This window comes from Silene latifolia, chromosome 8, assembly GCF_048544455.1.
Source record: "Silene latifolia isolate original U9 population chromosome 8, ASM4854445v1, whole genome shotgun sequence".
NCBI classification, from domain to species: Eukaryota; Viridiplantae; Streptophyta; class Magnoliopsida; order Caryophyllales; family Caryophyllaceae; genus Silene; species Silene latifolia.
Window position 1 is genome coordinate 31,625,188 of NC_133533.1, and position 72,089 is coordinate 31,697,276.

The following is a 72,089-nucleotide window of genomic DNA, read 5'->3' on the forward strand; positions in this document are numbered from 1 at the left end:
CGAATGGGCCGGCCGAAACTCTAGTGGCCGAAACCCTAGGAGGCCGAATTCCTCTGCCCTTGCCTCTTACTTGTTCGTCAAGTCATTTAGGGTTTTATACATTCCGGAACATTCCTAAACCCTAATTATCTACAACTATAAATACTCTTCTTCATTCAACAATTAAAAGTGACACACATCTACACTTTTAGAGAGAAAAATATTTTAAGCAAAATTCTTTGAGCTTTAATTCTTATTTTACAATTTGATTATACAAAAGTTGCGCATCAATTTTGTCAATCACTCGAAGAAAAATCGTTATAGGATACTAAGTACACAAAGATATTATACTCACTCGCATAACGTGAGATTAGTATTTATCGTTGTACTTTTCTTATTAACGTAAGAGCAACCTAGAGTATTTAGCGATACTCAATCTGAGCTATAATCATATAGTTGATTATACGAGTGGATTGATAATTTTTGTAATCCGTAGAAAGGTACTAAAAATTATTAATCGAGAATAGTGGACGTAGGTTTCGACTTGTGAAACTGAACCACTTCAAAAATCCTGTGTGTCTCTCTTTCTCTCTCTCTTTATTTTTGTTATTTCGATTTTGCGCTTATTAGTATAATTAATTAGTTGATTTTAATCAATAAAATCAAATAATTAATTTTACATCATATATTTCGAAAAAGCGGTCATCGTTTTTAATACTCAATTCACCCCCCCCCCCCCCTCTTTCGTATTCGATCAATAGACTCCTCAATTGGTATCAGAGCCTCGTGCTCTTGATAAGCCTAACGGCTAGAGTCTGATCTATCTTTTTTTTGAGTCTATTTATCTTTTTTCCGCTGCATTTATTTTTTATCAAATGGATTCCAAACACCTAAGTGTCCTATATTCAATGGGAAGAACTATGGTTTATGGAAAAATATGATGACCCATTTCATTAAAGGAAACGACTGGGAGTGTTGGTTGATTATCAAGAATGGTCCGAATAAGATCTTACTTGCAACCAATAATGGCACTACCGTCGAAAAGAAAGAAGAAGATTATATTGAGGCGTATTATAAAAAGGCTGGGAAGAATTCAAAAGCAATAAGCTTATTGCAAAACGGTATGATTGCTACTGAATTCGATCGTTTCTCAACCAGTTCATCTGGCAAGGAAATATGGGATTGATGTGGCTAAAGTCGTATTACCAAATCAAAGTAAAACTATCTCAGGACTAACAAGAATAGCTAGTGATAAGACAGGTATCGAATCCACAGGGAGGCGGTAAAAGCTAAGTCTAAGGGTATTTAAGCTGTCTAGAAGTAACCGATTTCGGGGGGTTTTGTTTTGAGTTGATTCTAACAAACTAATTGCAATGTAATTAAAGGATGAATAACAATATTATTAAAAGTCTAGGAATTAGGTTCACTAGGTCAATCAGTCGGGGATTATCAATCAATTACTAAATCTATCAAGTTGTTTAAGGTCATAAGATCGGTCGACTCAATTATGCCCTTTAGATCAATTCTAACATGCGGTCGCTATGATTAGATACTCTCTATTTGATTATCGCAGCCTATATCAATTCTAACCCGGTCGGCGATAGGATCGATTCGCTACACTAATTAATAACTCAGGCCTCAAGTTGATTAACTAGAAGAATTACAATAATCAAACAACAACTTTAATGATATCAATAGCAACTAATTGATTTTCCCTTTTAATTAACCTAGATCCCCTTCATCCTAGATGAGGGGATTAGCTACTCATAACTATAATAACAACAACAAATATGATTAAAGATGAAGACATAATTGCAAGTATAAAACAATAATTGAAGAACATAAAACAATGATTAAATTAGTGAGGAAAGATTAGTACCATACAAAAGGAAGATTAGGGTTCTAAGAGAGTTTTTCCAGCAATACCAAGCAAAATATAACGTAAGTTTACAATTAAACACGAGTCTTTAATTTATAACAAAAGATTAACGTTTTAGGAAATTCCGGAAATAAACCGCGAGAGAGGATCCTCGATCGAGTCGAGGTGACTCGATCGAGGACACTGCTCGATCGAGTTAGCAGTGACTCGATCGAGGAACTAGCTCACAGGTTCCTTCTTCTCTTCTTTCACTTCTAGTCTTCATGATTCCTCGTTTCCCGTGCCATGCTTCGTGTACTCTTCTATGCCGTCTCCGCCATGCTAACCTTAGCTTGATCATACTCATAACGAGTCATTTCTGCATCAAAACACAAAATAGCGGCAGTATCGACAATTCATTGAAATAAAGCATATAAATGATATAATAGGCACGAAACGGTATGTAAAACGGTATAAAGGGAGCTATAAAAGTATGTATGAAAGTGGTACATCAAACTCCCCCAAACCAAACCTTTGCTTGTCCTCAAGCAAAGCAATCAGACCAAACACAGAACAACAAACATATGGTGAATGAATAACTCAGAGCAAATGTCTAGGCACATACAAATCTCAGCTGTCCATATCTAGAACAAAGTAATGACCAAAATTGTGCTAATAAAACAAATTCAAAAGCACGGGTAATAGACTCACGCAGCTCTTACTCAAGATGTGACATGATACCGAGACTCAACCAAATACTTTTCAACCTTGCAAGACCATTTTGTCGGATTCTCGCGGTTTCACTCATGCACTCATAATGGGTGAAATATATGTAAGATAGAAAGAAGTAAGACTCTCACTCAACTTATGAGATATGCATGCAATCTAATGTGATAAGAGATTCTCCAACTTATACGCATTCACGAAACAGACCAAGTACATGTATCAAGGACAGAATGGTGGTAAAGTGGCATGGGTATAGAAGTTGCTTGTGCAAAAGCACGTATGGGTAATGTGAGGCTCAGACGGTAGTCGCAGCTCTAGACCAATAGCCAAAACTAATAAGTAACAAATCAAACATCCAACTGGAGAAATAATCTCAACTTTGACAATATATGAGAGAAATCTAAAGGCTCTCCAAATGTGCATTAGATTCCAGTAATTACCACACACGACCTCCTAACAAAACTGAATGAAGCATACATTTTTTCCTTCTTTTCTTTTTCTGAATCTTCTTTTTTTTTCGAAACTTCTTTCTTTTTTTCATCTCTTTTTCTTTTCTTTCTTCTTTTTTCTTTCTATTTCTTTTTCTTTTTCTTAACTTTCATTTTCTTTCTGCTTCATAGTATTCTCTTTTTCAACATAAGAGGTCACACAATTGCTACAAAAAGATAGCTACTACCCACATGACAATAAAAGTTCCAACCCAACCAAAGTAGCTACAACAATAAGGCTGAAACAACTGCGACTGTCCCGAAAAAGGTAGGCAAATTCTGGAATGTAGCTAAGAAATAGGATATAAAATGGCTACACGGTTCAAACGGGCTAACAAAACTGGGTAATGTAAGGCTTATTTGAACGATAAGAATCGCCTATCCACATGTACTCAATCAAATGAACGCGCAAAAGCTAAGAAACTAATGTCACACTTATGCAGTTTGATATTACATATACCACAAGGAGACCACACTCATTAGCCTAAATAACAATGAGACCGGTTTATTAATGTTCCCGGCCTAGGAAGCTCTAAAGACCTCAGAAATTTAAGTGGTTTACCAACAAAATAAAGTCAAGTCTACTTGGCATAAGGCATATTGTGACGGTCAAGACTTGAGTAAAGAGCTTTGTTCATCATAGCTAACAGGTCAAAACAACGTACATGGACAACTAAATGAGACTCAAATGCAAAGACAAAGCAAGTTATCATCATTGCTATACAATTCACCAAGACTCGACTCAAAATAAACAAAAATAAATAAAAGACATGTTTTTGGATTTTATAATTTTTTCAATTTTTTTGAATTTTCTGATTTTTTCACACAACAATAAATAAAAGCACACAACAATAAATAAAAGCACACAACAGAAATAAACACACTCCCCCAAACCTAAATGTCACAGTGTCCTCATTGTGACGCCTACAGCATAGCAATCACACAAAAAACCAGCAACCTATAGGACACTACTAATAAAGGAAAGAGGGTAAAAAGAAATGCAATAAAACAAAACAAGAAAGATAATACCAGCTGTAATGCAGTAGCTTCCCCCAAACCAGCTGGAAAGAGAGGGATGTAGTGACCAGCTATCACTACTGGGCTCCAGAAGTATCATCAAAATCATCAATATCAGCATATAAAGACATAAGCTCAGGATCAGGAACGGCACTGCGGCCACGGCCTCTACCACGAGTGGGTCTCCGAACACGGCCTCGACCACGAGTGCCTCCGGAGAAGAGCAGCGGTGGAAGTAGAAGCGACAAAGCGGCCAAACGGGCTCTCGGGAACAAGGGATGCCGGTGTCCTCATAAAAAAAAAGTAAGTAGGGTGAGAGGGGTGGACTGGAGTGTAGAAGGGACGGCCTAATGCACCAAACTCGGTGCTAAAGCGTCCAAACTCCGTAGGAGTCACTCCGTAAAGATGGAACACACGGCTATCGTCACCGGGAGTAGTAGTGTAGTAAGAAGGTGACACACCGCGATCACGCCCCGTGAAGCTAAAGACATAGCCTCCATCTGTTCCCACATCCTCCTCTCTGTCAAAGCAGTGTTGATGCCCGTATGCATCCGCACTTCCCGTTCAATGATGGGATCAAAATGGTAACCTGGAGCATAACCTGAAGTGGGGTAGGCTGAAGGAGGTGGAGGAGGAGCGGGCTGGTAGGAACCTGGAAGATGGGTAGTGGGTGCACGACGTCTCCGGCGCCCGCCGGTGGTGGTAGTAGTACTAGACCCAGGAAAAGTAACCAAAAGATCCTCAGGAATCAGATAAGTAACGGGTGGGGGTCGCTCCACAGCCGTACTCTCCTCGAGGGGGTCAACAGCAGGCAAACGGGCGCAAGGAAGAAGCATGTATGACTCACCGCGGACCCTCCAGTAATGGTCCTTCCCATTCTTAATATCAAGATAAGAAATGTCATAGCGAAGGTGGTCATCATCAACAAGTGGCTCAAAGTCAGCCATGGGCTCATACGGGTCACCACCCTCAAAGTCACAAACAGCCCTAGCAATCTTGGTGACAAGAGCACCACAGTCAAGGTTCCCGTACCTCCCGATCATCCTATCAAACGCCGAACAGACAAGATCAGGGGGAGAGAATTGGAATGTCTCCTCCCTATAAGGATTCAAGTAACTAGCAAGTATTAAGACCTCAATAGTGGAGGTCTTGCTGTTATCGGTCCGACCATACAACAAATAGCTCAAATACCTCAAAAACATACGAAGACAAACGTACTGGACATCTAACAAAGCCATAACACTGACGTCCGCATCCATATAACCAGTAAACAATGGAAAATAACGAACGACAAACAACCCACCAACACCACACAAGTCCCCTTCAGTATGCTTATCCAAACCCAGGATTTCAGAAATACGGCCAAAGGTTAACGACTGTTCAACATTAAGCAGACGAAATCTAATTAGGTGATCACTGGGGAAATAAGTAAAAGAACTCAGAAATTCAAGAGTCAGGGCAGGGTAAGATAACTCGTGGAGCGTGAAAAGACCCTGCAACCCGATTTCATTAAACATGCCAAACATAATGTCGTCTATCTTCAAAGTGCGCAAAATTTTCCTATCAACACATCGAGTGGCACTCATAGACTTAGTTAACAGATACTCAAACCTGTCCTTCTGTGCTTTGTCACGAAATTCGATAAATGGATAATCGTCTAAGGGAGACAAATCATCCTCCGAAGACACAATCTCCTCAGGAATTACTTCGGGTTGTTGAACCGGTGCTCTCCTTTCTCTAGTTCGCTTATTTCCTTGCCTGGAAGTCGACATTATCTACATAGGAGCAAGTAAAAAAATTAAACTTCAATAATGTCAGAAAAACAGTCCCGGTTTTGGCACTCATGGGTCCGAAAAATCAATTTTTAAGACTCCAAATGACAATGAAAGCATCCAAAAACTTAGGGGATCATGAGTATGTATCAAATATGGAAGATTCCAAGCAATAGAATACAATTCTAACCAATTTAATGCAAAATTTCTACCCGGATTTTGAAGAACCCTAATTCCCAAATTAGCAAATTAGGCATGAATTTCAACAAGTAAGGGGCTAGAAAGCAAGGAAATAGCAATTGTATACTAGCAAGGGAAGATTCAATACAATAAACTCAAGATTTAAGCAAGAAAAATCAGAATTTTCGAGACATATAAAGGCAAAATCGCGACTTACCTGAGCAAATTAAGCAAAGGAATTGAGAAAATAAGCACAAGAGAACGATTCAAGCAAGTAATAAGCAAGTAAGCACAAGTTTTAATTGAGTTTTGATGATGATTGATGATGAATATAGAGAGAATGAGTAATAGAGGAGGTAGAATGCAGGAAATATGTCGAAAAAGGAAGAAGGAAAGTGAAAGAAGTAGGAGCAATTAAACACAAAACCGGTATAAACAAAGCGCGGAACCGGGTTTATTTTGGATCCTCGATCGAGTCGCAGCTGGCTCGATCGAGGAACCAATTTCAGGACTACCCAACTTTCGTTTTAAACTTTTCTTAATTCTTCGCAGGTTCCTCGATCGAGTCGCAGCTGACTCGATCGAGCTGATAGGTTCCTCGATCGAGTCGCCTCTGACTCGATCGAGGAACCAGGCTGGGGCTCCTTTCTTCGTTTTGTGTTACTCGTAACTTCAAATCCCGTCAAAATTCCTGCAAAAGACACTTGAAAGCATATCAAGTACCCTCTCCTCGTCTCTCCAAGTTCAAGGAAACATAAAAACAAAAGCAATACATGAATTTAAATCCTAATTACAAACTAAAAATTTACAAAATCCGAGCTGCCTCTCGGTAGCGCTGATTTTTGCGGTCCCGCACGACCGTAATTCTTCATCAGTGAGAAGAATCAATGGGGAAGAGGTCCAAAGCCTTTATTACCCCCACAAAAGCACCTTCATAGTATGTCTTCAAGCGTTGCCCATTCACTTTGAAGGTCTTTCCTGTGTCAAAATGCAGTGTAACTGACCCAAATTTGTTCACATCAGTAACAGTGAACGGTCCAGACCATCTACTCTTCAATTTACCTGGAAACAAGCGCAAACGATAGTTAAACAAGAGAACTTTCTCACCAACATGAAATTCTCTTTGCAAGATATGCTTGTTATGCCACTTCTTCGTTCGCTCCTTGTATACTTGAGCACTATCATAGGCATGCAGTCGAAATTCATCTAGCTCATTCACCGCATCGTCGTTTCTCACCCGCCAGTGAGGGATCCATATTCAGCTCTTTAATGGCCCACATAGCCCTATACTCAAGCTCCACAGGTAAATGACAGGACTTGCCATAAGCAAGTCGGTAAGGTGAGGTGTCAATCGGTGTTTTGAAGGCAGTACGGTAAGCCCACAAGGTATCATCGAGCTTCCGACTCCAATCCTTTCTGTTCTTGCTTACCACCCTTTCCAAGATTTGTTTCAGCTCTCTGTTGGAAACCTCTACTTGTCCACTGGTTTGAGGATGATAAGCCAGTCCTCTTCGGTGTGTAACGCCATACTTCTTCATGAGAGAATTGAGATGACGCTCATTGAAATGCTTGCCTCCATCATCGATCCTTTGCGCGAGGCACTCCAAACCGTGGGAAGATAGTCTTTCAAACTTGACTTAACAATAGATTTAGCATCACAAGTGGGGGTGGCAATTGCCTCCACCCATTTAGAAACATAATCTACTGCTACTAATATGTATTGGTTCCCAAAAGATGTAGGGAACGGCCCTTGGTAATCAATGCCCCAAACATCAAAAATCTCTACTTCGGAGATTCCAGTTTGAGGCATCTCATGCCTTTGCGAGATATTGCTAGTTCTTTGACAAGCATCACAAGAACGGACAAAGTTAGTAGCATCCTTAAGGATAGTAGGCCAATAAAAACCCGATTGCATTACCTTAGCAAATGTCCTAGAAGGACCATGATGACCACCATATGAAGAAGAGTGACAATGAGAAAGGATGGCACGTACCTCACCCTCTGGGATACATCGTCTGTATATACCATCGACACACTCTCGGAACAGATAGGGATCGTCCCAGAAGTACCTCTTCACATCATGCATGAACCTCTTCTTCTGCTGATAAGATAAGTCAAGAGGAAGTGTACCTCCTACCAAATAATTAGCATAATCTGCAAACCATGGGGTATTTGCAGCTACAGCTAGAAGATGGTCGTCTGGAAAAGAATCATCGATGGGCAAAATCTCTCTTCCTGAGAATCTCAATCTGGACAAATGATCTGCAACAACATTTTCAGCACCAGACTTATCACGGATTTCCAAATCAAATTCTTGCAATAATAAAATCCATCTAATAAGTCTAGGTTTAGCCTCTTGTTTGGTTAAAAGATACTTTAAAGCTGCATGGTCAGTGTGTACAATAACTTTAGAACCAACAAGATAAGCTCTAAATTTGTCTAATGAATAGACAACTGCAAGAAGCTCCTTCTCTGTAGTAGCATAGTTGATTTGTGCATCGTTGAGGGTCTTGCTTGCATAGTAAATGGCATGTAACACCTTGTCCTTTCGCTGCCCCAAAACAGCTCCAACTGCATAGTCACTGGCGTCGCACATAATCTCAAAAGGAAGGCTCCAATCCGGAGATCGGATAATAGGAGCTGAGATAAGTGCTTGTTTGATCCTGTCAAAGGCTTGAACACACTTGTCAGTAAACACAAAAGGAGCATCTTTATGAAGAAGCTGAGTTAGAGGTTGAGCAATTTTAGAAAAATCCTTTATAAAGCGGCGATAGAAACCTGCATGACCAAGAAAACTACGCACACTTTTGACATTAACCGGGCACGGAGTTGCTCAATTCACCTCAACCTTAGCTCTATCCACTTGAATGCCCTTACCAGACACCAAATGACCGAGTACCACCCCTTCAGTAACCATGAAGTGGCACTTCTCCCGATTGAGAACAAGGTTGCTCTCCTCACAGTGACTGCAAAACTTTAGTCAAGTTTCTCAAGCAAATATCAAAATCGTACCACATACACGAAATCATCCATAAAGACCTCCATGATAGACTCTATGTAATCGGAAAATATGGCCATCATACAACGCTGAAAGGTAGCAGGAGCATTACATAAACCAAAGGGCATCCTCCTATAAGCAAATACACCATATGGACAAGTGAAAGTGGTCTTTTCTGATCCTCGGGATGAATGGGTATCGAAAGAAACCGGAGTAGCCATCTAGGTAACAGAAATAACTATGACACGCTAATCTCTCTAACATTTGGTCAATGTAAGGAAGTGGGAAATGGTCCTTTTTAGTGGCCGTGTTCAACTTCCTATAATCAATGCACATCCTCCATCCTGTGACAAGCCTAGTAGCAATCAATTCATTCTTATCATTTTTTACTACTGTAGTACCTCCCTTCTTAGGTACAACTTGGACAGATCGACCCATTTAGAATCGAAATAGAGAAAATAATACCAAAGCATCAAGTAATTTCTGTACCTCTTTTCTTACCACCTCCTACATTGGAGGATTTAGTAAATCTCGACCTTGTGCACTAGGCTTGTGGCCTTCTTCCAAGTGAATTCTATGCATACAAAAATCAGGACTAATACCTTTGAGATCGTCAATGCTATACCCAATGGCCTTTTTATGAGTTCTCAAAACAGTCAACAAAGCAGATAGTTGACCTTCAGTTAGGTTAGCATTGACAATCACTGGGTTCATCTCACAGTCATCAAGAAATTCATATTTGAGATGAGAGGGAAGGGGTTTTAATTCAGGTTTCTTTACCTCAGTTACATTAGGTGTGACACCCAAACTGTATACCTTCGATGTGGGCATTCTTCTCCAGTTAGAAGCCTCTCAATCGATGAACTTAGGACTCCATGAACTCGTCGATCAATCTGGATCCATGACAAGGGCAATCTCCGGAGGATCCTGTCCAAACACATAGGAAGACACTCATCAATAGTAAAATCAACAACATCTATACTATGACAAGTCTCTTCTATCATAGGGTTTTTCAATGCTTTTTCTAAGTTGAAAATAATCATATCATCCCCCACAGCTAAGGTCAATCTCCCTTGCCTAACATCTATGACCGCCCCCGCAGTATGTAAGAACGGTCTGCCCAAGATGACAGGGATTTGGTTGTCTTCAGCCATGTCCATGACAACAAAATCAACGGGGATGAAAAACTTCCCTATTCAAACGGAAACATCCTCTAACACCCCCAGAGGGTGTTTAACGATTCTATCGGCCATCGAAGTGTCATATTAGTAATCGTCAACGGACCCATATTTAACTTTTTACAGATAGAATACGGCATAACACTGACACTAGCTCCCAAATCACAAAGAGCTTTACTAATAGAAAGATGACCAATTTGACAAGGGATAGAAAAACTTCCTGGATCCTTTAATTTCGGTGGTGAGTTAATTGGCGACATGGCACTGCACTTCAAAGTGTAAGCAATAGTTTCTACCGCGTCAAAGGATCTCTTCCTTGTCAAAATCTTCTTCATGAACTTTGCATAAGCCGGCACTTGAGTAATTAGTTCAGTAAAAGGGACACTTACCTGTAGATTCTTCACGACCTCCATAAACTTACCGAACTGCTTATCCAACTTGGATTTTTGTTGTCGGTGAGGAAAAGGTAGAGAAATAGTTATGGGCTCGGCTTGCTTATCCTTAGAAACGACTTTTGAAACACCGTCGGCTGGCAATATTGGATCCTCGATCGAGTCAGGGGTGACTCGATCGAGCTGGGTGGATCCTCGATCGAGTCGCCTGTGACTCGGTCGAGGAACCTTTACGAGGTTGACTTTTTCGTCTTTCTTACTTTTATCGTCAGCTCGTGTTTCAACTTCGTCAGGCTCTTTCTCATCATCACTAAGCTCCAAATTACCCAATCCTTTGGGATGCATGTAAGGGACTTCATCAACAATAATGGGCACATCTCTCTCAAGGCTTTGTAGGTCGGGATTCACATAAGAAGTACCGCTCCTCAGCTGAATAACATTAGCTTGCTCATGAGCTTGCTTACCTTGAGGAGGAAGACCTACGGCCTGTTTTGATGGGTTTTGAAGTGCCATCTGAGCCACTTGATTATCTAGCATCTTGTTATGGGCAATCAACTCAGAAATTTGAGCCGTCTGCTTCTGCTACATTGACAAAGTTTGTTGCAAAAGATTGTGCAACGCTGCCATATCGTTATTCGGAGCTTGTTGAGGAATTTGTTGAGGAGTTTGCTAAGGAGGCTGCTGATATTGATTGTTGAACTGCTGGCCTCCTTGATTTTGCCTTTGATATCCCCCTTGTTGTTGATTACCGCGATTGTTAGGAGGGATATAAGGATTCTTTTGCGGTTGTGACTGCTGCGGGTTTTGCACATTCTGGCTAGACCATTGAAGGAACGGATGCTCCTTCGTTCTTTCATTGTAGAAATTAGAGAAAGGTGTACCTTGTGCACCTTGTCGTAAGCTTTGAAAGGCGTTAACCCGCTCAAATGTGCTCATACAATCACTGCACCATGACCATCTAAACCGCATCTAGCACAAGTCTCCTCTACTTGCTGACTCATAGCATGAACTCTCTCTTTACTACCCAATGATTGGGTAGTCTTCATCTCAGCAATCTGGGCAGAAATAGCCTCCAGCTGTGCCGCCAAAGCACTATCAACTCCAGTACCTCGCGTGCTTCCCCTAGGATTTCCATACCTCGCGGTATGGGTAGCAATCTGATCAATCAACTTCCACGCGTCACCATCTAGTGTGTTATTTTGAAACCTCCCATTAGAAGATGAATCCAAAAGGGCACGATGATCGTCAAACAACCCGTTATAAAACTGGTTGTAAAGGAACCACTTTGGGAAACCGTGATGGGGAACTGATCAAACTAAACGCTTGAAGCGAGTCCAAGCTTCATTCAAATCTTCAGTGGCTGCTTGCTTGAAACTAGTAATTTGATTCCTCAAAGCATTAGTCTTCTGAGGTGGGAAGTACCTCTTGTAGAAAGCAAGAGCCAAGGAATTCAGTCTGTAACTCTTACGTATCCATATCCATATCTCTTAACCATTCGTGACTCCATCTTTCGAGAGAAAGGAAAGAGCACCTGCTTAACTTGATCTTGTGTCACTCCAGCTGTTAATGGAATAGAACAGCAGTAAGTGACAAACTTTTCCATATGCGTCGCAGGGTCCTCAGCAGCTGTCCCTCCAAACATGTTTCGTTCCACCAAATTAATGTAAGATGGCCGAATCTCGAATGTTCCATTGGTAGAAGTGGGCAGCTTAAATCCTTGTGGAATAGAATCCAAGGTCGGCTCAGAGTGACTGGCTAGGGTAGACATGATGATAGTTTCAGGAACAGGAGTTTCAGGAATAGGAATATCAGGAATAGAATTTCTTCCTCTTCCTCTTCGTAGGACCGATCGGCTGTCTCTGTAGAGCTCGCCGTTTCGACGTCAAGTATACTCAAGTCTTCTACTTGACTCACTTCTTGATTAAATTTCCGTCTGTAGCGAAAAGTCTTCTCAGGTTCAGGATCAAAAGGAATAATCTCGGACCTATTAGACCTGGGCATAAACAGAACTAACAAGAAAGTGTGAGAACGGTCTCAAGGAACTGAGTTCCCAAAGACAAAAAGACAAAATAAACACAAAAAGACTAAACAATTGTTGCCTCCCCGGCAACGGCGCCAAATTTGATGTGGCTAAAGTCGTATTACCAAATCAAAGTAAAACTATCTCAGGACTAACAAGAATAGCTAGTGATAAGACAGGTATCGAATCCACAAGGAGGCGGTAAAAGCTAAGTCTAAGGGTATTTAAGCTGTCTAGAAGTAACCGATTTCGGGGGGTTTTATTTTGAGTTGATTTTAACAAACTAATTGCAATGTAATTAAAGGATGAATAATAATATTATTAAAAGTCTAGGAATTAGGTTCACTAGGTCAATCAGTCGGGGATTATCAATCAATTACTAAATCTATCAAGTTGTTTAAGGTCATAAGATCGGTCGACTCAATTATGCCCTTTAGATCAATTCTAACATGCGGTCACTATGATTAGATACTCTCTATTTGATTATCGCAGCCTATATCAATTCTAACCCGGTCGGCGATAGGATCGATTCGCTACACTAATTAATAACTCAAGCCTCAAGTTGATTAACTAGAAGAATTACAATAATCAAACAACAACTTTAATGATTTTCCCTTTTAATTAACCTAGATCCCCTTCATCCTAGATGAGGGGATTAGCTACTCATAACTATAATAACATCAACAAATATGATTAAAGATGAAGACATAATTGCAAGTATAAAACAATAATTGAAGAACATAAAACAATGATTAAATTAGTGAGGAAAGATTAGTACCATACAAAAGGAAGATTAGGGTTCTAAGAGAGTTTTTCCAGCAATACCAAGCAAAATATAACGTAAGTTTACAATTAAACACGAGTCTTTAATTTATAACAAAAGATTAACGTTTTAGGAAATTCCGGAAATAAACCCGCCAGAGAGGATCCTCGATCGAGTCAGAGGTGACTCGATCGAGGACGGCTGCTCGATCGAGTCAGCAGCGACTCGATCGAGGAACTAGCTCACAGGTTCCTTCTTCTCTTCTTTCACTTCTAGTCTTCATGATTCCTCGTTTCCCGTGCCATTCTTCGTGTACTCTTCTATGCGGTCTCCGCCATGCTAACCTTAGCTTGATCATACTCATAACGAGTCATTTCTGCATCAAAACACAAAATAGCGGCAGTATCGACAATTCATTGAAATAAAGCATATAAATGATATAATAGGCACGAAACGGTATGTAAAACTGTATAAAAGGAGCTATAAAAGTATGTATGAAAGTGGTACATCAGGGATGGTCTAGAATTAGCCTATGAGGGAACCGTTGTTGTCAAAAAGCAACGTATGGCATTACTAATGCGAAAATACGAGCTGTTTGCCATGGAGCAAAACGAGTCAGTTGACAGCATGTCCTCTCGCTTTTCTAGTATCATTAATGAGCTAAAGAATTTAGGAAGAACTTTTGACTCCGAGGAAATTGCTAGAAAAATTCTCAGAAGTATGTCTCGCAGATGGGGGCATAAAATGTCTGTCATAGAGGAATGTAAGGACCTAACTTCATTATCCTATCAAGAGCTACTCGGAACCTTAATGGCTCACGAGATTACTCTGAATCAGGATGAGGAGGAAGTTGGTACAAGCAAAAAGATGCCCTTACAAGCTGAGTCTAGCAAGATTAATGATTCTTCAGATATTGAAGATGAAACTGCGTTGCTTGTTAAAAGTCTTAGGAAAAGGTCTTTCTTTCAAAATCAAAATAAGACAAACAACAAATCAAAGCAAACTGTGACACCCTTAAAATTAACGTTATCTAATTACTTAAATGCGTAAATTCTACGGAAAAACTGGTAGGATATGTTTGTAAATGGTTCAACTAGATAAAACCTGCAATTTCAAAAAATTTTCTAACTAAACCATTCACAACCAATCCAACTCAAGAAGTCCAACATTCCCAGAAGCGGGTGCCAAAACCCTGCAAAAGCTGATGAACTACCTTACATGCCATAGCTAAATAGAAAGTAGAATGATACAAACCAAAAATAGAAAAGGGAGACATATGTCCCTTCAAATTATATACAAAACCAAAAGGTAAAAGGTTTACTAATAGAATAGCCAAAACTAGGTCCAAGGTTCCTTGCTCACTAGCTCGTCTGTGACCCCAACAAAGCATCCACAACCTGTCAATCGCATTTTATACAAACACGAAAGCCACAATTCAGTGGGGAGTAACTTCGAGTCCTCCCAGCCACAAATCGTCAAAATTAATGTAACATGTAAACAATTTGATAAACCATTTACTTATCATGTATTCTAACATATGACTCCTAAACTGACCAAACTAAACTATCATGTGAATCATATAACAAATAGTAATCCAAACTTTATCAACTGTAACCGGCTTACATCTCACCTATTACAATTCATAAAATCACCATACAAGAAAGGGCAATATATCAAAGACAGGCATAAGTTCTTAGTACGGTCAATAGTCACTTTGTAACTCGAGTTTATACCACGAGGTAGGGAAGGTAATCAAACCGGTATCTTGGCTCAGCGGTTAATATTAATAAAACATGGCCAAGAGACAACACAACCCTAGCCTAAAATCTGCGCAGACCTAGACGTGCGGATACACACCACCGCACCCAAGACCCACAACTTTTTTTTAAAACAAAGTGAAGTGAGTACCCTAAGGAGTCCACCAAAGGGTTGGCTAGTACTTAAGTGACCACATACTATCAAAATAAATCGAGGTCATGCCCCAACTTGGATAAACATCCACTAGTCAGGAACACAAAGGCTATCAAGCAGTGAACATATACTCGTCAAAGACTATAAAGACCTATCTATGATGAAGGCCGAAGTACTCACCTAGGACCTAGTCCCAGCTAGTCCCAGCTTGAATACCTTAGCCCACACCACACAAGACTCACCACACAAGTCAAGTAAGACACCCACTTAACCATAAGAGGTCAAAAAGTCTTACTTACCAACCTAAATGCTAACATTCTATCATGCGAAAGGCTATGTAAATGTCTATTCAGCAAACAACCCAACAATATCCTCAATAAGTATTCAATACTAATTTCCAATTCTAGCAATTTTAACAATATTAAAGGCTTTAGGGGAAACTAGGGCCATTTCTACAATACAAGTCACTATTAAATTCAATAAGCTATACATGTGAACTAAAGCTTGATAAATGGCCTAAAACAAGAAAAAGGCCGATTATCTAAATCATTCAACCGAATTTTTACCCGCAACCCCTGACCTGCGACAGTGCGGGTCAAATTGCGGCTGACCAATCACTCAATTAACTGACATCGCATCAGTCAAAGGGACTAAGGCTCAGTTTTCGGCACAATCAACAAAACATTACAATTATCGCTATAAAATTCATTTTGAGCCTATTAATTACAATTTCATGTTGTAAACTATCCTAACATGTGATAACTATTAATATAAGCACAATTTTACCATTAACATAATTTTTATTACTAGTATGATTCAATTCAAAATACTACCCATTTGTTACTTATATTAATTATAGCATTAATCAACCTAAAATGACCAATATTGTACGAAAAACCGCGAAACAAGCACGGACCAACCCGGGCCAACCCCAAGGCCGGCCGTGGCTGCCGTGGGCCTGCCGGCTGCTGGCCGTCCCCCTACGCCACCATTATTTTCCATTTTTGTTTAGTAAAAGACCGTCTGAACATTAATTAATCGTTCCCAATTCAACTTTATTAATTTAAACTAACAAAAGGCGTAAATTAAACATGCATGCAACAAATTTTAACATGTGAAAACTACTACTCAAACAAAAATCACCAAACATACAAAAACAACTCAGCATGTGACGATCTTTCGTCGAGTAACTCGAAATATGTTACCTTAAGCTAGAAAAAAGAGCAATTAGCACCTCAAACCCAAACCCTAACTAGCAACTATCCGCTTTCTTCGATAATATACGAGTCCCCAAACTCGTCTTCCAATTCTTCACCTAAATAAACAATTAAAACACAATAATAAGCCCATAAAACCGAAAATACCGAAATTTCATCTTAAAACAACTTCAAGAAAACTGAAATTAAATTATACCAAGTTGTAGATCGCGACGAGGGGATTCCGGAAAGGTAAATTATGCGAAAAACCGATAAGAAACGCGAAAGATATGGTGAATTTGAGCTTAAATGTATAAGAATGGTGTTTTATTTGGTTTGATGTTGATGATGATGATCCTAAGAACAAAAAATCAGAAAAAGAAAGGTAAAGGGGGAGGGGATGCCGCGTGAGGGAAGAAGGAAAGGAGGAAAGGAAGGAGCGGGATTTTTAGTCGGGATTTTTTGAGTCGGTTTGATTTCGTTTCAATAATAATTAAATCCGTAAGTCAAATGCAAATTCCGTCAAGACCAAAGTTTTTAAACACGAGATTACAATAAAATTGAGTATTCATACGACCCATTTCCAAATTCGTTTACCCAACGTTCAAAAGAATTGTCATTTTCCCCCCGATACGCCCTTATTTCGAAATAAAAAGTTTTACACGGTTTAAACTATTTTTAAACATCTCGAAACTATCAAAATAAATACTTTTCTTCAAAATATAATAAAATTATATTTCTTTGAATTATTTTTATTTTAAATACATTAATGTCAAATTTTACTTGATTAACTAATTATTTTCGAAATATATTAACGGTCCGAAATTTACGGGGCGTTACAATCACCCCTCCTTTTAAAAAGTTTCGTCCTCGAAACTTAGAAGGAGAAATTATAGTTATAAGAGAATATAGGTATCTTTTCAATGAAACGGTGATACTCTTGTTGATCAGACAAGAACATCCATATTCATATCAAGATATAAAAATATTTCTACACCAATAAATGAGAAAATCCATTATTGGGACGTCTCCAACAACGAGATTTAACATTCACTAATGTTAAAACCATTAAAAATCATAAAAGCATTTTCAAAATTTTAGTTTAAAGTTCTATAATAAGAATAATAATCAAAGGAGCTGTATGAATTTCATGAGGTAAGAATTGAAGTCGAACCTAAATGGGTGTCAAAGATGGAGTTTCATAGGTTACCAACACCAAACTTATGAGAGGAGTATGATGAAGTAAGGAAAAGAGGTATGAGCAGTAACGCTCATGATCAAGGAAGAAGGAAAATCAGACAACAAGGAAATGCCAAACACTTTTATCACAAACTACAACAACACCCAAAACGGTTCCAAAAACCTCCTAACAACAAAACTCATAATCACATCACTCCCAAAGGTTTCCTCAATTGCTTATGTTACCTCATCCTAATCTATTCCCTGAAACCAGGTATTCCACTATAAGCGTGATCTCATCGTTCCAAATCCTCAAACATTCAGAAACAACTTCCACAAGCCTAAGGTCATAGCTTCCAACAAAGCTATATTCATATCCAACTAGTGTCAACTATGGTTTCCTCAAAAAGTAAACCTTCATTCAAGAATCCCAATACCAAGCTATAAACTCCAAGAGAACGTTCCTCAAATATTCCACAAGATTCTCATTTCAAAACAAGGTAGTAACATACCAACCCCAAACTCTGAAAAATCAATAGGATCTCAAGTTTTCTATCCTTTTGCTTACTAAGGATTGCCGCAAGCGGATCTACACTCAGCTACAACATCATCCCATCATCTCAAGTATTCAATGTGACCTCAAGGTCTATAAATCTATAGGGTTAACAAATTCTTCTCAACACTAAGTCTCTCTCAACTCAAGAACTCACAAGAGCCAACTAATACCAAATTACATCTCCAATCCATTCTGGTCATCAACATCCCAAGGAATATTCTTTCAAATTTGACATCCTAAAACTTACTTACCATCAAATTCCCAAGGAACAAGGTCTTAATTGTAACAACACTTTATCTCCTCAAAGTTCCTAAAACCATAAGTGAAACTATGTTCTTTAACCTAACAATTGGTGTCAACCAAACCATTACCCTTTCTAGTTACCAAAACAAGTGCTAAGACTTCCCAACAATGTAGCTTACTCTCATAACATACTTCAAGTAGTAATCAATATCACCCACTAAAACCAACAAATAATCCCACATTTAACATTTCCCATACGATAACATATACATTATCAAACCCTCATATCCAAAGTGATTATGGAAGCCAATCACAAACCCGACTACTTAGTCAATCCTATATCCTCAAGTCACATCTCACTAACTCCGTAAACATGGTCAATAAGGTACCAACTATACTAAGGAGATAAGGAGTGATAAAAGAATTGAGAAACGGTAAAACATTTCCGAAGGGTGCATGAATCTGACAAGTTAGGAAACTAAGGAGTCGGTCCGTAAAGATAACGGTTGACAAAAATAAAAGGTATTCGAGTTAAGAAGATATCTAGGGCAAGAAGATGATACATAAACTTTGGCATAAAAACAGGGTTCAACAAATGCTAAAGAGAAGGAAAGGAGAATAGAAGTGGCACAATGAAAGGGTTACCGCTTACCAAACACTCATCAAAGCTTATGATCGATATGATAAGGTTACACCACTAAGGTGCTCAACAAAGCCCCAAAAGTCTACCAAATTATAAGACTAACAAGGACTCCAATGGTAGATATTCCTCAACTCAATTGGTTCTAAGAGCCAAAATCAATTCACCACACAAATTCATTTATTGCCACCCATGTCCCAAAATATCTCCTTTACAATTCTCGTCATTGAACTTCACTTACTATGTCATCCCCAAGTACCATAGCTTGTATACTCTATCATCTCACCACTTAATACTTCTAGTCTCTGATACCATAAATTGGAATCACGTCCTTGAACTCACGAACTACATCGAACAACATTCCACCAAAATTCCCAAATCCAGATATGACAAATAAAGTCAACCACGTGTTTTCAAATTTCGAAAGGTCAACAAGGGCTACTCTATACTAGATTTGGTCAACTCAAAAGGTTTAACAAACTAACTAATTCCAAAATACAATACCAATCCATTAAACAACATCAATGTCCTATTGTATTCCTTTCAAGGCCTACAAGAATTAGGGCTAACTATCATTCCTTTAATTCTCCACAAGAAATATCGAGACTCTCAAATGAAGTAGCTTAGGTTCATTCCATCTTATGTGCTAAGGTAGTAACCATGCTCAAACATCTATAACAAACAAGCTCTCAATAGAACTAAATCCCAAGGTGTTTCTCAACTCACTAGGTTCTCATATTAAGTACAACTAACAAGACTAACCAAAGGATCCCAAGTTATATTCTCCTATACAACTCAAACCTTAACCAATCAATTGCTCAACTCGTTCACGCCCTCCAATGATACATTCTCTCAAAACTGGGTTCTCTTGAACAAGGGAACTATCCTGCGGAATAAAAGGAAGGTGTCCACATGGACTTTATTATAAGAAGAAAACGAACCTAAGATGAATCGGGAGAAAGAATTGAAAGGTAGTTACCAAGGCGAGAGAAGAGGAATTTGAAAGACAAGTAAACAACGAGATTGGAAAACTAAGGTAAGATTGCATTATCTACATTTATTGGAGAGCCATCTTACAAAAGAGAAAATCAATTAGTACCTAACAATTAGCAATCACAAACAGACTACCACATAAAATCCTAATTCTACCCATCCTACCCTTCTCTCAAGTTTATTATTTAAAGGTCAAGTGATTCTAAGTGGGGTGCACAAACGTGCGTCGGGATCAATAGGCTCTGATACCAACTGTGACACCCTTAAAATTAACGTTATCTAATTACTTAAATGCGTAAATTCTACGGAAAAACTGGTAAGATATGTTTGTAATTGGTTCAACTAGATAAAACCTGCAATTTCAAAAAAATTTCTAACTAAACCATTCACAACCAATCCAACTCAAGAAGTCCAACATTCCCAGAAGCGGGTGCCAAAACCCTGTAAAAGCTGATGAACTACCTTACATGCCATAGCTAAATAGAAAGTAGAATGATACAAACCAAAAATAGAAAAGGGAGACATATGTCCCTTCAAATTATATACAAAACCAAAAGATAAAAGGTTTACTAATAGAATAGCCAAAACTAGGTCCAAGGTTCCTTGCTCACTAGCTCGTCTGTGACCCCAACAAAGCATCCACAACCTGTCAATCGCATTTTATACAAACACGAAAGCCACAATTCAGTGGGGAGTAACTTCGAGTCCTCCCAGCCACGAATCGTCAAAATTAATGTAACATGTAATGTAACATGTAAACAATTTGATAAACCATTTACTTATCATGTATTCTAACATATGACCCCTAAACTGACCAAACTAAACTATCATGTGAATCATATAACAAATAGTAATCCAAACTTTATCAATCAGTAACGGCTTACATCTCACCTATTACGATTCATAAAATCACCATACAAGAAAGGGCAATATATCAAAGACAGGCATAAGTTCTTAGTACGGTCAATAGTCACTTTGTAACTCGAGTCTATACCACGAGGTAGGGAAGGTAATCGAACCGGTATCTTGGCTCAGCGGTTAATATTAATAAAACATGGCCAAGAGACAACACAACCCTAGCCTAAAATCTGCGCAGACCTAGACGTGCGGATACACACCACCGCACCCAAGACTTTTTTTTAAAACAAAGTGAAGTGAGTACCCTAAGGAGTCCACCAAAGGGTTGGCTAGTACTTAAGCTGACCACTTACTATCAAAATAAGTAACTGAGGTCATGCCCCAACTTGGATAAACATCACTAGTCAGGAACACAAAGGCTATCAAGCAGTGAACATATACTCGTCAAAGACTATAAAGACCTATCTATAATGAAGGCCGAAGTACTCACCTAGGACCTAGTCCCAGCTAGTCCCAGCTTGAATACCTTAGCCCACACCACACAAGACTCACCACACAAGTCAAGTAAGACACCCACTTAACCATAAGAGGTCAAAAAGTCCTACTTACCAACCTAAATGCTAACCTTCTATCATGCGAAAGGCTATGTAAATGTCTATTCAGCAAACAACCCAACAATATCCTCAATAAGTATTCAATACTAATTTCCAATTCTAGCAATTTTAACAATATTAAAGGCTTTAGGGGAAACTAGGGCCATTTCTACAATACAAGTCACTATTAAATTCAATAAGCTATACATGTGAACTAAAGCTTGATAAATGGCCTAAAACAAGAAAAAGGTCGATTATCTAAATCATTCAACCGAATTTTTACCCGCAACCCCTACTGCGCGACAGTGCGGGTCAAATTGCGGTGACCAATCACTCAATTAATCGACATCGCATCGATCAAAGGGACTAAGGCTCGTTTTTAAGACAATCAACAAAACATTACAATTATCGCTATAAAATTCATTTTGAGCCTATTAATTACAATTTCATGTTGTAAACTATCCTAACATGTGATAACTATTAATATAAGCACAATTTTACCATTAACATAATTTTTATTACTAGTATGATTCAATTCAAAATACTACCCATTTGTTACTTATATTAATTATAGCATTAATCAACCTAAAATGACCAATATTGTACGAAAAACCGCGAAACAAGCACGGACCAACCCGGGCCAACCCCAAGGCCGGCCGTGGCTGCCGTGGCCTGCCGCTTGGCCCCCCTACGCCACCATTATTTTCCATTTTTGTTTAGTAAAAGACCGTCTGAACATTAATTAATCGTTCCCAATTCAACTTTATTAATTTAAACTAACAAAAGGCGTAAATTAAACATGCATGCAACAAATTTTAACATGTGAAAACTACTACTCAAACAAAAATCACCAAACATACAAAAACAACTCAGCATGTGACGATCTTTCGTCGAGTAACTCGAAATATGTTACCTTAAGCTAGAAAAAAGAGCAATTAGCACCTCAAACCCAAACCCTAACTAGCAACTATCCGCTTTCTTCGATAATATACGAGTCCCCAAACTCGTCTTCCAATTCTTCACCTAAATAAACAATTAAAACACAATAATAAGCCCATAAAACCGAAAATACCGAAATTTCATCTTAAAACAACTTCAAGAAAACTGAAATTAAATTATACCAAGTTGTAGATCGCGACGAGGGGATTCCGGAAAGGTAAATTATGCGAAAAACCGATAAGAAACGCGAAAGATATGGTGAATTTGAGCTTAAATGTATAAGAATGGTGTTTTATTTGGTTTGATGTTGATGATGATGATCCTAAGAACAAAAAATCAGAAAAAGAAAGGTAAAGGGGGAGGGGATACCGCGTGAGGGAGGAAGGAAAGGAGGAAAGGAAGGAGCGGGATTTTTAGTCGGGATTTTTCGAGTCGGTTTTGACTCGTTTCAATAATAATTAAATCCGTAAGTCAAATGCAAATTCCGTCAAGACCAAAGTTTTTAAACACGAGATTACAATAAAATTGAGTATTCATACGACCCATTTCCAAATTCGTTTACCCAACGTTCAAAAGAATTGTCATTTTCCCCCCGATACGCCCTTATTTCGAAATAAAAAGTTTTACACGGTTTAAACTATTTTTAAACATCTCGAAACTATCAAAATAAATAATTTTCTTCAAAATATAATAAAATTATATTTCTTTGAATTATTTTTACTTTAAATACATTAATGTCAAATTTTACTTGATTAACTAATTATTTTCGAAATATATTAACGGTCCGAAATTTACGGGGCGTTACACAAACTCCCAAGAAAACTGTTGAGTCAAAAGGGTCTTTCTCTAACCCTGGATGCTTCAAGTGTGGTGATAATGATCACATGATCAAAGATTGCCCAACATGGAAGAAAATTAAAGACAAAAATCAACGTGACAAAACAAAGAAGGAGTTCAAGCAAGTCCCGATGGCTTATTGTTGGGGAGACTTGGACGCTGAAAATGACGAGTCCGAAGAAGAAGAAGAAGAAGTCAATCTTTGCCTAAGCAGCGTCAGTCTTGACCTATTCTCTGACAGCGACAATGAAAGTAATGCTTCAAATGTTGAGATATGTCTTGTTGGAAATTGATTTGATTCGGAGGATGAAAAGGTAAGTTTTCTTGAACTCAAAAAGCAAGTTAAGAAACTTTCTAAGAATAATTTAATTAAGTATTTTGAACAATCCCTTGATCATTGTCATGAACAAAGTTTAGAGTTAAAAGACCTTAAGGAACAAATTCTAGATATTCTTTGAGGAAAACCAACTTCTAAAAGCCAAAGCCAAAAAGCTCAAATCTAAAGTTACGGCTACCCCAGCTATAACTTCAGACATGACAAATGCTGAGAAAAACGCTCTTGAATCAAAAGTTAAGGCTAGTGATGTCATAACTTCAGAGCTCAAACTCAACATTAAGCATCTTCAAGCTAAAGTTACAGCTAGTGATGCTATAACTTCTGAGCTGAAGAAAGTCAATGAGATTTTAAAAGATGAACTTAATGGCAAAGATAGTGTGGTTTCCGAACACAAGAGAGAAATTATATTTCTTTCTCTCTAAGCAATTGAAAGAAGCTAGTGATAGTATGTCTGGACTTAAGGAACAACATGAAAATGAGAAACGTGTCTTGAATGAATGTTTTGATAAATTTCGTGAAGACTTTGAGAAAGGTAACTCTTCCAAGGATTCAAGTGTAGATCATTCGAAATGTGAAAAAGAAATTGAGTCCTAATTACTCTTACATGCACGAAAAGTTCATGATAAATGGGAAGGAAACACAAAAGTTTTAAACTTCCTCACTAAACAATCTGATAATAACATGAAGATGGGACTTGGTCATTAATGCTATAGCCGTAGAGACCATGATAAATGCAAATCTAATCATTCTGATCATGATTTCAGAAAAAGAAAATATGTTAATCTTCCAGAATACTTGATTTGCAATTACTGTGGCTCTACTGGACATATTCAAGTCAATTGTGTCAAACTTGCTTCGGATAAGCAAAAGAATGTCGAAATTGTTAAGACTTGTGATTTCATAGTTGAAGATGATGTCTCAACTATAGATGAATCTAACGACAACGAAGAACGCAATAATGAGTTTAGATGGACTTATGATATGGCTTTTGATTACTCATCTGTTCCTTCAAAATCAAACAAAATAAATGAGAATCGAAAGCATATATTCAAGCCTAAAGTTCATAACTCTAAACCTAGAGCGTCTCATGAAGGTACTAGGCCTATAGCTACTTTTGTTAGAACAAAACCTAGAGTACCTTATGTTCCGATTGTTAGACAAAGACCAAGACAACCCAATGTTAAAGCCAAAAGAATAATAAGACAAGTATGGGTTAGAAAGGATCAAATATATAGAGTCACTAACCATAAAGGACCCAACTTAGCTGGGGTACCTAAAAGTTGTATTTGATTCATTTTCAGGTAGAAGTGAAAGAAAATAATCTATGGTATCTCGACAGTGGATGCTCGAGACACATGACAGGAGACAGAAATCTTTTTCTTTCACTAGAGCCCTTCTTCGGTGGCAAAGTTACCTTTGGAGATAACAAGAAGGGTAGGATTATTGGAGTAGAAAAAATTGGAATTTTAATCTCCCATTCAATCGATAAAGTATATCTGGTAAGTGGTCTTAAACATAACTTACTTAGTATTTCTCAATTATGTGACAAAGGAAATAGAGTTGTTTTTCATGCCGATGTTTGTCGTATCATAATTGAAGGTACTAGTAATGTTTTAGTTGAGGGTCACCGTATGAGGAATGTGTATATGATTGACTTAAATGTTGTCAATACAAATTCCTTCTCGTGTATGAAAGCAACCTCAGATGAGTCTTGCTTGTGGCACAAGAGGTTTGCACACATTTGTCCAACTATTTTAAAGAAACTTAAGTCCATGGATTTAGTTGAAGGCTTGCCCTCAATTAAATTAGAGCAAGAGACAATGTGTGAATCATGTGCCCGTTGCAAACATGTTAGATCCTCATTTAAACCTAAAAGAATAGTTAGCACTAAACGACCACTTGAGATGGTACACATGGATTTATGTGGACCTATGAAAGTTAGAAGCCGTGGTGGATCAAAGTATATATTTGTTCTAGTCGACGATTACTCAAGGTATGTTTGGCCAATCTTTCTTTCTTCTAAAGATGAAACTTTCGATGAATTTGTGGTATTAATGAAGCTTGCCTAAAATAAATATGACAAAAAGCTTATTTCGATTCGGACGGATCACGACACGGAATTTGATAATCAATTGTCTATAGAATTTTGTAGGGAAAATGGTGTGGGGCATAACTTCTCCGCACCACGTACCCCACAACAAAATGGTGTCGTGGAACGTATGAATCGAACCCTAGAGGATATGGCTCGTACTATGCTCTTGTGTAGTGGCCTCCCTAGAAGTTTTTGGGCAGAAGCTGTTAGTACCGCATGCTATGTGCATAATAGAGCTATGATCCTACCTATTTTGAAAAAGACTCCCTATGAACTTTTAAGAGGGAGAAAACCCAATATATCACATCTCCGTTGCTTCGGGAGAAAATGCTTTGTTCACAATAATGGAAAAGACAATTTAGGAAAATTTGACCCCCGAAGTGATGAAGCTGTTTTTCTGGGATATTCGGATCATAGTAAAGCTTACAAAGTGTTCAATAAAAGAACCTTGCACATAGAAGAAAGTGTTCATGTTCCCTTTGACGAAGATAATATGCTTGATAAAGTTGAATAGGAAGAAGAGGATCCAGATGAGCCCGATTTATTTTTAGCAAGAAATGAGCCCTTAAATGAAGAAGAAGATATTCAAGGTATCAATGATGAACTAGATAATTCTGCAAATGATCCTAAGAGAAGTGATGAGTCCGTAGTTAATGATACTATTGACCCTTCCTTAGATAAGGAAAAAGATCTTGAAGTTATACCTAATGATGTTGTAACTTCCGATCCAAATCATGAAATTTCTAATGAAGTTAGTGATACTTCTGAAGAAAATCCCGAGTCCAACTCAGGGGGAACAAATCATGATTCCACGTCTGCAGATGGTGCGAGTTCATAAAATGATAATGAGCTTAGAGTTCTCAAAAAGTGGAAACATCAAAGCTCCCACCCTTTGGACAAAACCCTAGGGGATCTAGAACAAGACATTAAAACTAGAAGGTCCTTGAATAATTTCTACTCGTTCTTTTCTTTTCTATCAACCATTGAACCTACCAATATTAAAGAAGCTCTTGCTGAACCTGATTGGATAACCGCTATGCAAGATGAGCTTCAATAATTCGAACGTAATAAGGTATGGCACTTAGTGCCACGACCTAGTGATCGAACTGTTATTGGTACAAGATGGGTGTTCAGAAATAAACTAGATGATGCAAGACTTATTACAAGAAACAAGGCATGACTAGTTGTCCAAGGCTACAATCAACAAGAAGGGATCGATTATGACGAGACCTTTGCACCCGTAGCAAGACTTGAGGCTATTCGTCTCATTATTGCCTTTGCTGCTCATAAAGGAATGAAATTATTCCAAATGGACGTTAAGACTGCATTTCTTAATGGTTATTTGGAAGAAGAAGTTTATGTAGAACAACCTCCCGGATTTTTAGATAGCAAGTTTCAAAACCACGTTTATAAATTAGACAAAGCTTTATATGGTTTGAAACAAGCTCCAAGGGCATGGTATGACAGATTATCCAAGTTTCTATTACAAAATAATTTTATAAGAGGATCTGTCGATAAAACCTTGTTCCTAAAATCCGAGGGTTCTAATTTAGTTGTTGTGCAAATTTATGTAGACGATATTATATTCGGTTCTACTAATGAAAAATTATGCAAGTATTTTTCAGATCTAATGACTTCTGAGTTTGAAATGAGCATGATGGGAGAATTGAAGTACTTTCTAGGTTTACAAATTCAACAAACAAAGGATGGTATAAAGATTCACCAACAGAAATATATCAAGGAACTGATTCGAAAATTCGGTATGGAAAATGCAAAATCTTACGACACACCTATGGTACCTGAAAAGAAGATAACTATAGACGAACATGGTAAGTGTGTCGATGAGACTACATATCGAGGTATGATCGGTTCACTTTTATATTTAACTGCAAGTCGTCCTGATATAATGTATAGTGTATGTGTCTGTGCGTGTAGGGTAATATCCGTATAAGACCCTCTAAAATTAGGACTATAACGTAAATTTAGCATGTGAATTATTGTCATAAAATGTAAATACAGCAATGAAACGATAAGTATAAAGAATCAACCTCGGGTCCTTTGATGCACGGCGTAAAGAACAGAAATCAAACGAGATTCCCTCCTAATTGTTGCACCCAAGACTTGTCCGAGATATGCCCTTGTGCTAGATGGTGTTCTCCGATTGCCTTGCAATATTGGGAGAACTGATGTGAGTTTTTCGAGATGAGAGATCTCGGTTTTTCAGAGGAGAATGCTCTTCAAAACCCTAATAATTTTTGGCAAAAATGAATTAGGTTAGACAAGAGGAGAAACTCTCCTTTTGTCTATGTGAGGCTCGGCCAAACCGAGTGAGAGGAGAGCTCGCGGGCTTTTTAATTTCCTCTTCACTTAAGCTCGCGGTCCGGTCCAAAACTCGCTAAGTGTATATGACGCGGTTTTTACTTATCGTCATCGGTTATCGGCTATTAGAACATCAACTAATAACACGGGTTAGTTGAAGTATTAATACATGTCCGACAAAGACGATATTGTATAATTTATTCAATATACATTAATTAAATATAAATCGCTTATATTTAATTTTACGAATTAACTGGTTAATTCGCCTTAGCCCATGATATTTAATCCGTATTAAATATAATATCTCAACATCACATTTTCGACTAATTAATGGTCAAATAACTCGGACTAATCGGTTAGTCAAAATTGGCATCTACATGACTGTATTTTCATACCGTCACATCTCTCAAACGTATCCTATAGGTGTGACTTTTAGGGACCAGTTGATCACCGCCATCTGTATGACAATAACGTCAAACTTATCTAGCAAGCCAATCGTTATTGATAAACGTGGATCAACTGATAATAATACCAAAAGTATGCCCTTTGATCCTTTTAGAGGTTTATAAGTCCTTGACCGACCGTTAAGGACACCAACCCCAACAAGCTCCCACTTGTCCGTACAAGTGCATGTGCAATGACGTTATCCGCACTAACCGGAGGACACAAGCTCCAACAAACTCCCACTTGTCCGTACAAGTGTATGTGCGATAACCGATTCTCATATTCATTTAAAATTTCTCCCACTCAATGTAAAACAATTTGAGATCCGAATCCGCAAAGGTCGTATTTTACAATCGATCCGTATCTAGAGTGGTTTCCCCGACTAGAGAGTAACTTAACCGATAAAACGAATCCGTATCCGAGCATGGCCATGCATTTCGATTCTGACTCCTCGAGTGGCCCCGAGAAATATCGAGTACTGATAAAGGTGAATATTTCCTTCAACTCGAACTCCTTCCGAACTAAGCACAGCATGAAATGACCCAGAAAAAATCTACTTGGCCCCCTGTTACGGATGACCGTGAGAAAGAAACCAAAGTCACCAAAAATCTGCCTTAGTCTCAAGAGACAGTTGATAGTCAAAAGAATCGACTCTTAGGATCACCATGGAGGTCCTATCCACGACCGGGCACCGAATGTTATAAAACATTTAGGACTCCACGTCGATGTCACAATTGTGTCCTACGAAATATCCGTATAAATCGCCCGTGATTGGTCGGTCAACCGGTTGACTTATGGCTCGTTGAACCCACCATCAACCAACGTCACAAAATAATTGCCGAGTTATCAGCTCATGTGGGCAATTAAGGACCGAAACATATAATGTTCGTTCGTTCACTTTGTGGTGTTCAAAATTTGTCGTACAAATCCACATGAAAAACAAAATATATATATAAAATATCAAAACGATGATGTCGTATAGAGTACAAGAGAGAATGAATCTGATCCATAAAAGAGTACTACAACTTAGGAACACGTTTAATTCCCATGGAATTAACATGCCCTTCATGCTTATCTTGTCGTAATGCTTTAGTGAGAGGATCTCCTATGTTATCATCTGTAGCAATCTTTTCTATCACTACTTCCTTTTGCTCCACGTAATCCCGGATTAGATGAGCTTTCCGTTGTACATGTCTAGACTTGTTGCTAGACTTTGGCTCCTTAGCTTGAAGATGGCACCACTATTGTCGCAATAGATGGTGATCGGGTCATTCGAACTAGGCACTACGGATAGTCCATGTAAGAATTGACGCATCCATATCGCTTCCTTTGTAGCTTCAGACGCGGCATAGTACTCGGACTCGGTCGTAGAATCTGCTGTAATGAGTTTGTTTCGAACTCTTCCGGTGATGCAGCGCCATTAAGAGTAAAAACGAATCCAGACCGAGATTTCGAGTCATCTCGATCCGTTTGGAAGCTAGCATCTCACAGAATGGGTTGCGCATAGCCTTTGTTCGCCTCCATAAGTCAATGCCCAATCTTTAGTCCTCCGTAGGTACTTAAGAATGTTCTTGAGAGCCAGCCAATGTGGTTCACCCGGATGCTTTGTTGGAATCGACTTGTCATACTCAATGCATATGCCACGTCCCGACGTGTGCATATCATGGCATACATGATTGATCCTATAGCCGAAGCATAAGGAATCCGTGTCATGCGCTCTTTCTCTTCCGGTGTCTCGGTGACCGAGACTTGCTCAAATGCACCCCGGAGCCATAGGAAGAAACCCTTTCTTGGAGTTAGTCATGCTGAATCTCTCTAGGACTTTGTCTATGTAAGACTCTGATCGAGAGATAACATCCGTCGTGATCTATCTCGATAGATACGGATGCCTAGAATTCTTTGTGCCTCTCCCAGATCTTTCATCTGGAAATGGTTTTTCAACCATACTTTCACCGAAGTTAAGAGAGGTATGTCATTCCCAATCAGGAGTATGTCGTCAACATACAATATTAGGAAGACAATCTTGCTCCCACTCGACTTGATATATAGACATGGTTCCTCGACCGATCGAGTGAATCCATTTTCTTTTATCACTTGGTCGAAGCGATGATTCCAACTCCTTGATGCTTGCTTAAGTCCATAAATGGAACGCTTAAGCTTGCACACTTTCTTAGGATGTTTTGGATCGATGAAACCTTCGGGTTGTACCATGTACAACTCTTCCTCCAAAAAGCCGTTTAAGAAGGCGGTTTTAACGTCCATTTGCCAAATTTCATAGTCATGAAAAGCGGCAATCGCTAAGATAATCCGAATGGAACGCAGCATGACTACGGGTGCAAAAATCTCATCGTAGTGCAAACCTGGCACTTGGGTGAAACCTTTAGCAACTAGTCGTGCTTTGTAGATATCTTGTTGACCTTCCACAGAATGCTTTATCTTGTAAAGCCATTTGCATTGAAGGGGACGAACCTTAGCAGTAAGTCAACACGATCCCACACGTTGTTCTCATACATAGAGTCCATCTCGGATTGCATGGCCTCAAGCCATAGCTTTGAGTCGAATCTGGTCATGGCACCTTTATAGGTTGCGGGTTCACTACTCGTTAAGAGTAGAATGTCATCTATGTCATGTTCCTCGACCATACCAATGTATCTGTCCGGAGGAATAGAGACTCTTCCCGACCTCCTAGGCTCCTCAGAATGTTAACGCAGCCGGGATTGAAGGAATAGGTTCCTCCAATAGTTGCTCGGTACTTGGTTCCGGAATCTCCGACAGTTCGAAGGTTCTATCACTCTTTGCATTCTCGAGAAATTCCTTCTCTAAGAATGTCGCACTAGCCGCAACAAAAACACGTTGTTCGGTTGGCGAATAAAAGTAATGACCAAGCGTTCCTTTAGGATAACCTATAAAGTATGTCTTGACCGATCGCGGGCCGAGCTTATCCTCGTGTCTCCACTTGACATAAGCCTCGCAGCCCCAAACCCGTATAAAGGACAAGTTAGGGACCGTTCCCTTCCATAGTTCATATGGAGTCTTGTCAACAGCTTTAGACGGACTTCGGTTAAGTATTAGAGCGGCTGACAAAAGAGCATAACCCCATAATGAATCAGGTAAAACCGTGTGACTCATCATGGATCGAACCATATCAAGTAGTGTTCGATTTCTCCGTTCGGACACACCGTTCAACTGAGGTGTTCCAGGTGGAGTTAATCGTAGGGCAATCCCACAAATCCTTTAGGTGTTGATCAAACTCGTGAGAAAGATACTCGCCACCACGATCCGAACGCAGTGTTTTAATATTCCTACCTAATAGGTTCATGACCCTATTTCGGTATTCCTTGAATTTCTCAAAGGATTCACTTTTATGCTTCATTAAGTAGACATAGCCATATCTACTTAAATCGTCCGTGAAAGTGATGAAATACCTATAGCCTTCTCGTGCGGTGATTGACATAGGACCACATACATCCGTGTGTATGAGCCCTAATAGGTCAGCAGCGCGCATTCCAACACCTTTGAAGGAAATCCGAGTCATCTTACCGATGAGACATGATTCACACGTGCCAAATGATTGAAAATCAAAAGCCGAGATAGCTCCATTTTTAATGAGCTGTTTTACGCATTTCTCATTGATGTGTCCCATACGGCAGTGCCATAGATACGTTTGATCTTTGTCACCAACCTTTACCTTTTTATTCATTACGTGTAATATTTCGGTGGTCTGATCTAAAACATAAATTCCGTTCATGGAGACTCGCCTTGTCAGAATCATATCGTGTAATGAGAAAATGCAAGTGTTATTTTCTATTACAAATGAAAAACCAAGTTTATCAAGTGCGTAAACCGAAATAATGTTTTTCGAAAGACTAGGAACATAATAGCAGTCATATAAAGACAACTCAAATCCGCTAGGAAGTTGGATCACATATGTCCCCTTTGAGATGGCAGCCACTCTTGCTCCATTCCCAACACGCAGGTCCACCTCACCCTTTACGAGGGGTTCGATGTTTCGGAGCCCCTGCACATGATTACACAGATGAGAACCACAACCAGTATCAAGTACCCAAGTTCCGTAACTTGCGTGGTTAATCTCAATCATATGAATAAAAGTAGAAGAAGAGGAAGACATACCAACGGGTTTAACACGACCTGCCTTTAAGTCCTCATGATAAACAGGACATGTGCGTCTCCAATGCCCAGTCTTGTGGCAGTGATGGCATTCCATGTTTTCATTCTTGCTCTTTGTCGTGCCTCGATGAGTTGCTCGACTCACCAGACCACTCTTTCCCGAACCCGACTTCTTGAACTTCGCCTTACCTCGCTAGGTTTGCCCGAGCTTTGCCCTTACCCTTCCCTTTATTTGACACAACGAGAACATCCTGTTTCATGCTCCCACCGAACTTCATGTCCTTCTCGGTCTGTACGAGGAGGGAGTGCAGTTCATGGGGAGTTTTCTTCAAATCATTCATATAGTAATTCGCTCTAAATTGCGAATAACCATCGTGGAGTGAGTGAAGTATGCGGTCGATCACAATGTTCTCGCTGATCTTACAATCAAAGGTCTCCAACTTCTCGACATTCTCAATCATGCTGAGAATGTGTGGGCTAACAGTTGGCCCTTCTCGGAGTCTCGCATCAAAGAAGCGAGTGGTATGCTCATAGGTCACGATTCTCGGTGCTTTCGAGAATTCCTTAGTGAGCGTGGTGAAAATCTTGTTTGCACCATGGGCTATGAAGCGTTTCTGCAAATTGGGTTCCATTGCAAAAATGAGTACGTTTTTAATCGCACCCGCTTCCATACAGAAATCATTAAACTTGGTGATTTCATCAGCTCTAGCCGTGGGACCTGGGTTTGCCGGGAGGGGCTCCAAGAGATATTTGAGCTTCCGTCGCCAGCGGCAGCATTCCGTAATGCCGCCTCCCGATCCGCGAAGTTTGATCCATCATTCTTGATCGAGTAGACCGATTCATCCGATTCATGAAGATCCGCCAGGACTCACGGTCCAATGTGGCACTTGGCATTGGGTTATCGTAGAACCAGCCATTTGTTGTTTTAGCAGTTTAAAAAACGTGATCTACACTGAAAAAGAAAGGAAAAACAAAACGAAATAAGCAACTCATCGAGGTGATTTAAGTCTATTTAAAAAATATTTTTAACATGTAGACTCTCGCACTTGCATAATTGATCTCCCTCAAGAATGATACAAGTGATCCCAAGACTCAATTTCCGTAAATTGATAAGCTAACTGTTTAGCTAATTCTTCCGTAAGAACTCTTGGTCGATAGATTTCCGTAAATCCTATCTATAGTCCACCATGATCACAGGATCGTACGAGTGACCATAGTGTTGAGATAAAATAGGTCAATCGGTTCCAACTTACCCGACGTAGAAGGGGTCATATTATGCCTACCGACGAAGAAGGGACTCATTGGAGTTTGACCTATAAAGACCGTTCTCAATTTTTGTTTATACGAGGAAGATCCCATCAAGTAAATTATAATTCATATTAAGTGAACGAATAACTAGCGTCTGCGTGAATGAATTAATTTGGGTGATGGCTTATAAAGAATCGTGTGACATACGAATGTCAAAGAAAACTAACTCGTGACCTCTATATGTGTCAGTTTTCATGCAATAATTAGGTGGTTTGGTTTTTAGGCGGAATATGATGCATATTATCGTTACGAAAAATAAATAAAAGAATGCAATACGTAAATAAAAAGGTCCTAGTGTGGCCTATCCTAATAAAAAGAACAAAATACAACTTTGGAATCCACCGTTGGACCCAAGAAGCTTGTCTTGTTGTTCCATCTTGATCCAGGTAGCGGGAGTGAGCATCTGGTCTCCGTCTTTGGTCTTCTCAAAAATTACAATTAAAATTACAAAATATAAACCTAATTACATTCTAATAAAAACTGTAATTACAAGTGAAAAATCCAAAACGGAGATACGAGATCTCAAAATACAACCAAGACCGTGTTCCATCATTACGGTAACACGTTCTACTAAGGCCACACTAAGTTACAACTGATTGTAAAATTAAATACGTAATAAAAGGCATTCACAAGGATTCAAAATTAACGATAAATAAAAATGCATCAACTAAAAACAAATTCATTCGTGACATAATTCCATAATTATGTTAAATTTATCCAAACCACCTTTTAATGATTAAAATTCATGTGATAAAACCGCTTCTATCATTTAATTTTAATCCATTACAATCCGTTACTTTAAATACGCTTTAAAATAACTTAATGGTACGTGTGTGAACCGTTTCACAATCATAGCGAGTGTACAATATCCGTATAATGTACATTTTGTAGCCAAAAGAAAATTTAAAGCAAAAGGAATAAATTTTCAAAGTCATCAAAAACAGAAATTCCTCGATCCAGGGACACAGGTGCTCGATCGAGGAACAAAAGGGCTCGATCGATCGAATCGCAAGTCGATCGAGAGGTGTGCTAATCGGGAAGTACTCGATCGACAAACCGGTAGTCGATCGAGGACTTATATCGACATCGCTCGATCGAGTACGAGGACTTCTCGATCGAGCAAGGTGGGGTTTTAAAAGGTGTCGATCGAGTACAAAGCAAGGACTCGATCGAGTAAAAACATGTCAGAAAAATCATTCGATCGACTAAAAACATGCTCGATCGAGGGAAAAAGTTTCTGGAAAACATAAAACCCTCGTGAAAACAGTTTGACAAAACAAAATCAATTTCAATTTTGATCAAAACCGCATCAAAACAAATTTACAATTTGACAAAACATGACATATTGTTATAATTTCCGTATAAAACAACAATATGCACAAAAACAAAACGTAAAAAGTGAATCAACCGTGTAAAACATGTCACGGTTTCAACAAAAACGCAACATCCGTGTATACAAGGCACGGATTTCGAGACAAACACAACCGTTTCAAAATCGTTTTATGAAAAACACATAGAAAAATTTACGTGGCCTCGCTCTGATACCACTTGTGGGTAAATATCCGTATAAGACCCTCTAAAATTAGGACTATAACGTAAATTTAGCATGTGAATTATTGTCATAAAATGTAAATACAGCAATGAAACGATAAGTATAAAGAATCAACCTCGGGTCCTTTGATGCACGGCGTAAAAAGAAGTAAATCAAACGAGATTCCCTCCTAATTGTTGCACCCAAGACTTGTCCGAGATATGCCCTTGTGCTAGATGGTGTTCTCCGATTGCCTTGCAATATTGGGAGAACTGATGTGAGTTTTTCGAGATGAGAGATCTCGGTTTTTCAGAGGAGAATGCTCTTCAAAACCCTAATAATTTTTGGCAAAAATGAATTAGGTTAGACAAGAGGAGAAACTCTCCTTTTGTCTATGTGAGGCTCGGCCAAACCGAGTGAGAGGAGAGCTCGCGGGCTTTTTAATTTCCTCTTCACTTAAGCTCGCGGTCCGGTCCAAAACTCGCTAAGTGTATATGACGCGGTTTTTACTTATCGTCATCGGTTATCGGCTATTAGAACATCAACTAATAACACGGGTTAGTTGAAGTATTAATACATGTCCGACAAAGACGATATTGTATAATTTATTCAATATACATTAATTAAATATAAATCGCTTATATTTAATTTTACGAATTAACTGGTTAATTCGCCTTAGCCCATGATATTTAATCCGTATTAAATATAATATCTCAACATCACATTTTCGACTAATTAATGGTCAAATAACTCGGACTAACTGGTTAGTCAAAATTGGCATCTACATGACTGTATTTTCATACCGTCACATCTCTCAAACGTATCCTATAGGTGTGACTTTTAGGGACCAGTTGATCACCGCCATCTGTATGACAATAACGTCAAACTTATCTAGCAAGCCAATCGTTATTGATAAACGTGGATCAACTGATAATAATACCAAAAGTATGCCCTTTGATCCTTTTAGAGGTTTATAAGTCCTTGCACTGACTGTTAAGGACACCAACCCCAACAGTGCGCGATATCAATCGTGTCCTAAAGAGTCACATATGATTGCAGTTAAACGTATCTTGAGATATTTAATTGGTACATCAAATTTGTACTTATGGTATCCACTTGAGTGTAATTTCGATCTAGTAGGGTATTCAGATGCAGATTATGCAGGATGCTCTTTAGATAGGAAAAGCACTTCTGGGTATGCAACGTTTGTTGGACCTTGTATCATCACATTGGGATCAAAGAAACAAAATTCATTTGCAATGTCTCATCTTTGAAGCCGAGTATGTATCTCATTTTGGACTGGTATGTTCTCAATTACTTTGGTTAAAGCAACAACTATGTGATTATGGTATAAATGTAGGTCGTATGCCTATTATGTGTGACAATACGAGTGCTATAGTAATTTCTAAGAACCCCCTCAAAGACTCGAGGACCAAACATATAGATATTCGACACCATTTTCTACGGGATCATGTAGAGAAAGGCAACATTTCACTTGAATTTTGTAGTACCGAAAGGCAATGGGCTGATATCTTGACTAAGCCATTTGATAGAAAACGCTTTGAGTTATTGAGACTAGAGATTGGTTTAATTAGCGATAATTAAATCCGTCATAATTATGTCTGGGAACCTTAATGACTGGCTAGGAAGATGAGATTGTACGATTGTGTCCGTATATTTTTGTTGCAAGTTTAATTATGTTAAATAATGTTTATTTTACGTGTTATATCTTGCTTATTTGTATGGTAATATTTTATATTCTGTATGATCACATATTCTTACAAAAATTCGACAAAATCTACAATAAAATGCCTAAATATAATAAAGATATTTCTATCTTATTATATTCCTACACAAATCTCTATCCTTGCCATATCTTGTAACCACCTCTTACAATCCTGCCTAAACACAAACTAGAGGATTCTTATCTTATTCTTATCATATAAGAAATAGGAGATAATACCAAAAAAAGGGAAAGCACGAAAAAAAAAAAAAGTGCCGAAAAAAAAATAAGAAAGCACGAGAAAAAAAAAAGGGAAAGTGCGAGAAAAAAAAAGGCACGAAAAACAAAATTGCGAAAAAAAAAAGGAAGGCAAAAAAAAAAAAAAAAATAAGGAAATTGGTATTTATTTTCTATCTTTAAGAATTCTATTGTTACCAAAACACAAATTCCTTATGCTAATTAAACCCTTTTAATCTCTCCATAATTCTCGTCAATTCAATTATCTTCTTCCCAATACTTTTTCAAAACCTTCAAGATTAATAATGGCAAATCAACCTACAACCCGTTTTCAATCCAAGAAACATGTTGTTGTTAGAAAGAAGGTAACCCAATCACCCCCGAGAACCACGTGCTCTGTCACACCGCCCAAAACCCCTCGCTCCCCACGGTCCGCCATCGACCTACCCGACAACCCCACAAAAAGACGAAAATTGATTAAGGGTAAGGGAAAATTGGTTTCGGAAACTGAGGTAAGCTCGAAAACTGAGAGCTATATACTTCAAGATGGTTCTTCACGTGTTCTTTACGCACAACATATGGATGATTACACCAACAATGGACTGAATAATCTTCGATTAACTCAAGTAGAACGAAGGAATATCAATCAAGTTGCTCAATATCGCATTCACGCAGGACGAATATATTCGATTGATTGGTTAAAGAAATATAAAGCACTTGGGTTCTTCGGGAATTTTCTCAAAGATCAAGGATGGGAAAATATTGTTGCTGTAAGTGGTCCTGTCTTTCCTATTGAGGTATATCAATTTTATGCTACTGTTCAATTTAAGGAAGGAAATTTGCTTGATGTGGTTAATGAGACATCTATACGTGTCTCACCTGGTGATTTCTGCGACTTGGCTCGAGTTCTTCGAGGAGGAATCGAAATTAATCCAAGCGTAGAATGGGGAAGTATGTCACCTGATGACAGGTTAATAGTGAAACGGTATTTCAAACAAGATGCGACTTCGTCTGAAACTATTTTAACAACTAAGCTGTCGCCATCTTTGAGGTTCTTTTTGAACTTTCTTTGGACTACCATTGTTCCTCGAAAAGAAGGTAGAGATAAATTCGGGGTTCATGAGATGATTATTATGAAGGCTTGGCTTGAAGGAGAAAATTTTAGTCTACCTATGCTTGTGTTTCATAAAATTATACAAGCTAGTGTAACGGCTAAGATGAATGATTTAGCTTCTACTTTAAGTTTGCCTTATGGAAATTGGATCTCTCGAATTTTAGAGAAGAAAGGAGTTATTGGGAAGCATAGTTATGGATTTATAACAAATGACGAGATGAACGATATTTATTTATCTTATATGAAGCTCGTTATTAATGGCCCGAAATTATGTTTTGAAACAAAAGGAGAAAAAGGAGGAAAAAGCAATGTGAGTTTTGAGATGTTGGATTCTAAGATGGAATCAAATTTCACTTCTATTCTTGGAAGGATTAATGAGCAAGACAAGAAATTAAGTGAGTTGTTTGATCTTATTAAAAAGGAAAGGAGAGTTGATTCTAGTGGACCAAGTAGTATTAGCCCGGCGCGTCTAAATACCGTGTTGTCACGGTTTGACACAAAAATCGATAATGCTCTTAAGGCCGCCGTGCGAACACACTCCGAGTCTACTCTTATGAGGGAAGGTTTGGATAGTTTGGTTAAGTTTGGTGATGAGCTATTACAATCTAGAAAGGAGATGAGGTCTGAGATGCATACGATATATGAAGCAGTTAAAGCTATGACTTTGAGGATTGGTAACTTCGATACTCGATTGACTGCTCAAGATGCACTCCTAGACCATTGTCACGCGCGACTCGATGACTTGGAATTTCGGACCCGTCCTAGGTCACACCCGCCGAGCCCACACTACCCGTGACCATCTCGCCCTAACCAATCCAACCTAGCCTTATCTTTTTAATTCCTTTGCTCACAATAAAAGTCCATTCTTATGGATATTAGCTTTTTCAATTCCGCATTTTATTCCTTGTGTGATTACAGGTTTATAATATTATTATGCTAATTAAGAACTAGATTGCGTTTAATATAATATGTTTTTCATGATTAATTCTTGTCTCATAATATATTATTCTAGTTGTTTTATATTTGTTCTCATCTTTTCAATGATGCCAAGAGGGGGAATTGTTTTTATGATTTGAGACCGTCTCAAGTTAATTCTCTCAAGGCGTTCTATAGTTATAACACTACTACAGATACAGGCTATAACAACGGTTAAAAACCGTTGTTATATAAAAAAGCGGACGTTGTTAAAGCGGACGTTGTAAAAGGTTTTAAAAACGGTTGGTTTTCTTAAGGAACCCGTTGTTAAAACTATTAACAACGGTTTTAAGTATAAAAACCCGTTGTGGAAAATGTGACTCAATTTTGGGGGGAAAGTTATAACAACAGGTTGTAATATACAAAACCGTTGTTATAACTAAAGACAACAGGTTTTTTATAAATAACCGTTGTTGTTTGTTCTTAAAAAATAAAAAAAAAATTAAATTAAATATTACTAGATGCATGCATAATTACGGCCCGTTATAATTCCGATGCATGCATTATTACTGCCATCCCTGTGCATATGAACGGACAATATGGAATGAGAAGGGTTAGTAATAAGATTTGAAGCAGCAGAGAGAGATATGATGATGATTATGGCACAACTTCCTAACATATATATTAATTAAAAAACAACTCAAACCACACATTGCTTAGTATAAATACATGCATTATCTCAACTAACATTCCATTATCTCACTATACATCTCCAAACCCTAACTGCTAAAACAAACTCCAAATAAACCCTACTTAATCTTTCAAAACAAACTCCAAACTCCAACAAAATGAATGATATCATCCTTAAGACTCTTACTATGATCGAGAACAACAACAGTTTCATCCGACGGTTGCTCCACACTGAGGAAATTTTCAGGAGCTACCTTGCGGATGCTCGATCCATACTGAAGGACGGCAAAGAAGATAGCTTGACAGAGCAGCAGCAGTTGAAGCTATATGACGATATAGCAACTGCTGAACGGAACCTCCAAATAGCCAAGGAGGAGAGGACGGATATCATAGAGGAGAATAAGACCCTCTATGAAAATATAAGAATTGCATTTTTATTAATGTAATTTTTTTAAAATTTACGTATTTATTATATATATATATATATATATATATATTAATTATGTTTATCATGCATTCCTCTCTATCATCTTGCTTCTTCTTTGTTTTAGTTTATTTAATTTGTTTTACTAGCTAATTAAGCGAATAATACTTAAAGAAATAACATAATGGTCGATAAAAACACATACACATGCAAATGAAATAATTAGAAAAAGAAAATAATGACGATGAAAGACGATGAAACCAACAGTGACGGCGAGATTTACCTGATAATTAGACGATGAAATCAACAGTGACGGCGAGAAGATAAAGCGACGATGAGAAAGAGAGAAAGAGACGATGAGAAAGAGAGAAAGTGTGTGTTTTGTGTTTGTGTTTGTGCTTGTGCTTGTGTTTGTCTGCTGTGTTTGTGTTTGTGTATTAAGGTTTGTGTTTTGTGGCTGTAGCAGACTTGTGTTTGTGTGGTTTATAGTATGGAAGGTATTGACAACGGTTATTAAACAACAACCGTTGTCAAATAAGTTTTAACAACGGTTGTTGTTGTCAAATAAGTTTTAACAACGGTTGTAAAACAACACCCGTTGTCAAATAAGTTTTAACAACGGGTTTCAAAAGTAACCGTTGTGATTACTTTTCACTAACTTTGCGTCAATTTTGCGCCAAATTATTAACAACGGTTGTGCATGTGTTACACGTTGTTAAAACTTATAACAACGGTTTTTATAACCATACCCGTTGTAATTCATTTTAGTAAAATTCGCGCCATACATTCTACAACGTCTATTGTGATTTTCGTAAATAATCGTTGTTAAAGGGGCGTTGTAGTTGCCTGGATTTGTAGTAGTGTAACTTTGAAAAGATTATTAGTTTCTGCGCTCAGCTGTTCTATAATTTGGGAAGTATTATGTTGAGGGGAAACTAGACTTAGACACAAATCATAGGAGACTTGTCATCATCAAAAAGGGGGAATTTGTTGGACCGTTAGTCCTAATTAGTTGTTTTGATAATGACAGTAATTATTTGTATGTGGACTTAATATTATAAACATATGCGTGTAATTGTGTGCTTAAGTCTTACTTTAGAAAGGAGCAATTACAATGACGCAAGCTTGAAGTATTGGACCAAGGAGGTTTTACTTCAAAGACATTTGATCGTAATGTTCAAGATCAAGACCAAATAACAACCACGAGACTCAAGATGAGAGACTTGTGAAAAGACGATTCGTTTACTGAAGATCTACTGAAGATTAGATAGTATAGGTCGTCATCCGGTAATGGTTTTACTTTGTTTGATTTAAAGGTTAGTGAAGTTATGACCTCATAGCCATAACTTCATTGCTAGACAAAAATGATGCGTTAATTTTTGGAAAATATATTTTTAGTGATTTATAAAAATAAGAGAGTATTTATTTTAATTGGAATTAATTAATAAGAATTTAAGTTGAATAAACTATTGGTTTGTAACACGATATTTATGTCGTCATGCAATCTAGGGTTTTAACTAAATTCTATCTCGATTTGTTGTGGACTATGGAAGCAAGAGGGACCGAATGGGCCGGCCGAACCCTAGTGGCCGAAACCCTAGGAGGCCGAATTCCTCTACCCTTGCCTCTTACTTGTTCGTCAAGTCATTTAGGTTTTATACATTCGAACATTCCTAAACCCTAATTCTCTACAACTATAAATACTCTTCTTCATTCAACAATTAAAAGTGACACACATCTACACTTTTAGAGAGAAAAATATTTTAAGCAAAATTCTTTGAGCTTTAATTCTTATTTTACAATTTGCTTATACAAAAGTTGCGCATCAATTTTGTCAATCACTCGAAGAAAAATCGTTATAGGATACTAAGTACACAAAGATATTATACTCACTCGCATAACGTGAGATTAGTATTTATCGTTGTACTTTTCTTATTAACGTAAGAGCAACCTAGAGTATTTAACGATACTCAATCTGAGCAATAATCATATAGTTGATTATACGAGTGGATTGATAATTTTAGTAATCCGTAGAAAAGTACTAAAAATTATTAATCGAGAATAGTGAACGTAGGTTTCGACTTGTGAAGCTGAACCACTTCAAAAATCTTGTGTGTCTCTCTTTCTCTCTCTCTTCATTTTTGTTATTTCGATTTTGCGCTTATTAGTATAATTAATTATTTGATTTTAATCAATAAAATCAAATAATTAATTTTACATCATATATTTCGAAAAAGCGGTCATCGTTTTTAATACTCAATTCACCCCCCCCCCCCCCCTCTTTCGTATTCGATCAATAGACTCCTCAATAATAATAATAATAATAATAATAATAATAATAATAATAATAATAATAATAATAATAATAATAATAATAATAATAATAATAATAATAATAATAATAATAATAATAATAATAATAATAATAATAATAATAATAATAATAATAATAATAATAATAATAATAATAATAATAATAATAATAATAATAATACTTATTATTATTATTATTATTATTATTATTATTATTATACTTATTATAATAATAATAATAATTATACTTATTATTATTATTATTATTATTATTATTATTATTATTATTATTATACTTATTATTATTATTATTATTATTATTATTATTATTATTATTATTATTATTATTATTATTATTATTATTATTATTATTATTATTATTATTATTATTATTATTATTAAAATTCACTTGGTACCCTTGAACTTTGTCATTTTGCACGTGGTACCCAACTTTTTAAGTTTGTGCACATGATATCCTTGAGATTTGATTTTCAAGTACAACGTGCTTTTTTTATCGTTCTTAAAATTTTCAAATGAGCATAAATCATAGACCATAAATCAAAATTTACAAAAAAAAAATTCCAAATTGATTACCTTATCGAGATCTATAAATTGATAAAACGAAAATGGTCATTTGGAAATTTAAGATTGAAGATATGATTGCTTTGAGATTTTCGTTAGATCACAACCCTATAAAATTAAAGTGACAATTTTTTCTCAAATCATAGATTATGACGAGATAATCATTTTAGGAAAAAAAATTGGCCTATTCTGAATTTCAGTCTAGGAGTTATGTGCAATTGAGTTTTTTGTAACGACAAAAAGAGTATGTTGTGCATGAAAATTATTGATGGAGAGTATCATGTACACAAACTTAAAAAGTTGGGTACCACGTGTAAAATGGCAAAGTTCGGAGATACCACGTGAATTTTCCGTTATTCTTCTTCTTCTTCTTCTTCTTCTTCTTCTTCTTCTTATTATTATTATTATTATTATTATTATTATTATTATTATTATTATTATTATTATTATTATTATTATTATTATTATTAAAGTTATTTAAGTTAATATTCATTTAGTTCGGAAAAGTTAAGCTCATATGAATCCCCTATCTATAAAAGCTGAAGCAATTAAAGAGATGTGATTGGTCCCTTATTTTCAGGCTGTTAAATAATGAAAAAAAAATTGACCCACCCCACGTTCTTCACCCCATTTAATTACTACCATCTCTCTAAGTATGATTTAAAAGATTGCAAATTTCATACAAACTATACAAAATCAAACGTTATACAATTACTTTTGCATTTTTATATACAAAATTTTCAATTGTATAATGTTTGATTTACAAAATAATAAATTACAAATTTTTAATTGTATAATGTATGAAATTCCAAATTTTTATATACAAAATTTTGTATAATTTAAATTTTCAATTTACAAATAATTACAAAATAATAAATTACATAAAGTGAAAAAAAATTTCAAATAAACATCACTCTCCTCAGTCCTCACAGTCATAGAAGAGTATACAACAGAATAAAATCAAATCTATAAATAAAAAATAAAAAATAAAAAAATACTTCCTATATAATACGGAAAAATCAAAAACCTTAAAACGTAAATATATTTTCGAAAAAATACTCATTAAAAAATTCATGAGTCAAAAAATCGAAAAAATACATATATAATACAGAAAAATAATAAAATTAAAAAACTTTAAGCAATAAAAGGTAGATCTACCACCCTCTCTATATTCCAAGGAGACAAATTAATCTTTGAAGCAAACATTAACCTTTTTTGTTTAATTCTTTTCTTTTGAGAAAGACCATTAATTAGCCATCAAAAGATACATGCAATTATTTATTTAAGAAATATTGGTGAACTTAGAAAAATATTAAATCAAGTTTGAATCAATTAGCAAAACTTAAAAATTTAAATATTAAAATTAACCTAAAAAAGAATAGATCTTGACATACAAAAAACGATAATAACGGACAAAATTATTCTACTAGAGACGAATTGAAATCCACAAATTTTAGCTGAGGTTTAATAGGATCGAGGAGGTGGAGAAGGAGTCTGTTTGTGAATTATACTAATAATAATTGGAAAATTTTTAAAGGAACATTTAAGCTAAATTTTACAGTAGTGAGAGAGGAGAAGAGTGGCGACATGTGGATGACAGGATGAGAGTGAATGAGTAAAGATTAAATAAATTCAATGAGGTATTTTTATAGCTAGGTTAAGCTGATTTTATTTTCATGGGCTGATTATTTTGGAGTATGAATTAGCCCAATTAGTTGGGTGAATAGTTATGGTCATAAGTTACGGTTAATATGTTTTGAACGGATATCTGTCTTAACATTAGGACGGGACATGTCAAACGGGTCGGGTCAGAATACGGATCGGGTTAGGATCAGAATATGGGTCAAGAAATAATTTTTAGCGCCTTTTTTAAACGATTTTTTTAATTTAAAATTTTTTTTTTAAAAGGTAAAATATATTTAAAATTATTATTTTAATCATATTCATCATATACAATAGTTATATTTATATAATTATTAAAATAAAGTTTTTTTAATAATTATTTTATTATTAAATATTATAAAAGTTATATAAAATTGACTTTTTGGTTGAATTATTATTTTTAAGTAATAAAAAAAAATTAACTATATTTTCAAATATAATATATAAATATTAATATTTTTAATAAAATTCATGATTTTTCCTTGACCCAACGGGTCAACCGTTAAGTCGGCTCTCGACCCTAAAAGAACGGGTCATTTCGGGTTCGGGTCAAACGGGTCACGGGTCGAAAAATCAGGTTTGTAACCCTAAAAACGGGTCGGGCGGGTCGGGTTTTGGGTCGGTCGAATTTTGCATGTGTCTATTCCATATATATATAAGACAAATTTATCGTTTTTCCTAATTATTTGACATGTCTTAAACTTAGGACGGATTTTAAATAAAAATTTGTGAAATAGCTAATTTATCTTTATCGAATAATTGTTTAATTACTAATTTTGTTTCACATGGATTGATAAATATAAAACAATGATTATGATAACTAAATCTCCCAGTAGCATAGGTATAATGTAAACATTTAAAAATGAGCATGCCTGAATAATACGATCCTTACCCTCAAACGTGACAAATGAATGAAGTTGTCGTATATGAACTCAGGAGAAGATTTGAGTCGTAATCTGAATTGAGCCAACCAATATGACTTGACTCGAATATTTTTTGTTTGACAATGATCACTATTCCTAAATAAATTGATTGAAATTGACCAAAAAATGGTCATTTTGTCAAGTTTAGATAAGCTCACCGCCACAACCGTTCACTGTTTTATCCAAACGATTTTTTCCCCATGAGTTTCTCCTATTTATAATTGAATTTTATATAATGTATTCCGTTTTCAAAAAAATTAATTGGTTTCCAAGTAATAGATGGAGCCATTTTATACCATAGAGCGAAAAAAGGGAGGCATTTCCTAAGAATTAGAGTGGTTTTTTTTTTGTCTTTTTTTTGCATTTTTTTTTTTTTTTTTTTTGCATTTTTATTCATTTACTTACGTTTTGCAAATAAAATGCTAAATGAGTAAACCCGTGCAATATTTTGCACGGGTATAAAACTAGTTAAGTTTAGAAAAGTTAAGCTTCTATAAGTTAAGTTCAACAAATATAAGTTCAGTTAAGTTCGGCAAAAATATGTTCAGAAAAGTTAAGGAAAAATAAGTTAAGTTCTGCAAATATAAGTTAAGTTAAGTTCAACAAAAATAAGTTCAGAAAAGTTAAACAAAAATAAGTTAAGTTCAGCAAAAATAAGTTATGTTAAGTTCAGCAAAAATAAGTTCAGAAAAGTTAAGCAAAAATAAGTTAAGTTCAGCAAATATAAGTTACGTTCAGAAAGGTTCAGCAAAAATAAGTTAAGTTAAGCAAAAATAAGTTCAAAAGAACATGGCCTAAAATGTCCACTCCCACACAATAAACACAACTTTACCAATGTTTAAAAATAGGCCCGCTAATTAAATGCACTAAGTTTGCAATGTTAATTGATTTTGCAAATTGTGTACGTAATAATCATAATTTACAAAGATAAGATTGAAGAATCATAATTGACGAGGATTTTAATTTTTATTAGAATGCAACTTAATACACTCCAATATTTCTTGGTAGGGACTTGCTTGCAAATTTTATAAAATTTTAAGCATGTAGCTTTGCCGTTGAAGAGGGAATAAATGGAAGTAGCTTGTGAGTATTGTTGCTAGTCACTGTAGATGATGATAATAATGAAAACTGAAAAGTTTAGAAGCTCAAAGTTTTACACGGATCTATGAATTAGCCTTTTTACATACATATCACCATATTGAGTTTCTGTGGGTTAATTTATTTGTATATTTAGTCTATAATTGATAAGTCCTCGAAAATTTAAAGTTTCTTATAGTATATATAGTTCATAATAAATACTTATAACTATTTAAAAGGACATTATACTTGAATACGGAGTAATATATAATTATTAATTAATGTATTGTTTTAGTAATATTTAAATATACATTTAACATAAACTCATGTTCAACCTATATGATTGAGCACATCCGAAATTACCCTCAAATAACAGGTCGATTTGTTTGAATTGTATGTCAAGATTGACGGGGTTTGACCTTGAAATGAAACGAGAATTCAGGTTTATGGGTCAGGTTAAATGTTGTTAAGTCTAATTGTAATGCATGATTACTGGTTTTAAACGAGTTATACAACTATACAAGAGATCATCCCACTGATTTTGTTTATCTCAATAGCATTATTGGTGTAATTAGCAGACAAAATACTTGGTAAAACTAGGACAAATTATGTTTCAAAATGTTATGAACGAAAGTTCAAAAAGTTGCTAGGAAATTTAAAAGTGGGCGAAGAAAATGTTTATTTTTTAACAAATCTAAGTCAAATTACAACAATTTGCCAGAGTTATATATTTCAATAATATGACCAAAAAAATTTAAAATATTGGTAATATTTTATAATTATGAAATTTTGTAAATGTTTTTATTATGCCCGTGCAACTTTGTACGGGTTTTAAGCTAGTTATATACTTATATTACATACTACTACCAATTATACTACTACCACCACCACCACTACCACTACCACTACCACTACTACTACCACCACCACCACCACCACCAATACTACTCCTATTACCACTACCACTACCATTACCACCACCACCACCACTGCCACTACCACTACCACTACCACTACCACTACTACTACTACCACTATCACCACCACCACCACCACCACCACCACCATTACCACTACTACTACTACCACCACCACCACCAACACCACCACCACTACTACTACCACCACTACTACTACTACTACTACCACCACCACTACTACTATTATTATTACATGAGTACACGACCCAATGTACACGGCCCAACATCCAATCCTGACTCATCCATTATTTTATTATTAATTATCGTCTTATTTGCAATTATTTATATAAATGTCTTTTAATTAATTATATAAATTATTCTTATAAATACTTATCAAATTACGGGGTATTACAGTCTTCCCCCCTTAAAATCAACTTCGTCCCGAAGTTCACCCAGAAATGTTACGAAAGCCTCAATAAACATCCATTCAACCGAGTAAAATGCATCCCAAAATAAAGTCAAAACACGGAAATGTATCTCAAAATAAGCTCAAAACATGTGGTGTCACACACACGCCCAAAATGACCAAGGAATGAGGGAGATATGACCATTTTACGAAAACTGGACGTTGCTAAGAACTCCGTAGGGCACTCGACCGAGTGCACCTTGGTACTCGACCGAGTGTCCCTAACTCGATCGAGTGGGCCACCAAACTCGGCCGAGTAACCTCCACTCGATCGAGTGAACCTTTTTCATTCGACCGAGCACATGAATGCCTGTTGTGTGTACTTCTGATCTCCCCTACTCGGTCGAGTAGAGTGAGCACTCAACCTAGTGACCCATGTTTTAGTCTTATGCTTATCCTTTGACCTCCTTGCATGTCATATTGTTTGTAAAGATGTTCTTTTGCTTCTTAATGTATTGTTTTACATATGTATGGGTCTTAATACATGAGTTAGACGGATCTTATAATGTGGAGAGTACCAACTTATGAATGGTATGGTTTTGTGAGAAAGACATATGGTTATACGCGATTGTGATGAAAGTGTGAAGAGGAAGTGAAATTGATGAGTTTATTGGGTCAAGGAGAAAGTTTTGTGATGTATGGTGAATGGTATTGACGTAAGCTTGAGTAATGTAGTAATGTTTGTTTACGGTCAAGTGGTAATGTGGGTATGGTGAGTGTAGGAATAAAAGATTGAAATGAGAGTTATGAATGGTCACAAATTGGAATATGTGGGGATTAATGGAGGGAAATGGTTATGGCTATGTTGGCTAACGATATATGTAATGGAAAGTCGTTATAGAAGAATGGAAAATAATGGTATCTAGGGAGCTTAATCGATTTATGCCGCAACGTGGAATTGTGCATAGTTGTTGTGTTTGGAAATTTGGATTACTAAGAGGCGGACCTAGTTTGTCTAATTCTTTAGAAAAGTAACGGTAGGAAGTGAATCTCGGTTGTCTGGAGATGTTAAAGGAAGGTGTAATAAAAAGTAATCATTGTTCGTTTGGACTTATTCGTAGAGAGTGAGAGTGAGTAGAATGTTGAGAGAGATTATTGAGAAGAGTGAATGATAAGTTATTGATACGAATTAATGGGATTTGACATTTGGAGCAATGAGAGGGTAACTAAATTACCGTAGGGCTAAGTAGCAGGAGTAATGACTTGGGTTGTTAGATAGTGGTCGCAAGTGTAATGGAAATAGAAAGATTGATATGAGTTCAGTGAATGTTGACAGGCGTTATAAGAAATGAATATAAGGAAGTATAGTGGGGTGGAGTGCTATAAAGAGGAGGTGAATTAAAACTTATATAAGATATGTGAGACGGCATGTTAGTAAGGGGTTTCAAGTAATTAAAGGGGTAAGGATTTAAGAAAGTAATTGCTTGGTATGAGGACTTTGGTGGTAAGCTAGATGGAGGAGCATGTGAGATATTTAATGACTTTTGATGGTGTTTGGTAGTTATATGAGGTACCTTAATAGGTGCTTGGTGGCTTGTGATTGTTACTAGCATGGCTTAGGTGGTAGAATAATCAAAGACAGAATTAGAATAGATATTGATATAATTTTGTTGGTTTATCTAGTGGAGTTCGTTATTTGGGATGGTAACTGGAGATAGAAAAGGAGATTGTTAGAGGGAAGTGATATGAGTGACGGTTGTGTCATGGTGTCGTTAAATAGGAATGTCAATCGTTCTAAAGAGGTGAGTTAGGTGGAGGTTGGGATAAGTTATGAGGTTGTTACTATTTCTTATCCAGGATGTTGTACTGGGGCAGTGTTTATGAGATCGTATAGAGTGCAATGATTCCGATGTGGGTCATTGTTGTGTTTCGGGTTGTGATGCAGGCACGGTACTCTGTGTTACGATACGGGCACTTTCGCGTTGTGGTGCGGCTGTTTGTGGCGGTGTTGCGATGCCGTCATCGATTGTGGTCGAAGAGACAGGATGGTTGAGAAACGACTTTTGAAATATTATGTTCATTCTGTTATTAACATATGGATTGATGTTGTGTTTTAATACTGTTATTTCCTTTAATTTTCGACTTGTGGGTAAGAGGGTAGCGCATATTATGGATGGGAATTTCATATGCGGTTATTTTGTTGTCATATTTCCATAGAAATTGTATTAATGAGGCGTGGTTGTTGGAGTACTTTCCAACTTATTTTTTTTAGATGAAGCATTTATTGACATAGTTGTGGCTAGTAGTTACAGAACATTTGTCCTATGGAGATAGAAAATGCAAGCGTTCCATAGTCTTTTGTTGGCGCGGTAGGGATAGAGTGTTGGGGAGTAGCATCATGTTAAGGTATAGACGAGTTGGTTAGAGATAAAAAGAATTTTGAGGATCTTGTTGGTGTGTAAGAATTTTGGGTCGTGTGTTATCTAGTTGGGATATATGCATGAATAATGGGGGATGTTGTTGTGCGGTAGCGTTGAAGAGTTAATTTGGTGGATTATGCTGAGGGATTGTATCATCAATCATAGGTGGTGAGAGGCATGATTGGTTGGAGGTAGGGAAATTGTTAGAGAGAGTATTGGATATGGGAGTAGTTTTCGGTGGTGATGTTAAATCGATAACCGGTTATCAGTGAGACGGAGTGGTGATAATGAAAAGAAATAGCCAATGATTTAGTACTGGTTAGGTTACAAGGACATAACATGTGGTATATTTTGTTTGTCTAGTTTTGCACTTGAGTGTTGGTGTCGTCAAATATTGGTGGTTCCGTGGTATTTCTATTGATGGTTTTGAATGTGAGCGAACTACGAGGACGAAATTCATTATAAGGGTGATATAATTGTAATGTTTTATGTTTAGTAGCAGGGTAAACAATTTTGGTTGTGGACTTATTAGTGAGTAGCATGGTAGTGAGATGTTGTTGATGGTGCATTGGTGGTAGTATTATGGGATGTTAATAAGTGTAAATACCCATTTAGCATATGTGGTGAATTGGTTGGAATAGTGTGATGGCGTTTGGTGGTATTATGGGATTTGGTAAGTTATACTAAGTTGTCATATTGGTTACATACGTTGTTGCGAAGTTGATGTTAGTTGACGAAGGACGTATGTGTTGTGTTACATAAATAGAACTTCGAGGACGAAGTTTATTTTAAGGGAGGAAGACTTTAATACTATGCGTTTCTGAGATTTGATACTCGGTCGAGTATGAGAGGAACCCGACCGAGTGAGCTTTACTCAACCGAGTGGGTAGTTGGAGTTTGGATAGTTTCTGTTTTGGAGTCACTCGACCGAGTAAGCGGTGCACTCGATCGAGTAGTGGTTACTTGGTCCACTGCACAACCGTCCCTCACTCTCGAGTAGCCTTTCGTCGGGTCTAAGGGTTTTCTCACGCATCCTAAGATTCCTTTAGAGATATACAAAGATCTGGGTATTACAGGTTCAGTCACTTTTACCAGGTTTATTGGTTACTTATCTTCCAAGTCATCACTTAACAATGTAGTTACATAGAACCTGACCGATTAGTATAGTAAGGTCACACTTATTAGAGAGTTAATAATTAGAGTTATGGATATCTGATCCAAGGTGCTAGTTCGAATCGGATATCCATATTAGAAATTCCCGAAATCAAATATCCATATCTGATCCAAATTTTTCGGATATGCAAAAATAATTGGATCGGATATCCAAAAGTTCAGATCAGTTTTGGACCCTTAAATCGGTTTGGATAATCGGATATTTTACTCAGTCGTAGCCTCATTAAGGCCTGTTCTTTCTGACTTTTTAGAGTTGAACTAAACTGAATTAAATTGAATGAAGCTGAGCTTAATTGAACTGAACAGCGTTATTATATCCAAGTTTTTCTAATCACCTTCATATCATAATTTTTCTCGTTTTTCGTTGCCAGATTCACCCAAGTCACAGGTTATTATATCCAAGTTTTTCTCGATGGAGGGTTAAACCAACAAGGATGGGGTCGGTTATTTCTTATTACTCCCTCCGTCCTGCTTATTTGTTTATCTATTCTCATTTGTAGGTATCTCATTCATTTATTTGTCTTCCTATATTAGGAATATTTTTCAAGGGTAATTTAATCATTCACATAACCCATTGCCCACCAAGTCCCCTCCCCTCTCCTGGGTCTTTATGTCAAAACCAAAGGTAACCAAATTTAAGATATAATGATGAAATATCATTTTATTACCTCTTGAATTAAAGAATATTCATGTAGACGTAGCAGTGATCCTTATCATTCCTCCCTATATATCCCGTTACGCGTACTTTAGTGAGGATAGGATGGGAAGTGCACCTTTCTACTTCAGTAAATATAGAAATGAGCAATTCTCTGCGGATGGACCAAAAAAAAACAATGCTGACTATATAAAATGGGGTAGAGGAAGTAGGAGTATATAATAGGCAGAAGTATATTTTTCTGGTACCCTTGTATTTTTTGAATGCGGTGAGCTCATAGTATGAAATTTTGTACCCCTTTTAAGTAGCATTTGGTGTTGACGAAGATATTTGTGTCCATTTCCGGTTGAATTGAATGCAACACTTGTAATTCCGCAATTTGAAATCAATCCAGTATGGCAGGATTCAAGGTAACTCTCCACAAGATAGATTTCTTTGTCTAGCACTTGATCTCCTTCTTCATGTTTAATGGTAGATAACTAAACTTTTTTTCCCTCTGTAACAAAGGTAGAAGACTAATTTTCTTTTTTGTGCAGAAGTATTTGATGTGGATTACTTTATTAGTACGTAGTTGAAATTTCAATAGTTACTGAGCTGCCCAGTGAATATGCTTGGAGCAGAAGAGAGTATTATGGTACAGGCATCCGAGAAACTCGTATTAAAACTGCACCAGTCCATGCATCAGCTGACTGGTACCTCGAAAATGTATTGGAGAGGTACGCTAGTTTTGCGTTTGACTTAATGCAATATGTTTTCCACTTTTCTGAGTGAAATACATGTTATAAATACAATTGTAGAAGATAGTAGAAATGCGTTAAAAGTGATGGAATTATTTAAATTTTGATAAGCAGCTCAATATAGAGTTCCAGCTTCAAAGCAACAATGCAGGACAGACTAGTTTTTACCAACTTTCCTGAAGGCATTCTTTATTGAACAAGTGTGATGATACTAATGTCTTCTTGTAAAAAGAATTGCGTTGTGAGTTGCCAGTTTTCAAGTCCCTAAAAAACTACTCCGTAATTGATTGCGGGTTAATAAGCGAAACCTCTTTTTTTTTTTTAAGTATGTCCGTTCTTTCTCTATTTTCTGTCACCTGTATTTCAAATGAAAATACTATGTGAGCCTTCTAATGCTTAGAAGACAAAAAAATAACATGACTCATTGAGGACTTGGGGTAACATCCCAGGATCTTGCATCTGAGAAGGTCGTTTGATACCCAACAAGAGGGGAGATGCAACAACTTTATTTAAGTTCTAATAACTCCATAAATAAATTCACCATAAGACCAGAAAATCTAGCTTATATATAACTTATATTTCTAAAGCCACCTCCAGAATCTCTTGGGGAGTCCAAGGAAAAGACGAGAGGACCCTCTTGGAGGGTTTCTCGGGATAGCCAAGGGGGTCAAAGGGATTTCTCTTTAGAGCTTCTCGAAGAATCTCCAACTGATGCTTAACGCCACTTAAAGTCATAGGATCATCCATAGTACCATCGGGATCCATCAATTCAAGAACAACTTTAGCATTGACTCGCTCCTCATTCCAAGGATCCCCTCCCAATTTGTTAATGGCCATCAGCATCCTGTTGTGGTGATCATAAGTCCAGGTTGGATATCCTCCCAACTTGTGCAGAGTTAGCTCCTGTTCCAACTTCTCCACAGTCCAAAACGGGTTCTCCATATCCTCACTCGTCTCCAGTTCTTCAAAGATCACCTTGTACATAGCCTTGGCTGTAATGTTAGCTATATTCTCGTCACCACCAAGACGATTTACAGCCTTCAGGAATATCCGGTACTTGTCATTACAAGTCCTCAACTTCTTCTCCATCTCCAGTGTGCGCTCCCTCCTATATGGAGACTCTTCAGTTTCTTCAGTGTAATAGATATCCATCGAATCATCTGCACATTACAAAACCATATTTTAAGTTTACTCTAACAACAACATTACGACCAATGACTGCAGGGATAAGGGGACCCACAATAAAACTGACTTCAAGAGTTGATTATTAAGCTACACCCTACCTTAGTTTTAAAATGCACAAGACGCACCGGGGCTCTAAGGGGCCAAGGCGCGCGCCTTTTGGACGCGAAGCGCCCTATTTTTTGACGACAAATTCGTAACAAAAAATTCCAAATAAAATTTTGAGCAATAATAGCCTTTTTAGGAACTTTCAAGTTGGCTTAACATGTCAAGGAGTAAAGTTGACAGTGATGGGGAACAGAAATAGACAGCCTTGTCTACAAGATATGGAAAGTGCGTATTAGCGTTGTTAAGTGAGCCTTGTCTAAAAGGCGCACCTAAAATGCACCGAGGCGTTTTGGATAGTGTCTCATCCAAGGCGCGCTTTTTTAAACTAAGCAACCTATAATCACAGAGACACGACAGAAAGTGCCATAGACATTATAGTTGCAAACAAATAGACAATAGGTAGAAATGAAGGGACAAGGGAAGCATACGAGTAAGAGAGGAAGAAGGAGGGAGGGAGGAGTGGTGGGCCTGGGCACGAAGCCTGCGAAGTAAGAGCTCCCTCTCCTGAGCACGGAGCATGTAAGAGTAAACAGCATGAAAAGGAATAAAGGCCTTGAGTTTATGGTCAAGACGTTCGTAAATAGCGTCAGGAGTAAGCGATTCACTAAGAACATCACCCTTACCCAAGTCACCATCAATAATCTTCCTAATTTGGTCACCTAATTTCGGACCAAAATAATCCATGGGACACCAACCATCAAGGTACCTCCTCAAGTGGCTCGCCACCTGGATCAGGGTCCAATACTTCGGGTCCGTATCCGGATCAACCTCGTCATCATCATCCTTAACAATTTCTTCCAAAATCATTTTCTCCAAACTAACTATGGTACGCTTATCGATCTTCCGATAATCAAGGTAACCTAACCTCTTCATAGCCCCCACAAATCTCCAGAACCGTAGTTGAACCGTAGTTTACAAACACGTTTCCTTTCACTTCTTCTGCTGTCACTTTGGCTATGAACGTTGAAGAGTCACGGACGAGGGCACCTAAGAGGGGGGGGAGTAAATTAGGTGTCTATTTAAAATTTTAAGCCTAATGAAAGCTTCTTTTAAAACTCTTAAACACTTTAAACAATGCTTAGATGAAAGGAGGAGTCGATACTTAGAACTAGAGAGTTAGAAGTATTCAACAACGATTCAAAGAAGCGAGAAGTTCTGATGTACTCAAGCGATTGATTTCGTAGATAAAAACGTGAGTAGAGTGTGCAGCGGAAATAAAACGAAATAGACACGACAAACGATATTTTTAAAAACTGGTTCGGTCACTACTCCGCGACCTACGTCCAGCGCTATTTTATTAAACGTCTCAGAAGTAAACTCATACAAACTAAGACCAACCCGAATAATAAAACAACTCCCCAACCTACTCCGGTTGCTAATGCTTAAAAGCTACTCCGCTTCCAAGACTTTTGTTTTGGGCTACTCCGCCGAAAGACTCCTTGCTTAAAGCTACTCCTCAATAAGACTTTTGCTTTGGGCTACTTCGCCGAAAGACTTCATGCTCAAAAGCTACTCCGCTTCGAAGACTTCGTGCTTAAGGATAACTCTATCCTAAGACTTTTTGGTTCTACCCGTTTGTTACAAGACCACTTATCTCAATGTTGTTCACTCAATTGAACGGAGGAGATAAAGTTTAAGTACAAAACACGGGATCCTTGAACACGACTAACACGACTAGGTGCAACAACAAACTCAAATAAAAGACTCAAAAGATAAATAAACAAACTTGCAAAAGATTCAAAGATTTTGAAATGATAAACGATTTTGCAAAGTTAATTTACTCGATTGAAAGCTTAAGTCTTTTTCAGTTCAAAACTTGTTTGTTGCACACTTATAAAAATGAATTAAGCAAGCTATTTATAATGTTCAAGTAGTATAATTTACATTAAAGTATCTTACACTCATAAGCACAAGTGAATAAAATAATGTAAGTAGTTTGCTTGGGCAACATGCACAAGCCATCCGAATTCTTCACCAAGCAACCGAGTATTCTTCCTCAAGAAATCGGTGCCTAAGATTGCAAGAAATCAAATTGTGCACACACACAAAAATAGGCTGGATTTTTCAACAAGAAACAAGCATAAATGGTTGTGTTTATGGGAACCATAAACATTTCCATAAATGTAAAAGCAAACAACCCATTTATAGTAAGTGTTTTATTGTGCAAGCAAACTCCTTAGCAAGTCATTGAAAGCTCAATTTTCTTTAAAAGACTTCAAAATATTTCCAGAAAACATTTGTGAACATTGAAAGCATTTTAACAAAGATTCAAATATTTTCAAAATATTTCTTTCAAAGACGAGCCTTAATTAACTGTTGACTCAACTGTTGTTTTTGCACCTAAACGTAAATTCGTGTTAAACGATCACCTTACAACACATGACATTAGCACTAATGACAATCTTCATCTTTGATCTTCATGATGACATTCTTGATAACCTTGAATTGACAATTGGAGCTTCATGCTACATGGTTAAACTTAAGAGGCACACAGTTAAATAACAATGAGATTAATTTGTCTTAAGGCATCATCAACACTAGCTTAATCAAATTGGGTCTCTTCAATTTCCCTCTTTGATGATGACAAGACAAATAAAATTCAGTGTGCAATTCCCCCTTAATCCATTGTCAAGGTTAACAAGTCAAAACATGATTAAAATAAGATGCATAAATACATGGTCATTGAAAATTAGTCAAATTTTTCGTTAGCCTAAGTAGAACATTTAATCGCCAAGTTAACATAAATACGGTGTACGCAAGCCTAAGAGTCATTGAATCACCACCTGCGATTTTAAACAATTTCCCCCTCTTGACATCATCAAGTAGGAAGAACACAAGTCTAAATAAGGATTAGAGTTATACAAAACAAATTGTTCAACAACTAACAACATAACCAATATTAGCAAGATATATCACAAACACAAAGCCAAGGTAAAAAGGATTAGAAGGGCTTTTGTTTTGATTAGGCATTAGGCATGGTTATGGCAAAAAGCTTGGTACGACATACGACATGGGCTAGGTACGGCATAGAGCAAGAGATCAATCATCAACTTCTTCGGTTTCATCTTCTCCAACCAACCCGTGAACCATCTCCAAGAGTTCTTCATTTTGACCCTTAACCTCCTTGAGTTCCTTACGCAAACCCGACACTTCCAAACGAAGACCCGTAATCTCACTCATTTGATCATGTTGGAGATCCAACAAGGCTTTAACATCCTTAGTGAGACGTGTTATAGAAGACGATTGCATAGAGGAGGAGGAGGAGACATCCGTAGCCTTCATACCCGACCAAATACGAGCAAGTTTATCACCATCAATTTTCAAGTACATTTGTGATAAAACTCCCGAGGTCAAAGTGTCACACATGTGATCCACACCGAAACTAGTCGAGTCCACAATATCCATTTTCTCGAAAATGACCGATAACCACATCCCATATGCTAACACGGTGGAACTATCAACCTTACGCTTTTCAACAATCTTAGCAAGATGATCAATATGAAAGAACATCAAAGCGGGTAGGTTAATTTGTAGGTGTTTAGCAAGATAAAAGATCAACCACATGTCTAGCACACCACACACACCACGGCTCTCATTACATGGAATCAAGATTCGATAAATGAAATTGAAAAAGAACCGGTGGTTTATTTTGATTTCTCTCGGTTTTAGTGTGATAGGGGACGTAGCTTTGGGATTTAAAAACTTTGCGACGGTCAAGGAACTTATACCATCAATAGTCGGCCAACCACCCTTAGGAAATGAGGACAACTCGGTTGTAGGATTACCAAGTAATTTCCCGACAATTTCGACATTGAGACACAAGGGTTTGTTATTGATAACGGCGGTAAGACTACCCGATTGGACATCAACTTTGACCGTAGTATAAAATTGAACAATCTCCGCTAAATAAACTCGGTTATAGAGATTAAGAAGACTCTCCCACTTTTGTGCATGAATTGCATCTTTAAATAATTTAAAAGCGGGGGACGAATCATACCATTCGAGTTCATAGCGACGGCCCGACTTAAAGTTCCCTTGAATGACATGTTTGCAACAATCAAAGATTTCCTTTGGAAAGCGATACCCATGAAGAATCTCGAGTGCCTTGGACTTGTTCTCATCGAGAGGTTGCTCAATAGCAATCATAGCACTATTCGATTCATCGATTTCCTTTGCCATTTCCTCCACTTTCCTTTTCTTTGAGATCAACCGAGTGGACACTCTCTTAGCTTTGACTTTCGTTTTGGGAACGGCTTCCTCTTTGAACAACTCGTCATCATTGAAGACGACATTCAATTTCTCCGTGTCAATTTCCGTTTTCACAACCGTTGCCTCACTCACGGTTTTGCCTTTCCTTTTTCGCCTTTTATTACCAACCATATCCTTCAACTTCTCATCACTACCAACACTTTCTTTCGATTTCGATTTTGATTTTGATTTTGATTTCCCATTGCTCTTCTCAACCGATTCCTCCACAACTTTCTCAACACTCTTTTCTTTTTCCTCACTTTTCTCAATTGATTTTTCAACACTCTTTTCTTTTTCTTTTTCAATGTTTTCCTCATTCTCCTTTTCACTTTCATTTTTCTTTTCCTCACTGTTTTTCTCTCCTTCCTTTTCGACATCCTCATCAACAATCTCCTTTTCAATTTCACTCTCCTTACCAACACCAACATCAACTTCCTCAACTTCTTGAATGATTGGATTTCCATCATCATCAACTTCACAAACAACCCGTGAGCTTCCTTCTTCACCCTCGGTTTCGGTTGCATGCGGCATATTCAAATCGAATTTTTGATTGAACACCCGACTTGAGAATCTCCTAGCTTCGGCAGCTGTTTTAGGACGATTAGCAACTGATTTCTTTCTTGTCATTGGGGCGTTTGGCACAAAGACTCTAGGTTTCTTTGGTGGTTTTTGAGTTTGGACAATTTTTGATCCAAGACCTTCGATTTGTGGTTCAACCGATGCAGTTTTTGGCTTGTAGGAGTCTCAGATTTCCTTCAATGTTTTCGGCTTAGTTGATTTTGGAGGGATGAGTTTTATAGTGAAAGTAAAAGTTAGTGACAATTGGTAGAGGGATGTGTAGGACGGTTTTAGAAAATATTTGGGGAAGATGTAATTTTTTGAAATATTTGAAAGTGAGTAAGGGAGTCATCATTTAAGAGTTGAAAATTCATATAGGTAGTAAATGAGGTGGGTGAATAGTGTTTTAGGCTTTTTAATTTGATTGGTTGAGAGGAAGGTGGGTGTAGCCGGCTAATTGTGTGTTTAGGCGGCTAAGGACATGGGTAATGGGAAAAGTGAGATTTGATGGTTAGAAGATGGTTTAGTGGCTCCATGTGAATAATATCTTTACCCATTGGATTTACATGCAAATTAATCATTTAATTCATTGAGTAAAATTAACACATAATCACTTATAAAAACAAATGTAACATCTACTCTAGTCAATCATCGAGGGCAAGTCATCATAAAATTTTACGCGGAATCCAACAAACCAATTTCCAACCGAAGTTTTACGAATTGTTCTCTTTCAAGCGGTTTTGTAAAAATGTCGGCTATTTGATCTTCCATTCTACAAAATTTAAGACGAATTTGACCTTTTTTCACATGATCACGTAAAAAATGATGTCTTATGTCAATATGCTTAGTCCTTGAGTGTTGTATAGGATTCTTTGAAATGTTAATGGCACTAGTATTATCACATAAAATTGGAGTTGAGTCAAAGATAATACCATAGTCCCTTAGTTGTTGTCGAACCCAAAGAACTTGCGCGCAACACAATGCGGCACTTACGTACTCGCTTTTAGCGGTGGAAAGAGCAACGGTGTTTTGCTTCTTAGACGCCCGTGAGATCAAACACGCACCTAAGAAAGTAGCCATCCCGGATGTACTCTTTCGATCAACAACGCTTCCGGCATAATCTGCATCCGAGTATCCTAAAAGCTCAAAAGGACAATGTGAGGGATACCAAAGATATAAACTAGACGTTCCAACCAAGTACCTAAGAATACGTTTTACGGCAATGAAATGCGATTCTCTAGGACTAGCTTGGAAACGAGCACATAGACATACACTATATAAAATATCCGGTCGACTAGCGGTCAAATAAAGTAATGAACCGATCATACCTCGATACATCGTTTCATCAACTTTCTTACCATTCTCATCTTTGTCAAGCTTTGTGGACGAAACCATAGGTGTAGAGAAAGGTTTAGAATTAGTCATACCGAACTTACATAGCATCTCCTTTATGTACTTTTGTTGATGAATCATCACACCATCTTGAGTTTGTTTGATTTGAAGCCCAAGGAAGAAACCTAGTTCTCCCATCATACTCATCTCAAACTCATATTTCATTAGTTCCGAAAAATACAAATAAAGGAGTTCATTCGTTGCACCAAATATTATGTCATCGACATAAATCTGTACAATCAACAGTTCACCACACTGTGACTTTATGAACAATGTCTTATCAACCGATCCACGCACAAAACCATTTTACAAAAGAAATTTTGACAAGCGATCACACCAAGCTCTTGGAGCCTGTTTTAAACCATAAAGCGCCTTGTCCAATTTAAAAACATGGTTTGGAAATTCATTATTCATAAAACCCGGTGGTTGCTCCACAAAGACCTCTTCTTCTAAATAACCATTTAGAAAGGCCGTTTTGACATCCATTTGAAAAAGTTTGATGCCTTTGTGAGCTTCAAAAGTTATGAGCATACGTATGGCTTCAAGCCTAGCTACTAGTGCGAAGGTTTCATTATAATCAATGCATTCTTGTTGTTTAAATCCTTGCACCACTAGTCTAGCTTTATTCCTTACGATATTGCCCGAATCATCTAGCTTATTGCGAAAGATCCATTTGGTACCAATCACGGTACAACCAGTAGGTCTAGGGACAAGATGCCATACCTCATTCCTTTTGAATTGATTAAGTTCCTCTTGCATTTCCATCACCCAACTCGAATCTTCAAGTGCCATGGTGATGTTCGTCGGTTCAATTTGTGAGAGGAACGCATGAGATGCAAAAAAATCATTGAGGGATGATCTTGTTTTCCTTCCCGAATTCAAGTCACTGGTCAAGTTAGAAAGGGGGTGAGATTTTTGGTGTTTCCACTTCTTTGGTACGATTAAGGATGGTGAGGCTTCTTGGGGTTCTGAATCAACAGTTCGCTCAATTGTTGGTTCTGGTTCATTTTGTGTTTGAGGGTTTATTTCTGTTTGTTCATTTTGTTCAAATGTACCCTCATTCCCTCTGGATATCGTAGCCTCATTTTGTGGTTCAAGTGGTTCTGTTCCCCCTGTCTCTTGGCCAGTTCCTTCAATCAATAGTTGATCCGACTGTTGATTCTGCTCCTCTTGTTCGTTCCCTTCATGTACATCATCCATGTCATGTCGGATCATTCCAAGCTCATAGTCCTCATCATCTTCATCATCCTCTTCCTGTGTATTAGAATGAAAAAGACTAGACTCATCAAATATGACATGCACACTTTCTTCCATTTTCATGGTTCGTTTATTATACACTTTATAAGCCTTGCTACGATCCGAATAACCGACAAATACGGCATCATCACTACGAGCATCAAATTTACCCAAATTATCCTTTCCATTGTTGTGAACAAAACATTTGTTTCCAAAACATTTCAGATAGGATAAATTAGGCTTTCTTCTTTTAAGCAACTTGTAGGGTGTTTTGTTAAGCATTTTTCGGATCATAACACGGTTATAAATGTGACATGTTGTGTTGACGGCTTCGGCCCAAAAATTCTTTGGCAACTTACTACTAATGAGCATAGTCCTAGCCATGTTTTCAAGTGTACGGTTCATACGCTCTACAACCCCGTTTTGTTGAGGTGTAGCACGCGCGGAAAAGTTATGGCTAATACCATGCTCATCACAATAAGTAATAAATGAGGAATTTTCAAATTCGATTCCATGGTCGGATCTCAAAGATATGAGCTTTTTATCAAACTTGTTTTGGACCTTTTTCAACCAAATTAAAAATTCATCAAATACTTCATCTTTAGAACTCAAGTAGAGAAGCCAAACAAATCGTGAAAAATCATCAACAATCACACATAAGAAACGACTACCTCCTTTACTTCTAACACGCATTGGACCACATAGATCAATATGAAGTAACTCAAGAGGTTTAGATGTACTAACGAACTTTTTGGATTTAAAGGAGCTTCTTACTTGCTTCCCCTTAGCACAATCATCACACAAACTATTAAAGTTAAATTTCATATTAGGAATGCCATCGACTAAGTCAAGTCGCTTAAGGGTGTTCAATGTTCTAGCATTTACGTGACCTAATCTCTTATGCCAAAGCCATGGGTCGTTCTTTTTCAAAGCACTCATACATGACATGGTACGACTAGACAATGCAAAAAGATTAGTCAAGTAAACATCTTTAACACGTTTTCCTTCTAGAACAACTTCCCTTGTATTACCATCTAAGACACGACATTCACTAGCACAAAATTCAACAATATTACCATTATCACACAATTGAGATATGCTAAGGAGATTATGCTTCAAAACTTTGACAAGCAAAACTTTTTCGACACATTGTGACGATGACTTACCAACCTTTCCGATTGCAATAATTTCACCTTTCTTATTATCACCAAACTTCACGGTGCCACCATTGTAGGCTTCTAGTGAGAGAAATTGGTTTCTACTTCCCGTCATATGACGTGAACATCCACTGTCCAAGTACCAATTGTTGCTGCCTCTCACTAATGCCTATAAGAAATCAAGAGGTTAGTTTAGGAATCCAAACGAATTTGGATCCCTTTTTGTGAGTTGCATTGTTAATCAAATCTTTGCGAACCCACTCCTTTTTAGCAACCTTGATGTTCTTATTTAAGTCGTTTAGTCGGTTAGGACAACCATTAAAGTCATGACCAGTCTTACCACAAAAGTTGCAAACAATATACTCAGGAAGGCCTGCATATTTTCTCCTTCGAAAATCAATCTTGCTTGGTTCTTGGTTTCTGAAGTTACAGTTCACTGAACTGTTACTTTGGAAACCAAGTCCAGCTTTCTCTTCAGATTTTTGGGACTAATTTATGAGGGAGTCTAAAATATTTTGGCTACCTTCCCATTTCCTGTAAAACTCTTTAGCATCATGCAACTCTTTGGTTAATGTTTCAATTTTAGCAAGATGGTCAAGATTTAGTTTGTCTACTTTGTCGAAAGCGGATTTAGCATGACTACATTCATCACTAAGCAACATAGCAATTTTTTCAAGTTGCTTATTATCATGTCGACACGAGGTAAGGTCAGCTAGCAGTGAGTCTCGTTCTTTAATCAAAATATCAACTTGAATAATTAAAGACTCGTTTTCTTTTTCAACATCAGAAACAACAGTTAAGGCAACTGTTGATTTTGACGAGCTAGCAATATTCGTTAGAACCAGGTTTTCTTTTCTCAATTTCTTAATTTCTTTTCTGAGTGATGGAATGATGTTACTTTCTTTTATCTCGTCTAGACACTCTCTAAGACCAACATTTTCTTCGGCAATTTCCTCAATTTGAGTTTGCAAGTCATAGAGTTTATCGTTTTTAGCAAGACTCTTGTCAAGTACATCATCAAACATCAAACAAAGCTTATCCTTAGAAAGAGTTCTCACCTTGTTCTTGAGATTCATTACCTCGGTGTCGGACTCATAGCTGGAGTCGTCGGAATGAGCCATTAGACAGAGTGCGGATTAAAATTTCTTTGAAGACTTGGGTCCGTCAAGATCAAGACGAGTTTTCATACAAACTTTGGCATCTAATTCTTCCTCAAGGACTTCATCCTCATCGGAATCAGATACACCCCATATTGCAGACATGACTTTATGCTTAAAATCCTTCTTTGCAAAATCTCGTTTTTCTCTAGATTTGAACTCATTCCACTTGGGGCAATCTTTGATAAGGTGACCTTTCTCACCACATTTGAAACAAGCCACCATGGAATAAGATCTCTTCTTTTGAAAACGTTTTCTATTAGCATTGTTGAACTTCTTAGGATTATGACTATTGATCATATCCGCCATTTTACGTGAGTACATGGCTTGTTCGTCATCTCCATCATCTTCCTCATCACTTGAGGTTGATTTGAGAGCGAAACCTCTAGCTTTGGAACTTTTACCCGAGCGCTTTGCGAGACTTAACTCGTGTGCCATGAGTGAACCCATTAGCTCATTGAGGGATAATTTGGACAGATCTTTAGCCTCCTCAATAGCCGTCACCATCGGTTGCCATTTATCACTTAGGCTACGAAGGATCTTTCGGACTATATCCTTGGATTTGAACTCTCTACCTAGACCTTTAAATTCATTAACAATACTAGAAAAGCGAGAAGAAAGACCATTGATTGACTCATCTTTCATCATATTGAACATCTCATATTGTTGCATGAGAAGGTCAATACGATGTTTCTTGACTTGGGACGTTCCTTCATAAGCAAGATTTAACGTGTCCCAAATCTCTTTAGCCGAGGTACATCCGGAGATGCGATTGATATCTTGTTCACCGATGCCATATTGAAGAATGGACATGGCTTTAGAATTTTTCTCGACTTTACGATAGTCAGCCTCAACATAACTTTCCTCACTTTTTACGGCACTGTTCCTATCAGAGTCAGTAACCATTATAGCAAGGGGGCCCTTTTGAATAATGACCCAACACTCATAATCCGTACTTTTGACGTAGTGTTCCATACGGTGCTTCCACCAGGAGTAGTTATCCCCTTTGAAGATAGGGTACTTAGTATGTTTCATGTCCATGACTATAGGATCAACTCACTGGTAGTTAACCAGTTATCAAGAGCACAAAGCTCTAATACCAATTGAAGAGTCACGGACGAGGGCACCTAAGAGGGAGAGGGGGTGAATTAGGTGTCTATTTAAAATTTTAAGCTTAATGAAAGTTTCTTTTAAAACTCTTAAACACTTTAAACAATGCTTAGATGAAAGGAGGAGTCGATACTTAGAACTAGAGAGTTAGAAGTATTCAACAACGATTCAGCAAGCAGAAGTTACAGTGTACTCAACAGTTGATTTTGTAGATAAAAACGAGTGTGCAGCGGAAATAAAACGAAATAGACACGACAAATGATGTTTTTAAAAACTGGTTCGGTCACTACTTTCCGATCTACGTCCAGCGCTATTTAATTAAACGTCTCAGAAGTAAACTCACACAAACTAAGACCACCACGAATAATAAAATAACTCCCCAACCTACTCCGGTTGCTAATGCTTAAAAGCTACTCCGCTTCCAAGACTTTTGCTTTGGGCTACTCCGCCGAAAGAATCCTTACTTAAAGCTACTCCGCAATAAGACTTTTGCTTTGGGCTACTCCGCCGAAAGACTTCATGCTCAAAAGCTACTCCGCTTCGAAGACTTCGTGCTTAAGAATAACTATATCCTAAGACTTTTTGGTTCTACCCGTTTGTTACAAGACCACTTATCTCAATGTTGTTCACTCAATTGAACGGAGGAGATAAAGTTTAAGTACAAAACACGGGATCCTTGAACACGACTAAAACGACTAGGTGCAACAACAAACTCAAGTAAAAGACTCAAAAGATAAATAAACAAACTTGCAAAAGATTCAAAGATTTTGAAATGATAAACGGTTTTGCAAAGTTACTTTACTCGATTGAAAGCTTAATTCTTTTTCAATTTAAAACTCGTTTGTTGCACACTTGTAAAAATGAATTAAGCAAGCTATTTATAATGTTCAAGTAGTATACTTTACATTAAAATATCTTACACTCATAAGCACAAGTGAATAAAATAATGTAAGTAGTTTGCTTGGGGAACATGCACAAGCCATCCGAATTATTCACCAAGCAACCGAGTATTCTTCCTCAAGAAATCGGTGCCTAAGATTGCAAGAAATCAAATTGTGCACACACACAAAAATAGGCTGGGTTTTTCAACAATAAACAAGTATAAATGGTTGTGTTTATGAGAACCATAAACATTTCCATAAATGTAAAAGCAAACAACCCATTTAAAGTAAGTGTCTTATTGTGCAAGCAAACTCCTTAGCAAGTCATTGAAAGCTCAATTTTCTTTAAAAGACTTCAAAATATTTCCAGAAAACATTTGTGAACATTGAAAGCGTTTTAACAAAGATTTAAATATTTTTGAAATATTTCTTTCAAAGACGAGCCTTAATTAACTGTTGACTCAACTGTTGTTTTTGCACCTAAACGTAAATTCGTGTTAAACGATCACCTTACAACACATGACTGTAAATATCCAGTATCTGCACCTCCCAAAAACCACCCGATGATGATCGGACTATAACGTGTATTTGATATGCGTGCGTGGATTGGCTATACATGAGACGGTTTAATGCACTACTCAGATATGAAAAATGATTTCAAAAGTTTTCTAACTTCATTTGCATTAAAATAACACTATTTAGAGTTAAAACCGTCTTCGGACCCAAAACCGACAACTCGAGTCAACCTGAGTCAACCCGAGCCAACCCAAATCTCGAATGTCAAAAATAATGCCATGAATTTCTTTATCATGTCATTTCCATTAAAATAACTCTATTTAGAGTTAAAACCGACACCGACCAAAAACCGACTCAGAAACCCGCAACTCGAGTCAACCTGAGTCAAACCAAATCTCGAATGTCAAAAATAATGCCATGAATGTCTTTATCATGTCATTTCCATTTAAAAGACCCTATTTAGAGTCAAAACCGACACCGAGCCAAAAACCGACTCGAAATTCAAATCCCGACTCACACGGGTCAAACCCGAGTCAAAGACACAAAATACCTACCCCAAATATCATCTAAGAGGAAGCTTACACGGCTAAGCAAACCTCAAAGACCACAAATCACAACCCCAACAAAACATTGGTTAGAACAAATGCAAAATCCAAATTTGCGAAAGGGGCAGTACATCCCATTGAGTCACGGGGTGGCTCGCGCCTAAAGCAGGTGTGTGCTTAGCCTCTAAGCAAACACAACCGACCTACCATCCCACATTTCTCTATAAATACCCACCATCACACACCATAAACTTCACGCGAGCGTCCGCCCCTTCACCTCTCCCTTAAACTTCTAGACTCGACTTTCTAAGTCATAAAATCGACACGTGCTTACGACCTACCGATCGTAAACACAAGCCTTACACATATTGTTTGGTATCGTCGCCGTGCATTCGACCGACCCATTTTACCAACTCAACTCATCAATCAACATGTTTTAATTAACATATTTTCAACTCATTTTCAAAACAAAATCCTTTTCTAAGGCACCTTTTTAAACTTCTTTGATCGCGATTAGTCACAACGAGAAAACCGTCTCTAAAGTCGTCTATTTCGCAAACATCAATACACGTAAGTTTGAGGGTGTAAACATCCCATTTATTTCATGTCTTTACTGTTTTTATGAGTCTATAAGCATGAACAATGCATAACATGATTCAAATATAGGTTAGACGAGCCAAAACCGAGTTTTGGACCGAGACAGAAGCCCTTTGCTGTGCAAAGTGGCTCGCGCCTCTTGTGGGTCTCGGGTCAGACTCATCCGTGATTGTTCTCGTCTTTCCTCTTTATTTCATTTCTTATTGTAATCGGTTTTTACCGTTTCACATGTTTCAAATCATTTTTATAAACTTTTTAACCATAAATCATAATCACCTTTGGTTCTTTATACCATGACGGTTAAATCCGTGTCTTGGTGACATTAATTGGTTAATTACATTTTAAATAAAATCCTTTTCTTTTATTTACCATTTTAATTCATTTTTATGATAAACATATTTTGGCCATTACAAAAATCATCCTTGGTTCTTTATACCATGACGGTTTATTCCGTGACCCGATGATATTGTTGGTTAATTACATTTTAATGGGTATTTTAACACCCCTTTCTTTTATTTACCATTTTTCTCATTTGTTTACATTTGCAAATATATTAGTCATAATTCATAACCATCCTTGGTTCTTTATACCATGTCGGTTTAATCCGAGTACGATGACAAATTTGACTAATTACAAAGAAATGAACTTAACATGATTAGTTCAAATCAAATATTTTACATTTCTATTTGTAAACTATGCTTTTCAAACATGCAAATCCGACAACGAATATTACTAACATAATAGTAATTATTCCGAGTCGTGCAAACAATACCAGAAAATTATTTAATCACGAATACGGTTTAAACAACCTTTTCAAAAACCAGGAGACGCCCCCTTGGGTCGTCCCATGGCTCGCGCCCCAACAGGCCCTCTGCTTTCATATTTCAAAACCTGGGCAGAGCCCCTTACCTCGCCAATAGGCTCGCGCCTTAACAGGCCTGCCTGGCGCTGTTCTGCCTCGTTTTTAGCACTTGTCTAGGACGATCCCGATTACGGTTAATCCGAATACATGACGGATTAGATTGACAAGCTTACGTTTTTACACTTTGTCATTTGACACCCCTTTTCAATAAATGGATCGTGTTAAGCATCATAACCCGAATTTGGTAAATGGATGTTTAATTTCCGTTCTCACATGCAAATCAACCATAAATCCAACTTGACATCTTATGCTTGATATTTGGATTCACAAACCGACTTAGAAAGCTCACATGTTAGGTTAACACTTTTAGATGTGCATTCATGCATTTACACCGTTTTATCAACTCTTGCACTTAAACAACCACGATCGATCAGTAGAGGCCGCTAACGCGGGCGGGATTGGGTGTCCAATTAAAGGGCTTCCCAATACGTACCCTCACCCCTTACTCAGAACCTTTGGATAGTGGATGGCCTTATCCAGGGCGTACGAAAGTCATTTTAGGCATAGAATGCTAAAAGGGGGACGAGTCCTTATCTTTAGTACCTATGTCAAACACCGCTTTTTGTCTTGGTTGACCTAGGTATAAAGTGGATTCGAACGGGTTCCAAGCATCCCACAAATGCTTGGTGGCGACTCCGAACATCTCTAATCGTTTCGAGACCTTTACCGAGACGAAACCGACCGATCTAAAGTGATCCGGTCGAAAGCATTTTTACACCGCCGAGCGCGGCTTTCAAAGAGACCACTGTATGTCCACAGATTGGCCTGGCGTGCAGGTGGCCCGTGACTACGGACCGGTAGGTGGCCCCCAAATCCACAGACCGAGACGTGGCCCATGTCCACAATGACATTAGCACTAATGACAATCTTCATCTTTGATCTTCATGATGACATTCTTGATAACCTTGAATTGACAATTGGAGCTTCATGCTACATGATTAAACTTAAGAGGCATACAATTAAATAACAATGAGATTAATTTGTCTTAAGGCATCATCAACACTAGCTTAATCAAATTGGGTCTCTTCAAACGCCTCTGCGCGTGGACCCATCTTTCTCTTCGATGACAATGCCACCATTGCCCTTGCTGTCTCCACGGAAGGATACGGATACATTACCGCCGTCCTCAATTTCTAGGGCTTTTTTTCCGAAGTTTTTCTTAAAATGGGGTTGAAAACCAACAAATTTAACAAAATATGGTTAATTTCAAACTTATTACCCAAAGTTTTGAATCAAGTCGCTTAGCGGGAGAGCGACTTAAGACGAAGTCACTTTGGAGGCGAGCGATCATAATTCGAAATAATTTTTGCCAAAAAAAAAATAATGTAGCTGAGTCGAACCTAAAACTTAGGTACTAACTACATTTACTTTAACCACCAGACTAAGCAACTTTTTATGTACTAAATTAGCACTTAGGTTTATAACAAACATTTAAGATGCATTTAAGAATCAATACCTGATTAATTTAAATACTCCGTATTAAATATTAATGCTATTTGATTAACAAGCATTACCTTGGTTTGGTGATTAGTCCATGGTAATTAAAGGCATAAGATCCTGTGTTCGGCGATTTGTCCAAATTCAATTTTTTTTTTTATATTTTCTACTTATTTCCAAGTCGCTCAATGGGTGAGCGATTTCACCTCAAGTCGTTGTCTGACTGAGCGACTATAATGCGGAACTTAGCTTTGCCAAAACCGAGTCTACGTACCCCATTTTGAGTAATTACTTTCAAAGTCACCCCATTTCGTTAATATGTTTCTTATTGAACCCATTTTGAAAAAAAAAAAATCTTTTTACCTCTACTTACCCTCCTTCCTCCTCTCATTTTTCTTTATTTCTTTTCTTCTCTTTTCAGGACTTATTTTTTTTAATCCTCCCCACTTTTATATTTAGCCTTACCAACTCCTCATATAATGACGTCTTCGTAAGTTGCAAATATTCATTATTCATTATTACTAGTTTTAAACCCGTGAAATTCTCAAAATTGTAATTTAATAATTTATTTATAAATAATATTTTATATAAATTTCAAAAATTAGTAGTTATGATTCATATACACAATAAGAGCTATAAATTAGAGTTGTTGGATATGTGTATATATATTACTTGTTATTTAAATTAAATAAATAGTTATAAGTTTATAAAAATACTTTGTTGTAATATCCGCCCTACTAGGGACTCGTTGATCGACCCTTGACCTCGTAAGACCCCTGGTCGGAGATGAAGGGGAGTTAGATTGTGTTGGAGACTGTGAACTCGATCTAGTACGTGTTACTCGGTGGAACTCGACCGGGTGCAGCGTACTTGGTCGAGTATGTTATGTACTCGACCGAGTGTCCTAACATCAGCGTCTTAGACGGAGGTTACGACGTAAATCATTTTCATTTTCTTTTTTAAAACCTAAAACCAAAACTCCTCCCTCTCTTCTTCTCCCCTCCTTATCACCTTTGAATCCTCCACCTAGAAGACCATCGTGGGAGCGAGATGTGCGAGTTGGGACGTAACCCTATCATCAGTCAAACGAGACAGGTGTCAATGACGGTGTTCCGTGTACGTGCGTGATGATTGGTGCTTGCGTAAGAATCACTAAAGGTAGGGTTTCCCTACTCAGTCTTCTGTATAATTGATTGTAAGACGGTGTGATATTGTGCGATTATCGTTGTTAGAGATTTGTATTGTATTGTGTTATTGTTGGTATTGATTGTGGAGCCATTTTCGGGAGATGGTATTCACACCCATGTTCGCCTCTTGTGGCTCCCGTCACAAGGGGGTGTGCACATTAATGAGCTGTGTTCGCTCGTTACGATGAGCGGGACTGTAGGTGGCAAAGCTGCGGTCAACCATTGGCAGTGTGGGTACCTGTTACGATGGGTAACCTAACACGGCTACTTACTACGGTGTGTAGTCGTATCCAGGCTGCGGATCGGATACTGGGACTTAGAGATCGAACGATTGTGTTGTTACAGTATTGGTTTGGATTGGTTTGTATTATATGATTATATTGTGATTTATTGCATAGTTGACGGGTAAA

The 72,089-nt window shown here is 37.3% G+C and overlaps 1 protein-coding gene and 2 long non-coding RNA genes across 3 annotated transcripts; all 3 read right to left on the bottom strand.

Moving 5' to 3' along the window:
- Positions 1 to 14,631: 14,631 nt before the first annotated feature.
- LOC141594271 (uncharacterized) lies at positions 14,632 to 16,783 on the bottom strand. The gene is made up of 3 exons (XR_012522088.1): positions 16,696 to 16,783; positions 16,488 to 16,597; positions 14,632 to 14,768 (listed from the first exon to the last, which is right to left on the bottom strand). It is a non-coding gene; the product is annotated as an uncharacterized LOC141594271 (long non-coding RNA).
- Positions 16,784 to 20,669: 3,886 nt separating this feature from the next.
- LOC141594272 (uncharacterized) lies at positions 20,670 to 22,749 on the bottom strand. Its single transcript, XR_012522089.1, has 3 exons — positions 22,662 to 22,749; positions 22,454 to 22,563; positions 20,670 to 20,735 (listed from the first exon to the last, which is right to left on the bottom strand). It is a non-coding gene; the product is annotated as an uncharacterized LOC141594272 (long non-coding RNA).
- Positions 22,750 to 64,463: 41,714 nt separating this feature from the next.
- On the bottom strand, positions 64,464 to 65,525 carry LOC141594976 (uncharacterized). The gene is made up of 2 exons (XM_074414955.1): positions 65,171 to 65,525; positions 64,464 to 65,065 (listed from the first exon to the last, which is right to left on the bottom strand). The coding sequence occupies exons 1-2, from the start codon at positions 65,523 to 65,525 to the stop codon at positions 64,464 to 64,466; spliced, it is 957 nt and encodes a 318-aa protein (XP_074271056.1).
- Between the last annotated feature and the right edge of the window lie 6,564 nt (positions 65,526 to 72,089).

Coding starts and splice junctions, on each gene's coding strand:
- LOC141594976 (XM_074414955.1), bottom strand. CDS start 65,525: ATGGACATGAAACATACTAAGTACCCTATCTTCAAAGGGGATAACTAC. Junction 65,066..65,170: donor GTCCCAAGTCAAGAAACATC/GTATTGACCTTC, acceptor ATGAATTTAAAG/GTCTAGGTAGAGAGTTCAAA.